The sequence below is a fragment of the Coffea eugenioides genome, chromosome 9, assembly GCF_003713205.1.
Source record: "Coffea eugenioides isolate CCC68of chromosome 9, Ceug_1.0, whole genome shotgun sequence".
Lineage (NCBI taxonomy): Eukaryota > Viridiplantae > Streptophyta > Magnoliopsida > Gentianales > Rubiaceae > Coffea > Coffea eugenioides.
Genome location: NC_040043.1, coordinates 4001980 through 4070084, shown reverse-complemented (window position 1 = coordinate 4070084; position 68105 = coordinate 4001980). Strand labels below are relative to the sequence as shown.

General features: G+C 36.3%; 9 protein-coding genes across 15 annotated transcripts; 5 read left to right on the top strand and 4 right to left on the bottom strand.

Moving 5' to 3' along the window:
- The first annotated feature begins 14608 nt into the window (after window positions 1-14608).
- Window positions 14609-18101, top strand: LOC113782010 (WPP domain-associated protein-like). Its single transcript, XM_027327924.1, has 4 exons — window positions 14609-17313; window positions 17479-17605; window positions 17800-17901; window positions 18048-18101. Exons 1-4 carry the CDS (start codon window positions 14609-14611, stop codon window positions 18099-18101), a joined length of 2988 nt encoding a protein of 995 aa, XP_027183725.1.
- Window positions 18102-19460: 1359 nt separating this feature from the next.
- On the top strand, window positions 19461-24226 carry LOC113783008 (protein disulfide isomerase-like 1-3). Its single transcript, XM_027329011.1, has 12 exons — window positions 19461-20149; window positions 20704-20833; window positions 21278-21443; window positions 21520-21638; window positions 21722-21802; window positions 22415-22501; window positions 22586-22660; window positions 22800-22868; window positions 22952-23032; window positions 23136-23270; window positions 23629-23685; window positions 23799-24226. The coding sequence occupies exons 1-12, from the start codon at window positions 19578-19580 to the stop codon at window positions 23964-23966; spliced, it is 1740 nt and encodes a 579-aa protein (XP_027184812.1). The 5' UTR covers window positions 19461-19577; the 3' UTR covers window positions 23967-24226.
- A 142-nt stretch (window positions 24227-24368) lies between these two features.
- On the bottom strand, window positions 24369-27997 carry LOC113783007 (pentatricopeptide repeat-containing protein At2g19280). The gene is made up of 4 exons (XM_027329009.1): window positions 26022-27997; window positions 25864-25930; window positions 25252-25511; window positions 24369-25027 (listed from the first exon to the last, which is right to left on the bottom strand). Exon 1 carries the CDS (start codon window positions 27976-27978, stop codon window positions 26149-26151), a length of 1830 nt encoding a protein of 609 aa, XP_027184810.1. The 5' UTR covers window positions 27979-27997; the 3' UTR covers window positions 24369-25027; window positions 25252-25511; window positions 25864-25930; window positions 26022-26148.
- Window positions 27998-29937: 1940 nt separating this feature from the next.
- Window positions 29938-32874, bottom strand: LOC113783290 (mediator of RNA polymerase II transcription subunit 7a-like). The gene is made up of 5 exons (XM_027329381.1): window positions 32640-32874; window positions 32382-32451; window positions 31378-31544; window positions 31194-31267; window positions 29938-30459 (listed from the first exon to the last, which is right to left on the bottom strand). Exons 1-5 carry the CDS (start codon window positions 32772-32774, stop codon window positions 30399-30401), a joined length of 507 nt encoding a protein of 168 aa, XP_027185182.1. The 5' UTR covers window positions 32775-32874; the 3' UTR covers window positions 29938-30398.
- A 1104-nt stretch (window positions 32875-33978) lies between these two features.
- LOC113748462 lies at window positions 33979-37748 on the top strand. 2 transcript variants are annotated; one of them, XM_027292030.1, is made up of 3 exons: window positions 33979-34167; window positions 35357-36288; window positions 37013-37748. In XM_027292030.1, exons 2-3 carry the CDS (start codon window positions 35365-35367, stop codon window positions 37475-37477), a joined length of 1389 nt encoding a protein of 462 aa, XP_027147831.1. In that variant the 5' UTR covers window positions 33979-34167; window positions 35357-35364; the 3' UTR covers window positions 37478-37748. The 2 variants fall into 2 exon arrangements, with proteins under 2 accessions (XP_027147831.1, XP_027147830.1); XM_027292029.1 differs by having other exon boundaries at window positions 33979-34401.
- A 3720-nt stretch (window positions 37749-41468) lies between these two features.
- LOC113783271 (V-type proton ATPase subunit G 1) lies at window positions 41469-44866 on the top strand. Of its 3 annotated transcripts, none has more exons than XM_027329361.1 (4): window positions 41469-41576; window positions 43050-43138; window positions 44061-44161; window positions 44475-44866. In XM_027329361.1, the coding sequence occupies exons 2-4, from the start codon at window positions 43051-43053 to the stop codon at window positions 44616-44618; spliced, it is 333 nt and encodes a 110-aa protein (XP_027185162.1). In that variant the 5' UTR covers window positions 41469-41576; window position 43050; the 3' UTR covers window positions 44619-44866. The 3 variants fall into 3 exon arrangements, with proteins under 3 accessions (XP_027185162.1, XP_027185160.1, XP_027185161.1); XM_027329359.1 differs by having other exon boundaries at window positions 43027-43138; XM_027329360.1 differs by lacking the exon at window positions 41469-41576 and adding an exon at window positions 41624-41770 and having other exon boundaries at window positions 43027-43138.
- Window positions 44867-45380: 514 nt separating this feature from the next.
- Window positions 45381-47985, bottom strand: LOC113783625 (tyrosine-specific transport protein-like). Of its 2 annotated transcripts, XM_027329818.1 has the most exons (8): window positions 47796-47985; window positions 47492-47684; window positions 46960-47350; window positions 46679-46816; window positions 46431-46590; window positions 46086-46239; window positions 45836-45979; window positions 45381-45627 (listed from the first exon to the last, which is right to left on the bottom strand). In XM_027329818.1, exons 1-8 carry the CDS (start codon window positions 47876-47878, stop codon window positions 45433-45435), a joined length of 1458 nt encoding a protein of 485 aa, XP_027185619.1. In that variant the 5' UTR covers window positions 47879-47985; the 3' UTR covers window positions 45381-45432. The 2 variants fall into 2 exon arrangements, with proteins under 2 accessions (XP_027185619.1, XP_027185620.1); XM_027329819.1 differs by lacking the exon at window positions 45381-45627 and having other exon boundaries at window positions 45842-45992.
- Window positions 47986-48740: 755 nt separating this feature from the next.
- Window positions 48741-52100, bottom strand: LOC113783278 (DNA-directed RNA polymerases I and III subunit RPAC2). Of its 2 annotated transcripts, none has more exons than XM_027329366.1 (5): window positions 52025-52100; window positions 51056-51162; window positions 50431-50507; window positions 49165-49308; window positions 48741-49023 (listed from the first exon to the last, which is right to left on the bottom strand). In XM_027329366.1, exons 2-4 carry the CDS (start codon window positions 51154-51156, stop codon window positions 49172-49174), a joined length of 315 nt encoding a protein of 104 aa, XP_027185167.1. In that variant the 5' UTR covers window positions 51157-51162; window positions 52025-52100; the 3' UTR covers window positions 48741-49023; window positions 49165-49171. The 2 variants fall into 2 exon arrangements, with proteins under 2 accessions (XP_027185167.1, XP_027185166.1); XM_027329365.1 differs by lacking the exon at window positions 52025-52100 and adding an exon at window positions 51797-51980.
- Window positions 52101-57535: 5435 nt separating this feature from the next.
- Window positions 57536-64229, top strand: LOC113783425 (patatin-like protein 6). Of its 2 annotated transcripts, XM_027329554.1 has the most exons (4): window positions 57536-57829; window positions 58037-59219; window positions 61115-61420; window positions 63697-64229. In XM_027329554.1, the coding sequence occupies exons 2-3, from the start codon at window positions 58053-58055 to the stop codon at window positions 61397-61399; spliced, it is 1452 nt and encodes a 483-aa protein (XP_027185355.1). In that variant the 5' UTR covers window positions 57536-57829; window positions 58037-58052; the 3' UTR covers window positions 61400-61420; window positions 63697-64229. The 2 variants fall into 2 exon arrangements, with proteins under 2 accessions (XP_027185355.1, XP_027185357.1); XM_027329556.1 differs by lacking the exon at window positions 63697-64229 and adding an exon at window positions 62747-63200 and having other exon boundaries at window positions 57536-59219.
- Window positions 64230-68105: the final 3876 nt, after the last annotated feature.

Here is a 68105-nt window from a genome sequence, read left to right as displayed (position 1 = left end):
ACTCGAGATCCCTACAATTGTATCAATATCAATAAAATATTATACAACTAATTACAAGGCTGAATAAAAAGAAAATGCAATAATTTTCAAGAGAGTAAGTTATTTTAGAAAGAAGCTTTTAACTATTGCATCAACCAAGTCGATGAAGCACTTGTTGTAGCAGGATGATGTTTTTCTTGTACAATTATTTTCGCTGACCAAGACTTCATTCCTGGTTGAATTTCTTCGATTGATAAGCAATCATCCATTCTATGGGAAAATAAATGATGCAATAAGGTTGGTTAAAAGATATTAATATAATAGCAAACTCAAGTTAGTTATAAAGGCAAGTAAAAGGACAATAGAATATGGACTAAATTAATGTAACAACATTTGTGTTCATACATATATAGATGGTAATATATGCTATGCTTTGGACAGGTTTAGAATTTCTTGATAGACTACATTCCTAGTTTTACAATTTTTTTTTGGTATCACTAAAAGTTTCTGGCACAATCAAAACTTTAACTGAGTTAGAAGTCTTAGCTCTAGAAAGAGCGACGTACGTATAACTGACCATGAGAAAAAGTAGGTTCTCTAAGATATATTCCCACATAATCAAGCGTTTGTTCTTGAACTTTGTTAATAGTCATTGCAAAGCAAAGCCTAACAGCAAATTGAATCCTCTTAAAAGGAATGCTATTCTTGTCATTGTCAGGAGTCTGCAGCGGAATTCTAGGCAGTAGAACTTGTTTCCACTTGTGAGGACTAGCAGCAATTTTAGCAGAGATAGTGTTTGGTTTCAATTCTCTACAAATTAAACGAGTTCCATTGCAAAGGCCTTCGGTTGGATTGAGATCGCTTAAAAGTATTAGAGGACAGCTCTTTTTAAGGACCAAATTGTAGGGTAGAAGGCCCTTTGGATTTTGGGAATTAAGGAAATCCTTATAGTCTCCTTGATAGCGTTCATCAAGTGTTCTATCTGTACTTGTATAAGCATGCGCTTCACCTGGAAAGTGGTTTGTCATAACAGACATTTGTTTATCAACTTATACGGATCTTCTGAATAGAGATGCTGGTCAGAATAAACAGAATTGAGTAAGCTATTGAGAAAATATGATTGTTAGGAGGAAATGTTAATTTATTCACAAGAACAATAATATAAAATAAGAAAAAACAAAGGTGCTACTGCATTGCATCAGTTCTTACCTTTGTAGTGAGGTTTCTTTACTACCAAATGGAATAACCATATCATTTGGTAGAGTGATTTTTCTAATTTCATCCATTGGTTCAGTACCTTTTCCAATTCTCAATAAAAAATCAAAGAAAGCTGGATCATATAATGCTCTCATATTTCTTATAAGTTTTAGTTTATGAAAAGAGTTCCAAAAATGTGAGTTTACTAACCTTGCTTGAATCTGCACCTCTTTTGGTGCATTGTCAATAACAGGCAACGTTAGTTGGAAATTCCCACAAAAAACAACTACCTTACCGCCAAAGGGCTATTCACTTTTCATGGTATCTTTTAACAAGAAATCAAATGCTTCTGTTGTATCACATTTAGCCATAGAAGTTTCGTCCCAAAGAATGAGCTTAGCTTGTTGAATCAACTTTGCCGTACTACTTTGTTTGTTAAGTTGACAGGTTTTTACAGCAGATAAATCCTGAGGTATTTTAAACCTTGAATGTGCAGTCCTACCTCCTGGAAGGATTGATGTAGCTACTCCCGATGTAGCTATAGCAAGAGCTATATAGCCCTGTGATATTAGTGTAGCAAGAAGTGATCGATACAAAAAAGTTTTACCGGTCCCATTGGGATCATCAACAAAGAAAGCGTGTCCAGCATTTGAAAAGGCGCTATTGAGTATAATATCATAGGCTTTTTTTTGTCTGCATTTAATTTCGAAGCAAGAAGCAAGTCTGTATTTGGGAAGCAAACATTCTACTCAGCTAAAATTTCTTTTGTAAAATTCTCCGGGTGGGTAAGACTTGAAAATGCTGGTATTAAATTATACTCATTAAGCGACTTCCCCATTTGCTCTAGGAATCTATTAATGTCATGAAGAACTTAAGACTTAATTTGTTCTGATGTGTAACAGTATATGTTCGAGACTGTTAAAATCTTGTGAAAAATTTGGTTCAAATTTTTTCCAAAGAAGCTTAGAATTGTTAGGCGAGCAGAATGCAAGTAAAACATCAAATAAAAATGTGAGAGCAGAAGGCATTTGGTAAAGTGCAACTTCTTCAAATGTATCTTTTATATAACTATTAGAGCTCAAGAGACCCAATTGTAAAGCAGCTTCTCTATAAAAAGCAAGTTGGAAGCCTTTAACAATCACCAAGTCTTCAAATGAGATTGGCCCTGCAATATGCGAGAAAAGGAGTTTAAGATAATAGCATTTGCCCTCGTTAGGGCTAACTGTAGCAAGTCTTCTAATGACTATAGCACACTTTCTTTCAGTCTTGGTTGGAACTGAATGTAATGGAAATAGTTTTTGCTGACCCCTATTTCCTTTTTTTGATGCTGGGAGAAAATAAAAGAGATTCGAAGGAAAACAAAACTTTAGTATTGTTAAACCATGGCTGCTACAAATGACTAACAGGAAGGGAAAAATAGAATAGCAACCTATTTTGCGTGGATGTTTATTCACTGCAGCAGACTGGAATGATTTGGATACTGGTGAAAGAAGGGCATTTGGAAGATTAATAAAAGGTAAAAGGAGAAAGCTAGGAAAATTGGAGGTTTATTAGAAAGCTAAATAACACCTAATGTGGAAGACTGTGTTGCTTTTCCAGAATTTTGATCACCCCCAACTCTATTAGCTGCAGAAGAGGAGGAATTCTCTAGCACATTCCTAGTTTTGATTAAGACATGCTGCAATGTCTTAAATTTTGACGAAGAAGCACCCGAGATTGTTACAAAGAATGAACCTTTATACAATAGAAAAATTGTGCGAAGATAAAAATTATAAAAAAAAAAAGAAAAAAAAAAACCAGTAGTTTATTGGTGTATACGTAAAAAGGATATTGTGAGGAAATTTTATTACATATGTGTAGCACAGGAAGGATCTAAAATCCATTGATGAGCAAGGATTTAAAAAAAAAAGAATTATATTTTACCTCTAGAATTAGAAATGTGCATACGATCTACAGATGTAGAAGCTTGTTCCGGATTAAAAGAGGTGTCAGGATTTGAAGTAGGCTGATCAGTATCAAGTTTGTTGAGGATTTATTCAAAGAGTTGAGCTAATTGCAAATCATCTAAACAAGGAGTGTTTTGAAAACAAGAGGACTAATCCTTAGAGTTTGTGGCAAAAGTAGTGGTAGCAGAAACAGAAGTCTCAGCATTATAATAACTATTATCGATTTCAGCTTGTTTTTGCTGACATTGAGCCTCAAACTTAGGTTCTGGAAAGCAAATTCCAGTTTTAACATGGCCTAAACCTGTCATACTAATTCCAGTAGGAGCAGCAGAGGATCAAGCCATATTTGGCAAGTTCATTTTCTTTGTTGCATAAGCCTCTAGTCAGCGTAGAAACAATGCATCCTTTTCAGTAAATGGCATTTCTGCATAACGTTTACGCCGACAAGCATTCCTATCCATCTAATTGATCGCCAGATTCTATTTAGAAATGTTACAAGTAATAGATATAGTAGCAGATAATTGAATAGCATAGATAATAAAACAAGACTATATTACTGTATTAAAGCATGAGAAATGTATGATGCACAACCATTAAAGCATAAACATCAAATGAAAATAAAGAATGGCAAAAAACTGGAACTAAAAATAAATAATAAATGAACATTCACGAGACAAAGTACTTATAACATTTATTTACTCTGTTTAGTTTTCATTCCTTAATTTATGTTTGTCTCTTGTTAGTCGAAGGAGTTTTCAAGAGTTAAGGGATTTTTTTTTTTATATTTTTCTATGTCATATAGAGTAATTGTATGATATTTTTTTATACGCATGTTAAATTTCTCAGGGTTCAATTTATGCACCCTCTCTCTACTTCTAATACATTCGAAAAATTGATTTATGTGGTGGGTATATACCACCAATGGTGAAGGTGGGAGGATGGATCCATAGAATGTTAAGGTTTAACTTATGTGGACATGTAGCATTATGTTCATGGACTAATTAGATAATGATTATTTTTAGTCTTAAAATGAAAGAGACATGCTCTGTATAGTTTTTTTTTTTTTTTTTTTTTTAAAAAAAGCATTTTAGATTGAAATACTGGAAGATGTTGCAATATCTTCTTTGCATCTATTTTGCACCTAAGGAAAGTGGTGGTAATTGAATTAAATATTCTGTGACCTGTAATATTGTATTTGGAATTTGAACATCACCCAATGCAAACTAGAGGTCCTTATTTTTTGCACTGATATATGTTTTTGAGATTGCATATTTTACTCTTTGCTAGAGATTTGTTCTAAGTTTGTTGAAAAAGATTGCATAGCTTCCTCTTTTGAGATTGCATCTTCTGCACTGATAACGTCCATTTTTTCCCTAAGCTTAAAAATAAGAAAGAATTAAGATTCTTCTTCATTTGAAAAAGATTATTCATATGTAGTGTTGAATAGGGGGTATGAAATATGCTTAGAATTGCTATCTTTGTTAATGGATGGTATTTATGCTGCCACTGAATGAAGTCTTATCTATCAAAAAATTTAGCATTTTTTTATTTATTTTTGAGATTATTATTAGCATAGATGAACAAGTCCACTCAGTATTCCTATTAAGTTTCATATTCTTGCAGACAAATTAGATTTTAATATTTAAAGAAGGTAAAGGTGTCTGTTTTGTGATTTAATAATTACTAACTCTTGCCTTATGAACAATGTATAGATTTATGTTCTTAGATTTATTCTCTATAATGAAAAGGCAATATTTTTTCGTTGATTCTTTCATGGATGTATGGCTACTATTGTTTTGAGTTAGTGGTTGTATTTTAATCCCTGCTTGTTATATCCTGTCTTAAGCCATAGATACCTATGGAGTATACACCAAATATTAGAGAAAAAATAAATAAACAGAAAAGATTGAGGGAAACGATAAAGAAAACAAACAATTGATACAGAAAAAAGACATAAGAAATGCATAAAACCAAAAAAAAAAGTCAAAAAGCTTACAATTTATATAATCGATGGAAAAAAGAGAACAAGCATACCTTGCACAAATTTCCAACCATTACAAGGAACACACAGAAAGCTGGGAGACAGAAAAAACTACATGTCAAATAGCAGTAGAAAAGAATAACTCTTATAGGAAAAAATACTTTGGCAAATTAGTTGACTAGCAAAGTCAGCATGGATAAAAATTGATCTTTTCTAGAAGAATGATTTTGAAGAAAAAAGAAGCTCACTCAATCGGAAGGTAAAATAACATTTAAATTTTGTAAAGGATAAATAGACTAAATCTAAGTAAAGAAAGGGCAACGAGTTGGCAAAAGTCCGAAGCTAACAAACAAAAACCAGATACTATTTCACTTATTAGTAACATTAACTATTAATCTTCTTTCTTGCTTTTTTGTTGTTTTTATTCTTGGATTAGTATCAGGCTTTGACAAATGTGAAATGACAACTATATCAATAAAAGCAACCATCAAAAAATGCGTCTAATCTCTCTAGTTCTCAAGGCCCAACCCCAGCCTCTGAGGATTCAATACTAGCCTTGATTTAAAACATGTAAGACATATATTGCTAATTTTAGAGAGGATAACTTGACCAATGCACAACGATGAAGAGCATTCCTAAAGTAAACAAATATATTATATATGGAGCAAGAATATCTAATTTGAATGATGGCCAATCAAAAAGTGATTAGAAGACATTTTTGTAGTATGGTGCAAAGTTTTGTTTAATTAATGCAATAGTATTCTGAAAATACGATTTTACAAGAACCTATTCATATATAGCGTGAGATTTACAAGCTAGAAGAAAATTGACAAGGTTTAGACTTCGCTAAATAGCAAAAGACCAAAATGTTAGAAAGAGCAGGTTGTGCAAGATATCATATATAGATCTATGTTTTGAAACTCGGACCGGCCATCGACTCGATCGAGGTCAGGGGTCAACGGGTTCGACCGGCGTCGAACCCATTCAAGAACTGGATGATGTCATAAATATATTTAATTTTAAAAATTAATATATTATATAAATTTTCTAAAAACATATTAATACTAAGAAATGCAGGTTCAATGCATATTTGATATTTCTAAGATACTTTACAAGAAAATACAAATAAGGTAGCATAATTAAATAGCAATTTATGCAATTTACAATTTAGTGCATATTCAACAGGTTTAGAACCAAATTGGAGGGCTTATTTGAAAAGTAATACAAGAATTTAAGGCTATTGCTATAAGTTCTAAAATGTTTTTAGGTGTAATAATAGTTTTCTAGTACTCTAAGGGTCAAATTATAAAATCGATAAAATATTTCTAGGTGAATTTTTTATTTTCTTTTTTATTTTAATGTTTTATCCCTTTTTTTAACTTAGATCTTCCATTGGAGTTGTTTGAGAGAGATTTATGGTAGGATATGTGAAGAGATTTGAGAGTAATTAAAAGAAAGAATCAAAAAAGGAAAACAAAAAAGGTAAAACAGGAAAAGACAGAAAAAATTAAAAAAGCTCAAAATACAGCAACGGTCAAAGGTCAGAAACGACACACAAGATAAAGATGTTAATTCTTGGTGGCAATTATGTACAACACATGCCCCATGGCTTTAGTTTTTAAGTGGTCCCCACACCATCCGTCTTTACTCTTCTTTAGACCTTAGACTCCAGTTGAAGCGGTTCTTCCGGTTTTCCGGTCAAACTCGGGTTTTTGTTTCCTGGTTTTTTAAAGCAACTTGAACCGAATACCTACCCGATTCTCGATTCAACCGATTGAACCGGTCGGTCCGGTCCAAGTTTCAAAACACAGATATAGATTAAGGAACTCAGCGTGAAAAGATTAAATAAGTGACAATGATAGATTGATAACAGTAGGGCTTTTCTCATCCCATATGTGTACTGCCTAATAGCTTGTGCCAAAGACAAGAAGCAAAAAGAATACAAAAACTCAATATATTTGTAGTCTTGAATATAATCGTAATCATACATGGTTTCTGCTCCATAATCAGAAAGGACAATTAAGCCAAAATAATACAGATGCAAATATATTTAAATTATTGACAGTAGATTGCAAATGCAAAACAAGCTAGTATAAAAAATCTTGACTTTTCAAGTTGTCCACATTTTTGCTTTTGAATAGCACTACAGGCATTGTACGTAGTATATAAATATATAAATGTATTGTATAATATATAGCATATACGTGTATAGATTAAATTGTCTATATAACATAGTTTTTATTTAGAGTTACCTCAAGAGATACAGAGTTAGATGATATTATCTCCAAAGGCAGTGATTAACAAGTCAAAATACTCAAGTTTTCCATAGAAGCAGAGCAATTTTAATGTTTGTCTTACTAAGAATTGGGTCCACACAACAAAAATTACCTAAAGAGTATCTAGGATTTACTGGAAATATGGAATGAGAAACATTTAATTTTCACCAAAAACAGAAAGGAAAAATAGCAGAGCTTTGATTATAAAACATCATCAAATGGCTGAAATTTCCCATTTTGTTTGCAGTGATACCTGCAAACAAAAGAGATTCTGAAGGAATGGAGCCGCGAATGTAATCTGCTTTTTCCGTAGGATCAGTTCAATTGTGTTTATAATTTTGTAAAATACGTGTATCCTTCTTTCTCAAGAGGGATTATTATGTTGTCATTTTCACCACTAGATTAGGAGTTTCCTAGTTTGAAATGCCAGACATGACTGCTAGTTTCCTAGCTTCCTGTACTCGGTGTTTCTTTCTCGATTTTCATTCTGCTCCAGTCATTTGATTTTCACAGCATAACAAACTAGATGTTGACAATAAAAATGCATATACTTATGATGGTTTTCAATGTCCATGTTTTACTTTATTGTGGTTGCACTTGCCATTAAACTTCTCCCTATCTACATCACGTTTATGATACACCAGGGCAAAAGCAATTGATTTAGATGCAATTGTGCAAGAATATTGTACTTCCTACATGTTTTAGTATTTATTTACACCAAATGTTGTATGTCAATGTACAACAAAAATTTATAAAGAATACAACAACCAGACACAATTGCACCAACCCAATAAGCTACTACTCAAGAATATATTAGTAGAGAATAAGATCTCGAGCATGCATGGATCAATCATTCCTCTATGGCTAGTATGTTTTTAGCGTTTTGTATGTATATCCACTAGTTTTAAGAGCATTAGGAGACCACACTAGCTGTTCAAATATGACCTATTCCTCAAATCCAATTGGTAAACCAAACGAGTACAGATATGTCTATATACACTTGCATAAGAGTAAACATCAATGGGTTTGTTAGGCTTGGATTTTATCCCACCAACTGTTATTTTGTTGGATTTGGATTTTATCTCATCAAGCCCAACAAAATAATAGTTGGTGGAATAAAACCCAAACCCAACAGGGTTGAATATAGAAACAAACACGACAACCTCAATAACAGAAATAGAACTCCATTATTTCTTAATCACTGGCACTAAAACTAAGTTGATTATGCTTCACATTTGGTCCAAAATTTTTCTGTTCTCAATCTTTCAATTTTTTCAAGTTGACTGTAAAACAGGGCACTAACATATCTTGTACACACTTTGCAATGGCCACTGAACAAAGGCATATGAGAAATAGTAGCAGAAATAAAAACATCAATACAAGCGGAAAAACAAATTCTGACTGAGACAAAACCAATAAAAACAAAGACTGAACATAATATGAAAAATGCTGTATTAACACTGGTAAATAATAAATAAAGGTATTATTAACGAAGAGCTCTGAACTAAATAGCAAAAGCATAGCCTTTAAAAAATTCAAAGACTATTGAAAGGCATAAAAAGAGGGCGAAAAACAAAATAGCATCCACAAAGAACTTATTTTCTCTTATTTTTAAGAACACATACAAACAAATGGCATGCTTGCAAAGACAAAACAATATATATATATATATTTTTTTTTTGATGGGGGTGAATTGTGGTCAAGCAATAACTAATAGAGACCATTTAGCACAACATAAAAGAACACTTTAAAGACTTTCAGAGTGAGAATGAAAGAACCTTTTTTTAGGAGTGGGCAAGGAAAGGAAAATTAAATGGCGGAAAACATACTTTAGCAGGCTAAACAGAGGCAAAGAAAGAATCATGTATAAAAGGGCATCACCGAAACAAACATACATTAAATATAAAAGCAGTGGCGGATTTAAGGTGGGGGCACCGTAAATTCCTATAATATCCTAGTAAAATTTTGATATAATTTCAAGTGTGCCCCCGGAGTTTTAAGGAAGTGAAAGAAGTATATGGTCCTTTAAAGTGGTTCATGAACTAATATTCTAAAAAGATATATGGGTCATAAAGTTCCATTTGAAGTAAGCTAAAAAAGGCTTTTCATTTTAACTTGTTGGTGAATATTTTTTTTGCTTAAAAAACTAGAAAAAAAGTAGGTAAAAAATTTTAGTATTGTTTTTGCCCCCACTGAAAATTTTTTCTGGCTCCGCCACTGTATAAAAGGGCATCACCGAAACAAACATACATTAAATATAAATCAACAAAGGGTGGTAAAATCATAGACATAATAGTAATAAAAAGCCAATGAAAAGCGGAACAAGAAACAATATGCAATATAAAAAGGAGGAAAGGAAAAATCCAGTAAATTACCAGCAATATAAATAAAAAATAGAGAAATCTGATGTAGGCAAGCCACTAGAAGGACTAATAATAAAAACAAGCGAAACAGCAATAGCAAAAGGAGGAGGAAGGCTGAAGAATAATGATAGCAAAAGCAACAACAAAGCTAGAGGAAGCATGAAGAAAGGACGACCAAAAGAGCACTTCAATGATTAACATATAGTCAAAAGAGAGCTTGAATTAGCAATAGCTACCTCTTACACAAAAACGTTTACTTCAACTAAACCAGCCATCAGCAATCAACCCAGATAGTAGGCACACAAGTAGGGGAATAGCTTGTTCTGTAAACCTGCTCTAAGCTTTATCATTACATTCAGATCAAATTACCTATATAATCCCACCCAAGGATGAATGTTGAAAAGATAACAAACAAACGAGGAAAAATTCACCATCTAGGGGTAATTGAAGGAAACCTCAATAGCATGGATTTTGTCGTACAACCAGAAGGAGAGGGACAAGGTTTGACATTGGAAAGTTGGTGGGAAAAAGATATGTACGAGAAAACTATTACCTGATAATCTGGGTGTGATTGTCACAAAAGGAAAACTATGTTTTGTTTGCAATGCATCAGTTGCAAGGGCCTGAATCCGAGGATGTTTGTAGGCTAAAACAAAGCGGCGTTGCCTGTCAACACGGCAATCTTTTAAAACAAGAGCTAAACCATATAGTCAAAGTGCAACCAGCAAACGACTTTACAGAATAACCGTGCTTCCTGAGTAAAAGATTCAATCACGTGAGATACGCATGCAAGGGACAACGAAACTCCAAGAGGCCCAAGGCTCTTTTGTCTATATGTTAATAATAATAATAATAAAATAGTAGAAAACCCTGTAGGTAGGTAGTACTGGATGTAACGTGTGGGTACGCATTATTGATTGAATGCAGGTAGCTACTAACCACTGTATTATCTCACATCTGCAATTGCAAAGTTTATGTATGTCTAAAAATTGAGGCTATTTAGTGTTTGGATTTTGACAAGGGGATTGTGGGGTTGAGTGACGATGTGGGCAATGTGCAGTTGTAGGTAACAGCCCAGCCAATATGGCCCTTAATTTGAATTTGGACATTAGCAAGCGTTCGTGAAAGGTTCGTGGTCTTGATTGACGAAAAATGGGTAAAATACAGTAAATCTTCCTATGATTTGTGAAATGGTCAAGAAACCTCCCTATTATTTGAAAACACCCAAAAGACCATCTTATAGTTTGGACTAATTTGGAAAATCGATGAAAAACATCCAAATTGATGGAAAGGCGTAAAGTTACTATGTTAACCCTATTTTTAAACTATATTAAAAATTAGTTTAGGACTAAATTAAAATTTTAAAAATTTTTCTTCAATTGTTTAAGGAAAAAATTGAGGGGCCAAACTAAAATTTCAAAACATTCTTCATCTGTTCTGGCAGTAAAGCAGTTTTCATTATTTTTCTACTGCTGTCGTCACATCCATCATCGTATTTGTGGATCTACAAACAGATTTTATGAGTGAAGGTGAAAATTTTCGAAGTTGCTCTTTTTCTCTGCCTATTATTATCGTTTGCAGAGCTTGCGCCAGCGACGGTAGGGAGCAACGCCACCAGTAGCTACCACCAGTGGTGGAATTTAACAAAAATTACATCCTGAAATCCAATTTCAACGTAGATCATGCTTATGATATCATATTTGACCAAAATCAAGTAAAGAGTAAACAAATATACGCATGAACAATGATAGACAAAACTATTAATTTCAGTCCAAAAACAAAGCAAAACCAACAAATTACTATATAAAAGCAATTCTTTGGACCAATAAAATGGTTATATGACAACAATTATACACAAAAGCCAGATATTTGCATGGATCAAAAGAAAATTTGTGAGGTTGCCTTGATTCATATCTCAAATCCATCTTGGTTTCTGTCCACCTTTCATATGGCGGTAAATCTGGTTGCCATAGAATGGGTTAAGGGCAATTACTTAAGAGATTAAAAGTGTTGTTGTAAGGAGAGTTCTATTGGAGAAGAAGCCAAAGTTTGACATGAATTTTCTTAAGAATCCTCTGGTGCTACAATAAAAGATAAATTCAAGAAGAAAAAAGAGTAGTCGCGGTGGTCGTGGTGGTGAGGGGCATGGCATTTTGATGCATTTGCAGTTTCTATTTTGATTGCAGGAGGAGGAAAGAGACGAAACGAAAGAAAAGAAAAAAGGATATAAGGCAACCTTTCTAATTTTGCGAGAAGGAAAGCAAAAGAAAGTAAAAAAAAGAAAGAAAAGGAAGAGGGTATAATTGGAAGAAAAAAATCAGTTTTTACACAACGTGATCAATCTTACTCATGTATTAGGCGAGTGTGACTCACTCTCCGTTAATTTGGATGTTTTTCATCCAAATTCCAGATTAGTCCATAGTATAAGGAGGTTCAATAGGTGTTTTTAAATGATAAGGAGGTTTCTTAACCATTTCACAAACCACATGGAGGTTTATTATATTTTACCCAAAAAAAAGTATGATTTAGTTTACGAGATACAAGTTGATTTTAATATATGCCATGTATATTTAAAAAAGGGAAAATCGTCCAAAACGTCCCTCACATTTTGTAAAATGACTTTTTTCGTCCCTCACTTTTAAAAGTGTAATTTTATGTTCCTTACATATTCACATCGATCAAATTTAGTCCCTAACTAGGTTTCCGATCATTTTTTGGCCGGAATCCATCATGTGCAAGGCACATGATCATTTTTGAAGGGCAAATTTGTCAAATTATATTTTACATAATCTGATCTATAGTCCTCCACATTTTATAAAATAAATTTTTTCGTCCCTCACATTTTATAAAATGATTTTTTTCATCCCTCACATTTCACAAAATGAATTTCTCCATCCCTCACATTTCAAAAAATGAATTTTTCATTTCTCACTAATTATGTGTGTGAATACATTTTTTTTAAACACATGTATATGTCTATTTGATTTTGCTTAATAATAATAGCATAAGTACATGTATGTAATTGGGCCCAACTTGTGGGCTATCTTCTCTTTTTGTATGATTATGACTAGTATTTACTAATAGATCCTTAATTTGCATATTTTTATTGTATTTTGACCAAAAATAGCTTTTTTGGCCAACTTGACAATGAATGCAAGATTTTTTACTAGCTAATACCAGATGAAATCAAATGATCATGTATAATATATGGTATTCGTATTATTAAGTGAAATCAAATAGACACATACATATATTTATGCTATTCGTATTATTAAGCAAAATCAAATAGACATATACATGTGTTTAAACAAAATGTATTCACACACATATTTTTTTTTTTAGGGTTTCCCTCACACACATAATTAGTGAGGGATAGAAATATTCATTTTTTGAAATGTGAGAGATGGAGAAATTTATTTTGTGAAATGTGAAAGATGAAAAAATCATTTTATAAAATGTGAGGGACGAAAAAATTTGTTTTATAAAATGTGGAAAACTATAGATTAGATTATGTAAAATATAATTTGACAAATTTACCCTTCAAAAATGATCACGTGCCTTGCATGTGATGGATTCCGGCCAAAAAATGATCGGAAACCTAGTCAGGGACTAAATTTGACCGATGTGAATATGTAAGGGACATAAAATTACACTTTTAAAAGTGAGGGACGAAAAAAGTCATTTACAAAATGTGAGGGATGTTTTGGACGATTTTCCCTTTAAAAAAATGTGCTACTAATTTGTATTGTTTTCGAGGTGATTTACATGTTGCTGAACCATCCCAGCCTCGAATTCCATTAATCTGGGCCATTAATGACACTAATTCAACTTTCATACTAAAACTGTTTGTATTATTATGTAACAAGAGTTGATAATTAAAGAATATTTTATAGGCAAAGTATTAAAAAAATTTTAATTCTATTTCCTTAAAAGCTTGTTGTTTTACTAAATAAAATAATTTTTTTGAATACATGATTTGTGTTTGTAAAGGATGATATAAGAAAATTGAATCCTTTATTAATGTTTATATATTTCTAATATATCTTTCTAGATGTAATAATTAGTAATATTTAAAAGTACTTTATTTAAAAGTTCTACATATATTAAGCTAACTGATATATAGTACATGTATTTATATAAATATTGTTTTAATGGCTCGCTAGTTTAACCACCAACTCGCCCATTGAACCAATGACTCATCTGCTCAGTCCTTTTGCAATATTTCTTGCCATGCAAGGTTTAATAAATATGCTCAGTACGTCAGAAAAGCATTGGAAAGATCTTATTTTCTTCACCCCAAAAGAAAAATGGGGAAGGAAAAGGAAAAGCTGAGCTGAAGCGAAACCATAATAACCCATTGGCAGCCATTGATTCTAATGGAATAAGAAAGAAAAGATGGTTTTCCTACAAACTTTAATGGTAATAGGCTGCTAGTATGCATTGAAGTTATTTTTACTAGTATTAGAGATTTATCTCATCAGCTTTTGAAAACCGTAACAAGTGAATGTGCATGCCAAATCGTGCGGAGTAGTACATGTCATCCTTATATTCTTGTCCAAGCGACAAAAAAATGTGGAGTGGCTCAGTCCCTTGGCCCTTGTAACACGCAAGAACAGGTCCTTCTCAAATCTCTATCTTTTTTTTGGAGACTAACCAAGTTAAACACTCTTCTCTTCCTCATTCTAAGTTTCTTAGCCCACAAAGTGATACTACAAGATTTGTTTCTCCTTTTGGAGACCCATTTAATTGCCCTTGTACAGTTCAATTTTAACATATACTATGTGTTGTATACCGTGCTAATGAAATAATTAATGTAGCTGTGAACTTGCTCAAGAATTATTCCGGTCTCTTTTTCTAATTTTAAGAATGGATGACCTCTTTGAAGAAATCAATTGCAGGTCGAAGTCAGACTCAATAGTGATGAGGCTTTTGAGATCTGCCATGGATGAAGCGCATGAAAAAGTTCAGTCTCAAAATGGCCCTATTGAATTTCTTCACGAGAGATCAAAATTTTATGAATTGGCAGCAATTCTAGTGGATGGTAGTCTCAACATTGTTGAAGAAGAGGAAGATATTCAAGAAACAAACCGCGAGAAAATGCTTTCTGACTTGACAGAAATCAAACACTGGCTCCAGAGACGCATTGCAGAAATGAGGATTTTGATAATTGAGAAAGACAAGGAACTAATGGAGAGGGTAGAGAATGAGTTGAAGCTTCGGCGTGCAGCGGAGTTAAATGCCAGAGAGTTGGCTTACTTACGGGAGAAACTAGAGACTGAGAGAACAAAGGGTGCAGACCTCCCGGATTATATTCCAAGCAGTGAAGAAATTGAGGATGATCGAGCCCAAGGTGGTGATATTCGTGAATTGAAGAGTTCCGTGGATCAGCAAGTTTTGAATATCAAGCAGAAATTGGAGGATGAGCGAAAAACTTTGACAAGAAGGATTAGAGGTAGAAGTTCCAGGTCTTTCGACAGTGAACTTTATTCCAAACTCTTCGACGAGGATATACATGCAGGTTCTGGATGGATGAAAGACAAGGTTTTCGGGCACGACCATGTTTCAGGATTCAAGTCACTGAAAAATTCAATAAACCCTGGAAAGAACAACGTGATGATTCAGCAGATGAGTTCTGACATAGATATTCTGAAAGGAACTTTGGATCTCGCCTTTGGGAGGATGCGAAATGCTGAGGTGTTTCCATTAGAGAAGCAGTGGACGTGGAGCATTGAGAAAGATGTAATTGTGATTTCAGTTAAGGGCTTCATAAATGACATTCAACAAAATTTTAAAACAGGATTTGAGAAGAGAGGCTGGTCTCTTCCTGTTGGCTTCAGCAGGGAGAAATGGACAGAATTGATCAATAATGCAAGAGCCTTGCACGATGAACTAAGTGCTTTGTGCAGTCAGGGTAGGATAGAGGAGAAAGGACTCGAAATGCATGAGCTTTCGGGTTTCCCATCATCAATCAAGCGAACAACCAGTGAGCCTTTACCAGAAGTTTTGCGTAAGGTTCCTGAGAAGGATTCAGATCCAGGAGGAAGCCACTATGTTGCAAAGATGGTAAAGAATCATGAGTCCTTTATTCAGAAACAGCGTAAATGTGAAGAGTGGAATTGGCTAGCAAGAGAAGTTCTACGAGGGAAGGGGCCCTCATCTATTAAGAGAGACAAGGATCCTGATGAACTGGAAAGCAGAATACGGAAAGTTATTGAAAGACTGGACAATCTTATGATGTGGGATGGTAATCCAGGATATAATAAAGGATTTTGTGATAAGACAGCTGTTTTGGAGACAAGTTTGACAAAGATTGATAGAACAGCTAATGAGAACATAAATGCAGGAAGTGGTGTAGACTTGAGTAATGAAATAAGGAAACTCGAGCAAGAAAGGGACGATCTGAAATTGCAGAGCTTCATCATTGACGAAATCTACTTATTAATTCTTGTAGGTTTTGCAAAAAGCTTATACCTTGAGTTGTTGAATGAAAACAACGAGAGCCTCATTAGAGGTGATAGTCATAACCTGTCAGTGAATGATTCCGAAGATCATCATGGAGTCAAAATAGACGATCTTCAAATTCAGAAGGCAGGCGAATCTGAAGAAGAAACTGCATGTGAAATTTTGCAGCATTACCTGGAAAGCTCTATTAGGGAGAGTGTATATGCAGTCTACTTTCAGCAAACAGTTATTGAATTGGATACGAACATTAAACAAAATGCTGATGATTACCTTGTGAAGCAAGAGCTGATGGAAGTCGTCTTTGGGGAGACATTGCAATGTATTGAGAAGAGCGGCAATTTGGTTATAAGGCAACTTCAAATAGAAATTGAAGGTTTTGAAACCTTGATTGATAACCTCCACAGCAGTGACACGGTACCAGAGACTGTAGGCAGCCTATTAAAAGAGGACATTTATATCGTGTACTTTAGAGAGCTTTTCAATAGGTTGAGAACAGAAATAGATGCTTATAACATTGAGATACTTGTTAAAGACGAGATATATCAGTTTGTCTTGGTTGAATTGGTGAAAGAATTCTTTGTTACCATTGGACAATCTGAAACATGGGACCAGGTGCAAATTTCTAAAGATTTTCCTCCTACAAAATTGGACATGCATCCAGAGCAAACCCTGATTGAAAAGCCTGACTCCTATTCTAGGAACTGCAACAAAGAGGAAATTGTGAACACGAGTAATCAGACAAAGGAACTCATAGATCACCGTGTTGAGGTGGCTGAGGATGACAGTATCGAATTACTGTCATATGATGTTGAGAGAACTTTCGGTACAGAGAGCGAATTATTAGAAATATCATCAGATAAACTGCTTGAAAGCAAGGCATCGGTACTACATATGGAGAATAGTTCAGGCTCCATAGCTAAAGACCAAAAAGAAGATGATCATCAAGCCCTGATACATCCTACAGAGGGGGTTGACTCCAAAGGACAGTACGCCTATGAAGAAGAAAATCAACAAAATCGATCTGTTTTCTCGCCTGTCGTGGGATTTCAGCGACTAGTAGTGGATTTTGAGCAAATGGTGCACAAAAAGTTAGAATCGTATTGTTTAAGGTATCTAACTCTTATCTTCAAAATTTTCAACCAGTATCATGGTACTCTACTATTTAGAGTTATTGCAAATATTTTTGTCTTTAGATAAATTGATTCTTCTGCTGGAAAGCATTTGTATCTTAGGATCATAAGAAAGCTTATGAGACTTTAAAAATCTGTTTCCAGGGTGGAGACGCTGAAGCGTCAAACAAATGGATTAGCTCACCTTGCGGCCTCGATAAGAAAAAAGAAGTCGCTTTACAAGAAGGCTTTCATAGCTAGATCCCACAATTTGCAATTAGCTGAAACTGAGGTAGCTGAGAGCACAAGTGAATTTTTCAAAAACTAGCTGCTACTTGACTTGAAACAGAACTTACTTCTTGTTCACTATATTGTTCTATAATCGAATATATCATTAGAATTTTACAAAAAAAAAAAAGCTCAAGATTACAATGAGCCTTGAATGTTTTATACTCTAACAGACCAGCGAATTCTCAATTTGTACAGGTTGATTTACTTGGGAATCAAGTGGACAAACTTCTATGCTTACTCGAGAACATATACCGGATACTGCGCCAAAATTCAACAGTTCTGTCTCCATATTTTGGGGTGAGCAGAATTATGTTTTACATAAATGCTGGGCTTTGCAAGATACTGAAACACTACATAAGGCTTACTTCACTCCTGCACTGCTTTCTTTTCGTCTCCTGCAAGTTTTACTTAGCGTCTGTCGTCTAAATGACTGCACCATGCAGGTTTTGGACATGTTAAAAGTGATCAAGAAAGAGTTAGCTGAGGGAGCTGCTTGATTGTCAACTGCAGTTTCATAGCTGGTGATTTTTGAAACTTACTCTGGAGCCTGTGCCCTGTTGCAAAGCGTGCACCCCCTGCTAAAGCTGAGACATAACAGTTGATCTCTTTTTCTTTCTTTCCCTCAGAATTCTGGGGAAAGTATGGGTCTAATTGATGTCCGGACCCAAAGTTGTACCCAAAAACTATTCCGTGAATTCTTTGAAGATGAGGGTTCCAATGGCTCTAATATGTCAGCTGTGATTCTGATAACCTGATTCTTGCCATGAATTCAACAATCTTTTTTGCCCTTCTCTCCACCATGGAATTCTTCAACTATTTAATCTAGTCATTATGTCAAAATGCAGACGATTCATCTCATATCCCCAAGACTTTAATTCGTTGATGGGATGGTTCCTTAAATTCCTTTCAACCAATGTGGATTAAATATTTTTATTGATTTTGAAAGAAATTGCTGCACATCAAAGATTCATGGACTAAACTTCTAGGAGATGTGTTAAAGAAATATTTTCAAAAAATCCAAAAATAAAATCACAAAAGGATATCAGTTTTTGTCATGATTTTGTGAAAAATATGTCCACATTTGATTTTTTACTATGCCTGATTATTAGTTTTTATTTGATAAGCAGGAAGTCTTTAACTCAGTTTGCAGTTTTTTCACAAAAGAAATTTTTTTTATCTTCTTTATGAACACATTTGTTAATAACTTTTTTTTTTATTTTACATACATTGAATAATATTACGAGTGCTTTGATAAAGATTAATATTACTTTGATAAGTAGGAAGTCTTTAATTTTTGTAGTTTTTCACAAAAGAAATCATTTTATCTTTTTTTTTGACGATAATTTTTTATCTTTTTTATGAACACAATTTTTAATAACTTTTTTTTACTAACCTTACTAGCGCTTAGCGCTTAAGTGAGTTTTTTAGCAAGCGAGTTTGGCAAGTGAGTTTTTTGAATGTTTGTTTAAAATTTTACCGTAACTTACTGTAGAAGTTATAAAAAAATTTTTTGAAACATATAAATTTTAAAATATATAATTTTAAAATTTTAAAAGTTTTTTGGCCAAAAGTTTGCTTCCCAAACAAGGCCTACATCTACTAAAATTCCAATCCTGCTAGAGTAAAAAGTCAACCCAACAATACAACAACAATGGCAAAACGCCAGTGACTCATCTTGCCTACTTGTCATGTCCCCATTCCTCTTCTGCTGGTCCCCAACCAGTTATCTTTAGCCACGTCACTCCAACGGCCCCACGTCCCATAAAATCCGCCAACTCCACCGTTTAATCTCTTGCTGTAATAATTATAATAAATACACACACTCACACACTACCTCTGTCTCCGTTTACTTTGCACAAATGAGAAATCTCTTGTAGAGTTGTAGTACTACAATATAATTCACTGCTCCCACCCTCACAGTCACAGTCTCTCAGTCTCCGTCCCCATCAAAATTTTCAAAATTCTCCCCAACAATGGCTGTCAAATCAGCTCTGGTTTTCTCAATTCTCCTTCTTCTCTTCGTTAGCGTTCTAACAACGTCGTTTGCTTCAGAAACGGTGGAGAAAGGAAAAGGCTCTGAAGTAGAAGAAGATGAGGATCTCAGTTTTCTGGAAGAAGACGACGCCGCTTCGTCGTCCCATCACGATCCCTATGCTCAGTACCACAACTACGAGAACTACGACGATCTCGAAGACAACGATTCAGGTGCTGCCGAGGACGGCGGTTACGACGCGTACACGCCTCCTGCGGTTGACGAGGCGGACGTCGTGGTGTTAAAGGAGTCCAATTTCAGTGATTTTATAGCGAAGAATAAGTACGTCATGGTGGAGTTTTACGCGCCTTGGTGCGGTCATTGCCAGGCTCTGGCGCCGGAGTACGCAGCCGCGGCAACGGAGCTGAAGAAGGAGGAGGAGAAGGTGGTGCTGGCTAAGGTGGATGCTACAGAGGAGAGCGATTTAGGGCAGAAGTATGATATTCAGGGCTTTCCTACAGTTTACTTCTTCGTCGACGGCATTCACACACTTTACCCCGGTCAACGTACCAAGTAAGCGTCTTTCTTTGTTGAATTTCTGGAGTTTCTTAGTTAGCATTTATTCTTTGATATCCTGATGGTGAAATTATTGGAAAAGTGTCCTGTTATTAGGTTAGCAATTCTGTCGATTAAAGTGTAGCTGATAATTTGATCAATGGAAGTAGTTGGAGACTTTTGAGTTCTTGAATTATCATTTGGTTTGATGATTACCTATAGTAACAAGCATGCAGATTTAGTCAATGTAATAGCAGTCCTCATCAACCCGGCTAATGCTCTGATGGGTCCTGCTTGGGGAAGTACCTGGCTTATAGCTTCGATACTCTCCTAACGTTGATTCGGTTTTGCCTGGTCCATTCCTGGTCCCTGATGATTCTAATTGTACATGAAAATCATTGGTTTTTATCAATAATGTAGTGAAGACTAGAAAATGCAGTGTGGTGGTGTTCTTTAATTCGTTGGAATGTCTTGGTCAAGAGTGCAGAAGAACGCAAATCATTTGTAATCCCATTGTTCTTTTTGTTTATGTGAATATCCAGATGGTCTCTTACCTGAAATTTGTGATCCAGAGAAGCTATTGTGACTTGGGTGAAGAAGAAGATTGGCCCTGGTTTAAACAACATTACAACAGTCGAGGAAGCAGAACAAATCTTGGCTACTGAGTCAAAGTTGGTTTTGGGATTTTTGGATGCCTTTGTGGTAATTTCACTAGTTAGCCTTGCAAATCCTCAGTTTTTGTTTTCTAGTTTGCTTTTTTATTCACCAATTTTATTGCGTGAGTTTGCTTTTTGGAATTTGACAAGCTTTTAGTAATTTTGAGAACTTTCTTTTTCCTTTTTACGGAATATGCTACCTATCTCAATCCCTTTCTTTATGTTGGAATTTTCAAGTTGACATTTAGAATTTGAAATTTGAAGGGTTAATTTGGAAAGTCACATATTACCCATAATTAGCAAGTGAGCTTCCAACTTTACTTGTTAGTTTCAGGTTATTCATAAGCTTCTATGCTCTGATTCCTCATTTTAATTTGCAATTTTGCTTGATTTCTTAAGGTTTTGAATTTTTTAAAATTAAGGATATCAATGGCTAATTCTGGTCAATTATTCGTTATCTTATTAACAATGCCTTTGATGTAATTTTCAGGGTGCAGCCAGTGAAGAATTAGCTGCAGCTTCAAAACTTGAAGAGGATGTCAATTTCTACCAGACTACCAGCTCTGACGTAGCAAAACTTTTCCAAATTGATCCCCAAGTCAAGCGCCCAGCTTTGGTGATCATCAAGAAAGAGGATGAAAAAATAAATCACTTCAGTCAGTTTCTAGACTTTTCTTTTTTTGAAAATTAAGAGTGAGTGTGTAATTCCTTTCACTGAGTTTCTTGCTACAGGTGGTCAGTTTACTAAATCAGCAATAAGTGAATTTGTTTACAAGAATAAGCTTCCCCTGGTCACAAACTTTACTCGGGATAGTGCCCCACTGATATTTGAGAATCCAATCAAGAATCAGGTGATACATTTGCTCGTGCTAGTTTTCCATATTTGGATTTTTACTACTACGCTTTTGCTCACTTGATGTATTTTTGTTTCTAGTTGTTACTTTTTGCAACTGCAAATGATTCAGAGAAGTTCCTACCCACATTCCAAGAGGCTGCAAAAGCTTTTAAAGGAAAGGTAATTTGCTTAATAAATTTTGATGATATACCATAAGCATCTGGTGACACATAGTTTGTGAAAGTTTGGAAGTGCACTTGCCTCAGATAAAACTGTTCAATCGATGACATTGGATGTATCATTTCATCATATTTCTTTTTGTCTTAACAGCGTTGGGGCATCCCCTTCTGGTTAATTATTTAGTAAAAATGGTTTCAGATCTCAAGGCCCTTTAAAAACTGAAACTAAAATTGTAACAGCAGAGAATATATTGATCGTGTTAAATTCATTTTCATGCAAATTTTAACATCTTATGTTTGTTAGTCATTTTTTATCATGGTTTTTATGAGTAGCATTTGGGTATATTTGCAACATTTCTGATAGAGGAAAGCATCAAAATTACCATTTGGTGTGATAAACATTGAAAACTTCACACTTCAAAAAGATTTTGCTACTTGCGGCTCTACCCATTCTTGGATCTAAGCAATTTCTTTCATGTCACAAGTTCTAGGCTCGTTCTTTTCCCCATTTACATCTGATTGTATTATCACCTCATGCTTATTGATTTCCTGTTGAAAACTTGTCTTGGCAATTTTAAATGGAATGAGTACTTGCTCTGTACTTGCTCTGCAGCTTCTATGTGTTTACGTAGAAATGGACAACGAGGATGTTGGGAAGCCTGTTTCGGACTATTTTGGTGTGCAAGGAGATGCACCAAGAGTAAGCCTCCCTCCAGTATATTTTGGTTCCTGTCATTTCCTGACAGAATTAGTTGATCATTTTTAAAGTGAGACTTGAATACAGGTTCTCGCATACACAGGAAATGAGGATGCCAGGAAATTTTTATTGGAAGGTGATTTGACTCTAAGCAACATTAAGGTTTGTTAACTCGTTCATGAAATTCTTAAGATGAATATATTGGTTTGGCAATAAATTGTTCGATACATTAAATCCTTAATTTCAACAGATAAGCATTTGCATTCCATAGTTTATTCTTTTATGCTGTATGAGCATGCAGTTATTCGGGGAGAAGTTCTTGGAAGACGATCTTAAGCCTTTCTACAAATCAGATCCAGTTCCAGAAAAAGTAAGTTTTTTCACTCAGATTGCCATAAACTTGTATATTATTTAGAATATCTAGTTTAATCTCTCATTTTACTATTGATGCAGAATGATGGGGATGTCAAAATTGTGGTTGGCAAGAACTTTGATGAAATTGTTCTCGACGAGTCCAAAGATGTTCTTTTAGAGGTATCAATTTCCCTCTATTGTCATTTTTTTTGAGCGAAAAAAAAAAAAAAACTGTTGACCTGTTCCAAAGGTCTCTTGTGATGACTTCTATATTCAAAACTAGATATACGCTCCCTGGTGTGGGCATTGCCAAACACTCGAGCCTATCTATAACAAGCTTGGCAAACATTTGAGGGGCATTGACTCGCTTGTTATTGCCAAGATGGATGGGACTACAAATGAGCACCACAGGGCGAAGGTATCATCTTAACAAACGTCTATCCTGTCTCTATGTGGATCACTGGGATTATTTCTTTCAAACTAACTTAAAGCTTTCCAGTAACAAAAAGACTTGGCGGAACAATCCCTCAAAATTTATGAATACGTGATAATACTATGGATATTGACTGAGGTGTAGAATCATTTCATTTTTGTTCTCATTGTAGACTTTTCAAACTAATGTGTGGCTCTATGAATTCTTTTGGTTTGCTCGATTCTCTGTTCAAGCGTGACCAAACTTTCAGCTCAACAACCCATTGTGCATTTCAGTAACCGTATGTGAAACAGTTTATAGCAGTAGGCTTTGGAGATGGGATTTGATTATTCGTTGCTTGCAGGCTGATGGGTTCCCTACTCTTCTTTTCTTCCCGGCTGGCAATAAGAGCTTCGATCCAGTTAGTGCTTAGTTTAGGCTTTTGTTATGCTAATTTTAAAGTGTATTCTTTCGTTGTTTTTCTTTCAACCATACATGCTAATAATGCTTGTATTCTACTCATGTTTTATACAGATTACAGTTGATACAGATCGTACTGTGGTGGCTTTCTACAAGTTCCTAAAGAAGCACGCAACCAATCCTTTCAAGCTTCAGAAGCCAGCCTTATCTACCCAACCTAAGGGTTCTGATGCCACCACAAGTGACGACAGTAGCAGTAAAGATCTCAAAGATGAACTTTAAGGTTTCGTACATGAGTTTGGTTTGCTGAAGAGGATACAATATCATGGCAATGTAGAGCAGAAGATTAGAGAAAGAAGATGGAAAAGGCACATGTAAGTCCTTTTATTAATGAAGACTAAAATTTTGTACCTTATCCTAATTTTAAAAATTTTGTCTACAAATGTTTATTCTGTACCATAACAGACGTGATAATGTTTCCAAACATTATACGATCTCATCTGGCTTAGGATGAGGCGAAAATCGCATCCCCGTCACAGCAATCCATGATCCACTTACAGGATTTTAAACCGCTCAACTGCAATGCCATCAATATTCTTGAAAGAACTAAATAAATGGTTTTAGTTGTTAACGTCCCAATGAACTGAATAACCAATTTGAAAATTCTTAATCCTATAGACGTCGAAAAAACAAGAAAATCGCTGGATTCTTTTGGATTACTTTTCCTGGACGGATGAAAGTGACGGCATCCAAAAGTTGTAGAAAGACAAATACGTGCAGGAAAGTGTCAAGTAGTTCTCCAACCCAAGAACCTTTTTCTGGTCCATCTTTTGGGGAACGCCCAATCTGAATGATGGGTTGCATTTCGCTCTCTGTGATTCTCAGATTGTTCCTCCTTTTTTTTTTTTCTCCCCGATGGGATATTCAGCAAACTTTTGAAGATTGTACAGACGCATTGCTGCTCGTACAAGATTATAGCACTAAAGAGGTTTTAAAAGTTGAGGTGCAATTTCGCTAATGCTTTCCAGATAATTCTTCCTAACATGGCGTCCAAAGGTAAATCTTGAAATTGTGTACTTTTATTTTCCCACCGGGGAGGGGAGGGTCATGAGCTGCAAACCTCACACTTTACTCTAGGTAAGGCTTGGTACTAATGGCCAGTTCTCTTTGCTCCTTGTGAGGTCTATCTGAAAAGATTTCTCGATAGATGATTCGAAGATATCTCACCCGCTGTAAAATGTTACGCGGCTTCGAAACTGGCAAACAGAAGAGCATGCTTGGCTTTGTGCTCCATCGCAGGTTCATGTGTTTACCTCCATTGCATTGCAGGCTCACGTGTCTACCTGAAAATTAAACCGGAGAGAACCTTACACCATATAACACACAAGTGCTACGAACCAACACAATGTGCATGGTGCATAAAAAGGAGAAAAATCTAACTACTATTAGTAAAACGTTAAATATGAAAAACCTTAGACCCGATTGATGGTTTCAGACTCTCAACAAATGCAATATAAAAAAGGAATCAGTTGAGCTAAAACCACCACTAAATGCTCCAAGTACTCACACAGTGAAATTCATCGCTCTATTCCTGAAGGAAGGGGAGTACTGAACTTCAAACTCCCTAGGCCACTATACAGGCTCATCTGACTCTACCGCTTGGCCATGATCCTTGCCCACTCAATAGTATATCTGGACAAATATCTGAAGAATATACAAGGACATATCTCCCGGGCTTCAGAGTTTCAGAAAGCTTCCTAGCCACTGCATATGCAATCCCGTTTGGCTTTATTCCCTCTTGCTGTTTCACACAGGCTGCTAATTTACCTTAAGAGCAAACCAGACAGAATCATAAACAATCTTACTCAGAGAAGATACCAGAGGAAATAACTTATAAAACTCACGAACAGATAACAAAACCTAATAACCTAACAAATTATTGCCAATTTCAACCACTCCAACATTTAATCTTTCGATCTTTTTTTTTATTTTTTTAATGAAATATTCAGCAGTCTTTCAAGCATGTATTTGTACTAATGTTATCAGTCCAAATATCACATTATAACTTTGAATAACTTGTATTCAAGGATTATTCTTATTACTATATGAGCAAAGTATTAAAAGTTCAAAACCATGAGACATGTCTGAACAGATTTCTCAAAAGATAACTTGAACATACTCAACAGCTATTAATTTTCTCAAAAGCTTTGAGCTCTGTCGTTGCTTCACAGGGTTGGACTGTTTACCTGAAGAAGAAAACCAGACAGAACCATAGTCCATGTTAGCTGAAGTATTATTAACCAGACAAACTATGCAATGCATGGAAAAGAGACAAACCTAACAACCACAGGGGAGGTGGTGAAGAAAACCAAATCATTGGTGCATCCAAAATTTCCATGTTCTGCAGGCCTGCGAAGGTGCCAGATTGCCGTGTTGTTGTATCCCATAATCGTTTTCCAATAATCTATTTCAGTGATATCCTTTGCAGCATAAAACCTGCAGCTTCTACTGGATTCTCTACCATCTTCTTTTCGTATCCCAAGATAAGTGCCTGATGAGTGCCTTCATCTGGACTGATACCCTGCTTGAACATCCATTCTACTAAGTTGCAGGCGTCATCAAGGTTGCCAACACTGCAAAAACCATGTATGAGTGTGTTATACAACACAAGATCTGGAACCAGCCCAATGTCGATCATTTTAGTAAAGAGAGCATTTGCTTCTGCCATCCTACGTGTCCTGCAGTACCCATTAAGGAGAGCACTGCACATTACAACATCAGGCTCCAAATTGTGCTCACTCATGTAATGCCACACAAAAAAAGCTTCTTCAAAGTTCCCTTTCTTCACATAACCGCTAGCAATGTTAGTAAAAGTTACAATATCAGGAGTAAATCCTCTTCTAGTGAGCTCATACAGTAAATCATGAGCCTCATTTACAAACCCTCTCACAGTAAGACTGTAAATGATTGTGTTATAGGTGATGTTATCAGGATAGACACCAGCAGACTTCATTATATCCAAAAGGCCAAAAACCTTGTGTAAGAGGCCCTCCTTTCCATAGCCATCCATTAGTGTGTTGTATGCAACAAGGTCAGGTGGCAAACCCTCTGTCATCATCTTCTGAAATAAGTTTTCCGCTACATGTACTTCTCCAGACCTACAGTAGTATTCAATAAGTGTTGTGTATGTGGCAACAGATGGTTCAACTCCACTCTTCACCATCTTTGCCAAAAAACTAAGGGCCATTTTCAGATCCTTCATCTTGCAGTACCCTGATATAATGGTGGTGTAAATAAAACAGTCAGGAACCAATCCCATCTCTGATATCTCGTAAAAAGTGCTAGAAGCAGCAGTCATGTTACTATCGTGACAGTACTTTGAAATAAAGCTGTTGTAGACATAAATATTAGGCGGCAGTCTAAATATCTTCAAGATATTGAAAGCTTTCTCCACTTCCCCCACCTTGCAGAGGCCATCAATGACTGAACTAACTGAAATGGAATCAAGAGATATACCAATCAAACTCAATTTAAACAACAAAGAGATTGCTTCTCTCACCAGTGACATTTTAGAAAGGGAATCAATCAATGTTGAGTATGCAACAATATCAGGACTAAATCCATGTTGCTTCACTGTTACCAATAGTTGCCAACCTCTTTCAACATTGCCTTTCACACAGTATTTATGAATAAACAAAGTGATTACAGACACATTTAAGCCTAACCCTTGACTCTGCATCTCTTCCAGGAAATTCCATGCCAATTCAAATTGGTCCATATATAACAATGCCCCAAGAAGTGAATTACAAACCCCCGGTGAAGGAAAGAGTTTGATGTGTTTCATTTGACAAGCTAACTTGAGAGCCACATTTACCATATTTGCTCTGATATAACAGTCAATGAGCATGCTATATACAGTTTCTAGGACCGTTCTAATTGTATAGGTCTCGAGAAGGACTTGTAAAAGCAAGTTCGGCCACCAATCTTCCCCAGCATTCTTCCTTACAAGATAAAGTATTAAATCTACAGCTCTGTAATTCATGTTCCCAGCAACCAAGATATGTATCATCACACATGTAGATCTAATTCCATGCTGTAAGTGCAGGTAATACTCACACCATTGAAAGAAAGCTAGAGCTAGAGCAGCATCTCCACTGCCCTCAAACAGGTCATTCAGAATACACACTATGTTATATTCAGCCAAAGGTAACCTTTGGCAACTGTCTGGAGATCCTAAAACCCATCCTCGATTCCTAAGTATGACTTTCATTCTTCCAAGTCCATAAACATCCATATCAGTATTTTGAGGATTTTCACAAACCAAGGAACTATCTTCTTGAATGCCAAGATGGTAAATATCATCATCATCTCTGATCCCTTCAAAAGAAGAAGCAGACTTACTATTTTGTTCTATGCTGTCACTCTGCATGCATTTAGTACTTGTTGTAAGTTCCTGAGCTTCTATATCGACCAGGCTTTCCTCAGGTATGATTATTTCATCCTCAGAAGAAGAAAAATGTGTAGCGGACAAAGCTAAGTTCCAAGATGACAAAAGTCTGAATCTTTTCTCTAGACCTGATACCAACTTGATAGCAGCAGTGCCAAAGTTGACTATGGACACTGATGCTCTCATGAGCAGTCATTAAAACACCAACTTTCAGATAAAGTGTAAAACTTATCTATCATTTCAGGCTTGAAAACAATTTTACTGAAAAAGGGCAAATCCCAGGATGCTCCCCACAAATATTACTGAAAACAAGAGAATTTAAATCAAGTAGTTCTTGAAACATCCTGTCCCATTTCGGATATGAAAACAACAAACATAGATGAACTACACACGCACCCCGGACGACAAATACCCGCTCCGATAATTCTTAATCGATTTTGGGATTGAAATGTCCTTAAGAAGCGAATTTATTGCAGCAATTCTTGGTCGGTAGAAATCAGAAGAGTCCAGCTTCAATGGAAGAAGAATAGAAATTTATCCCGAAACGAAAAAATAATTCCTTCCAACTTTGACAACTTTGACAGTTATAAGTTATTCTATAGAGTGCAATACCTGAGCTAAAATTAGCCGGATTATCAAGAGTATTGCTTAAGCACCAAAGCCCAAAAGCTGTTTCAGTAGCAGCAGGAGCAACGGCGACATTGGTGGATGTAGTTAAACTTGATACTGTAGTTTGAAAGAAAGAGTATGGTGGTGGTACCTATAGAATTAACCTGATAGGGAGAGGGGAGAGAGAGAAAAAACTACGTCTCAGCCAAGGACCGATTAATATAGTGTTGCTGCTGCAGAGGGTTGATCTAAGAAATCTTCAGAGAATCACTGGAGCCAAGAACAGTAGAGTTTTTTCTGGGTTTGGGAGGACTGGTGAGGAGGAGGAGGCTGGAAGGAGGGAAACGAAGGGATGCGGGAGGCGCTGGTGGAGTCTTGAATGGAAAGCAAGTGCGTAGATTTAGAATAGACTCCCTAGGAATTTCTCACTATTATATCTGTGCCCCCTACAGTTTTTCTATGTCCCAAATTTTCATCTTATTTCCTTCTTCAACGTTTTTTTTTAAATTTTGTTTATATTTTAAATTTATTACCTCCTTTCTCTAGAGTAGTCTTTTTTTTCTTTTGTCGAAACCGTAGTTTTATATATCATCGTAAAAACTTTACAGTATCTGGACAAAGATCCAAGCAAAAGGGACAACAGTCCCACGTCATCTAATCCAGATGTTAAGAGTATAAGTGCTCAGCTTAATACTATTGAATTTCCCTGTGTTAGCAAAAGAGAAAGAGCACAGATGAAATAAATTACAAATGGACTGAATATTCTCAATTAGGACTGAATATCCTCAATTAGTCTAGAGTAGTCTAAACTATGCAAACATGATGTTTAACTAATATTAGTATGCGACTTACACAAAATTTTAATGCGAAAGCTATAGAAAACATATTATTATGAAAATAAATTAGCATGAATAAATATGTGAGTTTCTGTTTTTTTTTTGGGTAAGAAAGAGGAATTAATTAATTAATAAGTAGCGATTACAAAACAAGGCAAACTGAGTTCTCTGCAATCATCCTCTAGGAGTTTCGAAATACAATTAGGGGCCAAAGAAAAATCTGCCATTTTTGCCAAAAAATCTGCGTTCTATACCCAAATACAGAACCACACACGCACTCATCAAATGTAGAACAGCAGAAGACCAGAAGTCTGCAACACTAGCCTCCAAGGTAAACTAACAATAATAATAATACCCCCAAAAAAAATTTTCCTTGCTCGTCCAAGGTAAACTAAAGTAGCATTGATCACCAACACTCAACAGATCTTTTGCCCTTATCGAAGAGTAAAACAGCCTCATTGACATTTCGTGAAAATTATCCTTATCATTCAGCAATGGTCAGAAAAGATACATCTGTTTCCAAATTGAGTGTCAATTGCTTCTTGCTAAGTAAATCTCCTAAAACTCACACATTGGATGTAACTAGAAACTATTAAAAAGTATGTCTGGGTGAAAATCCCGTGATCTCAAGCCTTCAAGTGTGGCCCTTGAAATTTTCTTCCTCCAAATTCCCAACAGATGAGATATTACATCCCTACTCAAATAACTACATGTTTAAACATCAACATACTTCGAACTCTACTGGACATATGCTGATTCTCAAAGACTTGACGAACAACTTGGCAGCACTAGTTTTATAATGAAGATTTCCACCCAAGGTTATTACTGTCCATCTAAGGTGCCAAGAGCCTCCTTTAGAAGTCTCTGCGCTTCTTCCCTCCTCCTGAACAAGCAAAAGAAAATAAAATCAGGCAAGCACAGCACGTTCCACAGGAAGCAATCTTATCTTACACACGAACCACAAGACACCATCTGCAGCTTATGTAGATATCCTTGAACTACAAATTGGTTAGTGCACATATCGCTAAGTGAGTAGAATAACTGTACGGTACTTAAATTACAAAAGAGACCAAAAGATGTTTTAACTCATCTAACATAGTAATGCCTCCATGAGTTATCGGAAATGGGCAATGCATGAACAGAATGTGCATCATCTCAACTTAATGTACTATCAGCTAGTTTAAGCATTGTAATAAAGCTACGATGTTGCAAACTAAAAAAGGGGTACAAGTTTCCCCTTATCGCAATAGAAATCTAAACAAATCAGTGTCTGAATGTTATTTGCTGCAAAAAAAAAAGGGCTGTAAAATGAAATGACAGCTATAACATCACATAACACTTTGACTGATATTGAAAGCACAACCAAGAGGACACGAATAAAATAAATTACTGACATCTTTTTTTTTTTTTTTGGTTATTCTGAAAGAATTATAGGGGAAAAGAAAAGCATTCTCAAGTTCAGTAGACAACAGGGTCCCAGACGATCCCAGACACCACAGTTGATTCTCAAGTTCAGTAAAAGAAAAGCATTCTCAAGCATTTGAGCAAAAACAAGCCAAAAGACTTCATTCATTAGAAATCTTGTAAAATATTCATACTTAAAGAGACTATGCGTACCTCTTGATGTCCTCAACAGCTTGCTTACGCCGCTGTATCTGAAGTTCCAGAATATGGATCAGTGTTGCTCTGGCCTGAGAAGCAGGAAGGACCCAGCTTGCAATTAAAATCAGGAATTGGTAGACAACTGTCAAAAAAGGAACCCGAAGAAAAGGGATGAAGTATCACTAAAACATAATTTCACCTGATGGGGTCGCAGTGAATTGAGAAGGTGATGCAGGTTCTTGAATATGAGAGAGATATCTTCAACTCTCCTAGCATATTGTGATGGCCGCTCTATGAGAATATCAGCAAGCTCCAATATGTGCAGTTGGAGTTCTCTGTTAAGCGCCCTCAGTTCCTTTTTGAAGTCTGCCAGAAATCACCATCGGCTTAGATACTGAAACAACAAAAATTTGGCTGCTAAAGAATTAAAACACATCGTCCCAGACTAGGATTGTTTCCAACACATTGTACCAGACAGAACATTATTCATGCCCCTCCCCCCCCCACAAAACAAAAAAAATTGTGTTTTGTAGTGCATAAATTGGCACCTTATGGTGCATCAACATGCTAATGAAAATGGAAATATGACTCCTAGATACAAATTCACCAATTAAGATCAATATCAAAGACCTTTAATCTACGAAGGAACACATTTGAATCCTTTTTCCTCCAGCTCAGTCAGTAAAGACACCCAATAAGATTCCCCTTGTTACTAAACTGGAGTCAAAACTCTCAGATCACTATGTAAAGGGACATTTGCAAAGCAATTTTCAATTTTAAGTACCTTGAAGAAGCTAAGCCACGAAATAACCTCTAATGAACCTTTTTTTAAAAATAAAAAAGGGGCACTCCGAACAGCACATTTTTCCTATTTCGATTAGAGCATTCTGATTTCAGGCACGCCAATTATTCAAAGATCCAAAGGCATCAAAAAAATATACACTATGAACAACTAAACCCAAATATGAAAAGAACAACATAAACATAAACTAAACCCAAATAAGAAATAGACATGCCATAAGAAAAAAGACAAAAAAGATTAAAAATCTGATATCTGTACAAAGTAAACATGATTAAAGCATACTTTTCAAATCATGCCATGTTAAAGTGGCAAGCAAAAGAGAAACCATATAATGAACAATGACATCCAACCTCTCTACTATTTAAAAAAAAAATGCAGATAATAAAGGAAGCAGGTCGTACCAACATTCGGCCCTTTTGGGTACAATTGACGAACACCTTGTTCCTCCAGACTAGGAAGCACGTCATCAGTCTGCAAAAATAGGGAAGGAGAACTTGAAACGTGCATTTTGCAGCTAATTTTATCCACAGAAGCACAGAATATACAACATTCAAACAAAAAATGCAGCAGGAAGGAGGAAGGAAAAGTTAGAAAGCTAGAGAGGATAGAAATTTCTGTAATTATTCAAGGAAAAGAAAAACGAAAAATAAATTGCTCACAGTATAGGTGGCTCCAAACAGTTGGTAATTGCCTTCAATAGGGGGAGGAGGCTCCGGAGCAGATTTTGAATCCTCCGAATACTTCTTGTACAGCCTGTAGAACGGCGGCGGGGGTGGATACGTCGCCGTCGCCATTTTTTCCGATTCACGACTCTTTCTAGTTTCTTCCCTCCTCTACGTTTACTTTAACTTCTTCCTTTTTTTATTTTCTTGAAGTAGTAAATTAACTAAAAACTTTTGTACTCCTATTACAATAAAAAGAAAAGAAAAATCACTGACTCCAGAGTGGCAAGCGGCAACAGGACAAACCGCCATCCCAAATCCAAACTGTTGGGGGCAAAAGAGTGTCGTTTTAGGCTAACCTAATACAATATTTTTATATTTTAATATATTCAGATCGTTTGATAATAAAAAAAATTAAATATTTAAATTAATTAAATAGTTTCTAGATAAAATTTATTTTCAAAATTAAGTGATAAATCATTCACTTATTAACGGATGTGATATGTAATCAAATATATTAAATTTAATACTTAACAATTCAATAATTTAATGGATTTAGAATTCAAATTTCAGATTTTAAACTTCAGTTTTCAGATTTTAATTTTATTAAACTTACTAATCTTAACAAAATTCTTTTGATCCTCCAATTTTACAAAGGAGCATTAAAATTAATCCTACTGTTAAAGAATGTAGTCTTAATGCTAAAAATTAGCAAGCCATGTCATAAATTTTAACACCATATAGCTAAATCAAAGTCAATTATTTTTAGGTAGATAAAAGGATTGCTTAAAATTTTCTAATTCAAGTAAATCAAAGGATTGCTTAAAATTTTCTAATTCAATTATTTTTAGGTAGATAAAAGGATTGCTTAAAATTTTCTAATTCAAGTAAAATATGAATCTTCTTGTTACTACTATGACATACAAATAATACAATTTTGTGAACTTATAAAATATTTTTGGAGAATATTCCTTAATACAATTTTTAATTATATTCTTATCTCAAATATATCACATTTCGAAAAGGATTATACTCCCATTTTAAAAAAAAATAATAATCTCAAAAAACACAATCCAGACCAACTCTTAATTTCTTTTATATGTATTTTTTTTTTTAGAATTTGATTAATCGACTCAAAAATAGCCTTATTCACTCCATCTCTTCCTAAGGAAAAGGCAATAATTTGAGCCAATACATCGATTTCTTTTTCTTTTTTTTTTTCTCTCCATAAAATTCTTTGATCTTCAAAATGTAATTCTTGAGTACGTGAGAGCTAACTAAATATTTGCCATTACTCAAGGGCCTAGCACAAAAATATCGCAAACCAAAAGTAAATGCGGTTTGGGCGGCCAAATTTTGCAGTTTTTTGGCAAGTCAGAGGAGAGGAAGGGAGAGACGTCCAAAAGCAAACAGCAAATGATGACCATAAATATAAACAACGTACTAACAAGATGGGCCTTTTCCCCTCAAATCAGGGAATAGCTTAGAGAATTTTGCTAATGCCACTGCTCAATCAAGCTTGCAGGTGTATTCGTATGCTTTCCAATGATGATTTAGATATTATCATTTCCATGTGCACTCATTACCCATCAAATGTTCTTGTGTTTTTTCGACGTTGACATGACGAATTATGTTCATTCCACATTTTTTCATGGGATCTTGTGGAATCCCATTACTTGATTTTGAGAATGCAAAGAACCCATTTTGTAGTATTTCTTCTTTGATCTGAATCTGTGGCAAACGGGCTAAGAAATTGAAGGTAATTTGAGTATCTCATTCTGTTCCAGCATATTCTTCTGACAATTGTCTTCTGGAGTCTTGCGCGTTTTGATGTTGCGGATAAAGCATTTTATATTCTTGTACTTACATGTTTCTTTCTAAGTATTGCTACAACACGGTTCTTTGCAAATGATAAGTTATTTTATCATGATTTATACGTTTATTTGCGACTTATAAAGTTTGTCATTTTGGGATGACCAATTTGAATCTTTTTTCTTGAATAATAGCTCTATTGGTTGTTATTCTTACTGTAAGGCGTTTAAATTAGAAATTCTGGTGTCTAGCTTTGATTACCTCTGGACTACGCGTTACCTGGAAAGATTCCCACTTAATGTGATAATTGCATACTCTTTGTGCATCAAAATTGTTAGTTTCATCAGGTGAGCTTCATAATGATGTGTTGTAAGTATGATTAAAATTAGTCTGCACTCTGAAGGATGTGGTTTTTTTAGCTGAAATCTAGATTAGGAAGATCATAGAAGTTTGAATTTTTTTTTTCTTTTACCCTTATTTGCTCGTGTATTATTACTTAATTTGAGCTCTTTTCTATGTGCGGATTTGTCTCTCCCACCCTTAGTTATATGGAGATACAGAGAGTTTCAGAATCTATATTTTATTTTGTTATGTAGTCCTTGCATTGGAATTAAGTATCAATAGATCAAGTTATAGCTTCAGAGAATCTTTTATCTTAGGCATGACATAGGTCACAGATATTGAGTAATTATTTTGCTTTTAGCTACTAAGATCCTTTTAGCATTTGGGTCTTATCCATGTTAACATCATTATTCATTATGTTTTACAAGGATGGTATTTGTTCACAGTTTTTCCATTCATGTCGTGAAAATCTTGATGAGTTTCATTTGAATATGATATATGACATACCGTATTATTCAAGTCTTGTTAATTTTTAATGCCTTTGGATGTTTTGCATGCAGTTTGAACCATGGATCCACCTGCAAGTGATGATGAAGTCAAACCAGAAAACCTTGAAGAGGCAAAAGAGGGGGGTCCTTTGTTTCACTGTGATCTTCTTGATACCGAAATAGTTCACAAGATAGCACAAGCATTGCTTCCTGGATTAGCCTCCGCCTGTGTTGACAACACAACGGGAGGTCTCTTTAGGACCCCCGCATCAGTGGCTGTTGATATTAGAAGGGACATGGTGGACTATCTGTTTCAAAGAAGTGAAAATTTTGTGGCAGAATCTGTGGTCCTGCAAGGTGGTCCAGATGCTGAAGTGTCTGACCACCCTTACGATATTATCTCAGAATTTATTGATGATTTTGTAAGTTCAAAAAGGAACTTTTTTAGCCGGGTGTCTGGATGGTTGCTCAGTGAGAGGAGAGAAGATAGGATAGATGATTTTGTGCAAGAAATGGAACTGAATGGGTTTTGGCTGATGGGGAGGAGGGAGGCAGTTGCGCAAACGTTGGTTAAGAATGTTGATGTCAAAAACACGTTCCACTGTGATATGAAATTTAAGTCTCCAGAAGAGCTTGCTGAGCATTTTTGCAATTGCCGTTTCAGGGATATGGACTGCATGAATGAGGGGTGTAATTCCAGATTCAGTGCAGGTCAAGCAGATTACCATGACTCAGTTTGTCCTTTCAAAATACTTCCATGTGAGCAGAAGTGCTCAGCAAACATCATGAGGCGAGACATGGACCGGCACTGTATAACTGTCTGCCCAATGAAACTTGCAAAGTGTCCATTCTACACAGTAGGTTGTCAGTTCACTGTTCCTCAGTCTACAATTGATCAACATCGTTCCGATTACCTCAATTCTCATTTGTTCTACATTCTCCAACCTGTTTATAAAGAAGCATCAGTAGAGGATCTAAACAGAAGGGTGGACCAACTGGAGACGGTGAGTTTGAGGCTTATTTGATAATTAAGTGGGTTAATTTTGCTAGTCTTGGTTTGTTGTTTAAACTCATTCCATGGAAATACTATTTGACAGATGCTTAACTAAACTTTGGCAGACCAAAATTCTTTTGCAGAAATACTGCATGTAATGAGCTTTTCAACCAGTCTTAAATGGTTAGAAGATATCTATTTTTATGTCTGTTAATACTAAGCCTGTGGCTGAAGATTAGTTGACGTGGAAATATCTGGAAGGAAACTAGCCAGAAAACTATGTCTGCATTGGTTTCTCTGCCAATGATCTCTCCAATGTTCATTGTGGTTTTTAAGCTCTTTGCCTCTTCCAAGACACCCATTTCAAGTGCAAGGCAGTGCCTGGATCCTTTAGGAACGAGGTCTAAAATGTTGATGACACTAGAATGCTCTTTGTCCAGCTACTTTCGCTGGTGCATGGGTTTGTTAGTGATAGGAGAAACTGAAGTCAATAGGTAAGTGCTAACAAAGTTAGCAAGTTCACATGATAGTGCATTCAGAAGATAAGCAATGACAGACTTTTGGTGCAGTGACAAGCCACTATAATTTAATTCTTTCTATCTTTTTTTTTTCATTTTGGGTGAGTCAATTCGGTCCCTTGTTGCCCTAAATTGAAATGAAATTGGCTGGTTTACATTCTAATTAGACAGTCATATCTGAGCTTGGAATGATCCCTGATTTATTTTGCATACCAGATATCATCTAGTAGGCGACTGGCAGCAGCTCGTGATCCAAGATCTTTAACATATCTAATCAGGGATCTTGAAGCAAAGCTGGGGCCTCTGCAAATTTCTTCAAAGGCCAAGGATTGTGAAGAAGGTGAAGAATTAAATGGCAAAAAGGAGGAATCCCCAAAAAAAGAGGAGTACATCAATCCACCAAAGGGAAAGGATGAGGGCTTAGAGTCACCCACTAAACATATTCAATGCATGGATCCATCACCCGAAAAAAGTGCAGCATCATCCCCCAAACACCAAGAGATTGGAAATGTGCTTGATGAAAAAGAAGAGCTGACTGGATCTTCCACACTAGAGGACAAGTCCCTAGAACCACCCATCGAAAGAGAGATCCTCAAGGAACAACCTGCTGGGAAAGAAGAAGAAAAAGAAGCAACTATGCCTAAAGTAGTGCATGTGGAGTCACCGACCAAGGGCAATTGATGTATCTAATCAACTTGCCAAGTAAGAATAGTGTACAGAATCACCCAAAGAAGATCACGTAGCAATTATCTTTTGTGACAGAATGTGCAACTGGAGCTAGATGTCAGTCAGCTAAGGAGAAAAGGGACGCTGGATCTTAAGTTTGAAAATCCGCAGACTGAAACAAGTCGACAACTAATATCGGACCTAGCAATTTTTGTGTATTAATCATGAGAAATTACCTTAAAGAAATTTCAATCGTTAACGTAGATAACATGTTGGTTTGTCTCAATTTCTTCGTTCTTTGTATGCTGCTCTTTTGCGGCCTTTTACACATCCCTCTTTTTCTCTTTTTTGTTCCCAAGTCACTTCTTCTGTGCCTGGTGAAATGTTTTTGTCTTGAACAATGTTTACTTCATATGATTAATAGAGTCAAGTTCTTGCTACCTCATGTTTTCTCGGTGTTCCTGTGGATATTTGTCAGGGACTGCAGTCCCTTGAGAATCAATTTAAGCTCCTTTTTCTTTATATTTTCTGTCTTGATGAAGCAAATGATAGAATGTGGACTGAATTAAAAGATGATGCCATCACTTTGGAGAGCCTAGAAAGGTTTCAATCTTTCAATGTACATGATGTAATTGGCTAAAGAAGCAACGCAGTGAATTTCTGGAGAGGAATCTTTTGTTTGTCAACTTCTTTATGGGACAACCCCTCCTACCCACTACCCGTGTTTTGGTTTCAATGTGGGAATAATAATAATAAGAGACAGGGATACGATTTTGCGCCTTTTCCTGACTATTTGGCTGCTAGTTTTCTTTTTAGATCAATATGTCTTAGTTTGAGGGTTGGTTGACAATGTCAAATCTTTTGCCTCACTGGAGATGATCCTTAAGTATCTCAGCTATAAAATGTAGAGCAGCAGATTGGATCATGGATAATGCTTGATTAGAACGAGAAAGGGGGGGGGGGGGGGGTTGCAGTTATAGCCAAGCAAGAGATGTTTGGCGGAAGAGTTTCAAGAAATCAGTCATCTCAATTTCTTTGAAATAATTGGAAGAAAAAAGTCATGTAAAACAAGCCAATTGGACCTTCCAGACAATCATTACAATCCAAAGCTTGCAGTAAAGTTCTGCAGAAATTACAACTACTAGTTAAGGATTAACCCTGGAAGAGAATGATCAAGATTGTTATATGCTGGCAGCTTCGAGCGAGCCAAAGAGAAGCAGAAAAATTGATCATCCAGAAAATGAGGACAGAAGAATGGAGCTTTACAAAACATGGTTAACTGGGAATATAGGACCCTATAGAATGCCAAATGACTATCTAATTTTGGGATCTGGGACCGCACGCTAATATTGCAGCCTCAATCTGCCACACACAAGTGGAGGGATGCGACTTTGCTAGGTTGCAGATTGCACGGAATGAACCATTGGACGTGCCAATGCATATTTGAACTTCAAGCATCTTCATCGATCGCTAAACACTTGTATGCATTCTACTCAAGACCTCCAAGATTTCAGTTGCAATTTTGCACAAAGGTCGATTTAAATGTCATGCAATAGCTAGCATTTTGATGACACAAAGGATAACTAGAAGTAAAACCACCTCTGGTGCTGAATTGCTATTCCTTCTGCCAAAGCTACAAAACACATCACAGCACTTTGCTAGTTACTTACTTTCAGCTATGATCTCAAGGCCAATATCCTCGCAAGTCAGACAACTTTAAACCGGCAAATGCAGTTGTTTTATGTCTCATCTGCTTGTCTATAACCACGCATCTCTACTATTTTAATCACACTGTCGTAGCATACGATGTTTAGCTTCACAAGCCCACAAAACGTTTCCGCACATGAAATGATAACTGATCATGCTCTATATAGTTTCTGAAATTCTAATTGACAAGGGCTCTGAACTTCGTCCTGCTGTGTTGTGTTAGAATTAATTATTCCTTTGCATTCAGCATTGCTTCCATCGATGCTTTGTTAGTACCTAAATGGTTTCTCTCTACCACGCAATCACTTTGCAATGCTTCTGAAGCATCCTCACTGTATAAATGACAGACTTCAGATCATTTTTAACATAGCAGAGTTCTGCAAATCTAACAGTCACATTTAGTTAGTTTCCCCATAGAGAATCTGAATATTAGTAGTATTAGCTGGCCATGGAGGGTTTATTTAGGTTCCATCTTTTTTCTACTAATGGTAGTAACCTTAATAGAACTAAAAGTCCATGCAGATTCTCCGCCACCTCCAATTGATCAAAATGTACCAATATCACCAGCTCCACCAAGTAACTTAACTCCCCCACCACCACCGAGTAACTTCACGCCTCCACCACCTGGTGAGTTTCCTCCTCCCTCCCCGCCCCCGGGGTTAACTTCACCCCTCCACCACCTGGCAACTTCACTCCACCGCCATCTGTTGACTTACCTTCTCCTCCTCCACCAGGAAACTTGAGTCCACCTCCCCCAAATAAATCTACTCCACCTCCACAGGTGACATAAGTCCATCAGCGCCAGCACCACCAGCATCTGAAAGCACCTCAAAAGGACTAACTGGTGGACAGAGGGCGGGAACAGTAATAGGGGTTTTTGCTGCTGTTGGTGTAATAGGGTGTGGAGTGGCCAGGGTGTGTCTAAGACGTCGAAGTTATACGAGGAGGTCACGGTTTGGCTATGAAGCAAGGAGAAAACACCTCTGATCCGAGACTTAATTACGACAAACAAAAGATTTCTCATGCAAGATACTTTGCACTTAAATATATTCATGTTGAAGCTGATTTCTAAAAGTAAAATAAGAATGCTACATGGAATACCTTATCTACAAGTCATAGATGCTTTCTACTACAAGTCATTAGAGAAAAAACGACATGCATAATCTAAATAACCCAGAACCAAAATTGTTTGATTAGATGTAATGAAAATTTGTTCGATTCGCATATGAAATGTGTTTTTTCGTGGAATTTTTTGTTTTTCCAAATAAGTTTAAAAGGCAACGATTACGGCCTCTTGCATTGAAAATCAAAACTCACTTTTTGATCTCTAGAATCCTATCTATCATGATGGGACTATAAACTATTCACAGAGGAAGGTTTACAAACCTAAAGCTGTTGGAGGCACTAATTTGCGCGCTTCACCAAAGAAGTTAAAAGAAAAAAACTAATTCAATAAAGAGAGATATTGATATGAGTTCGCTTTAAAAGAAAAAAAAAATGATTGAAAATCATGATCTCTAAAGATAAACATGAAAATTTTTAAAATTAAGGAGATAAATTATTAATTAGTTTCATGATTTGAGTCATCATATAAGTTAGAGTAAGATTTTGCTATTTATGTGTACTTTCTTACCAATTGATAAAACTAAATTAAGATAGATTCTATCTTAATAGAGAAGGTAAATTTCCAACATCCTCGACAAGTTGAAAAATGAAAAAGAAAGAAAGAAGTAAATCTTGAATCCCTCACAATCGCATTTAGTACTTTTCTTTAATTTACTTTTTAATTTCCCAAAAATGAAATCGAAATCTCCTGTAATGTGTAATTAGTATTATATTTTTAAACAAAATCTTGCTATAACACATAAGATAAGTACCAAGTACATAAAACCTTTCACAAATTTGATTGGAGTTTTTATTTATGCCAAAACTTTCACAAATATGATTGGAATTTTTATTTTTTTTTTGCACTGTAACATATTAGATAAGTTTTTGTTTAATTTCGTTAACAATTATGATTTTTTTTATGTGTTTGCAAAGAGGAGAGATCGTTGAACTTGATTAGGGGGCCAAAATATTAGTGAAAAGAATCAAACAAACACATTAAAAATGGTCGAATAATTACATACAAACCTCAGATTTGTTAATTTTTGAAATAAGGAAGAAGTTGTCGTAATTAAGGTTGTACTTTTACTTGTCTAAGGAAACTGGTGTGTCACGTAATTGACTCTTTTACAAGGATCCACCCGACTTTTTGGAGTTCAGAACTTCCCCAAAACACATAGGACGTGCGTTCCGGAACAAAATTAAACTCAAGGGCCGTGGTCAGAGTTTAGTAGTGATAAAGTCATATCTTTGCTGCTACTGGATAGATTGTTTCATTGTCCTAACTCCGTTTCCGCAGCAGGTAAAACAACTTCCCCCCTGCTTCTCCATTTCCATCTCCTTCTCCCTCCCAAATCTTTAACTGCTCGGCGCTTCTTCTTGCTTTCTTCCCTGCTAGATATTTTGGGTCTCTTTTTTTTTTTCCTGTACAGTAGAAGTACCTAATAGTAATTAAGATAGATCGAGATTGTTTTGCTTGGTTTATGATCTGATTCGGTAAGTTTTGGATCTGGATTAAAGGGTTCTTTAAACTTATTTGATGTAGTTGTGTGGCAAAAGAATTTAGTGTCTTGTGGCTTTGAACCTTCATTCTCCTTGATGGTTGTTTAGATAAAGAATTCCCCTTTTTTTTTGGGTTCGTGTATTTTTTGAACTGATGAATTTAGGATTATGTTTGTTTGAAGTTAATGAAAAATTTTTGGACTGATGGGTTCTGCTAGAATCTCTCCTTCATGTTGAATTGTTTTCTTGGTTGGTCATTTGTCAACCGGATTTGAATTTTTGCTACTGGACATGGTCTGAATACAAGTTTGGAATAGAATAGTTCATTTTGGAGATGTAAAGATGAAATCATTTTCATGGTTGATTGATAAGTTGTGTGAACTGATCTTTGTAATGTTCTGCTGATCGTTAGGTTGGTTTACTTAATTGGATCTAGTTTACTAGTTTTCAGAAGTTTACCGTGCAAAAATCAATTTAGAGAATAAGGTATTTTACTGATCAGTGGGTTAAATATTGGTTACATCTTGTTAAAATGGTCTCTTTCTTAGATTTCCTTTCTGCTATATGCCTTTTGGCTCCTATAGGACTAGTGGCCGTAGGTTGCATGTGAAACAAAAGATCAACTAGGTCAACCTTGTCCAGATACCACTTTGATGCTGTTTAGCTGATTGGCTGGAGTATGGTAAGAATGTAGTTATCATCTAGGGATTGTCTGTGAAAAAGATAAGCTGTTTTTGATCCTGCTGATGAGCAAGTGGAAATGAGGATACATACTTGAGTACTTGAATGTTCAATGTCTTGCTTAGGCTGAATGCACTCATAGTCATAGGTGGTTGTTTGTCTACCAGATTTGCTACTGAACGTTGTCTAAATAGTTTTATTGAAGATGTAAGGATGAGATTTTTATCATTGATTTGATTGATAAGTGGCTTTAATGGACTGGTCTTTGTGATGTTGTGATTAGAAGCTTGATAAGAGTTTGATTCAGACAGCACATCTTGAAGCCGGATAATTGTATTTGGTAATTGGAACATGATATATGAACTCGCAGACATTTGTTGGATTCTATAGTGTGGTCAAATAACTGTTGCTTACCAAAAGCAAATGCTGTCTGTCTGTTAGAATCAAATACTGTGTGTACTGTGTAATTCAGCAATCAAGTGTCACAATCAATTTGTTCCGTGAAGCAATTGTATGGCTTTTGCAAGTGTCATATTTGGTCTCTTTAGTTACTTTTTCAATCAATTCAGTTGCTTTCGTCTATCTCTGCAAGTATGGATGCCAACAGAGGCCAGAATGGAATTCAACTGTTATTAGCGGCAGAACAGGAAGCTCAACACATTGTCAATGCTGCTAGAGCTGGTAATACTTTTTGCTTATATTTGAATTTTTTTAATTGTTTTTGCACCTGTAATTACGTGGTATAGACTACATTTGGGTGGTAAACTAAAGAACTTGTGCTCCTTGGGGTGGGGATCCAGTTTATAGATTGAAATAAGAGGCTGAGGAATGCTTTATTGTTCTCCAACTTTTCAATTTCTGGTTGTTTATTTTCTGTTTAGAGATATTATGTAGAGTTAGAAAGTGACGATTACTGTTCAGCTGTATGGTTGAACTGCAAGTGAAATTAATAATACTAAACAAGCATTGCGCATTATGAGGACTAGAAACCCTCTTAGTCTTAGAGTTGGATAATTTGAGGAGAATGGTTGAAAAAGGATGATCTATGATATGTGGGTTGGTAAACTATTCATAAAGAATTAATTGTGTTTGAGACTGGACTTGTCCCAATAGTTATGTAGCGTAGGTATATGAAGCTTTCTCTTTCAATTTTGACAAGGACAAGTCAAACTTAATTACCCGCTGCACATAACTCAGAATTTGGACCTCGAAATTTGATCTGGCTTAGTACATAATATTTTGCCAACAACTTATTGTCACCTTTTGATCCAACTGGTTTACTACAGACTGTGCATCCTGCAAATGACATTGGTTTCATGCTGGGGTTGGATTTTGTCCTTCTGGTTTAAAGTTCCACCCAAAGAATCAGGTTTCAGGAAATCTAGAGAATCTCATCACGTTATTTTTTTGTATCTGTATAACTAGAAGTTGTTGCTGTTGCTATCTGCCTTTGTGATTTCATGTAACTCCATGAGCTAAGAACTTCACGTTGCAAAAGATCTTGATTATTCATGGACAAATTTAGTGTTGCATATGTCAATGTTGCAGGGTCAAATTATCTGCAATTAATTAACAGGTTAGTTTTGTTGTTTTTATTGTTCAGCAAAACAGGCTAGACTAAAACAGGCCAAGGAAGAAGCTGAGAAGGAAATTGCGGAATTCCGTGCACAAATGGAAGCTGAGTTTCAGAGAAAGGTTGCACAGGTAAAAGTTGGGGGAGAAAAGGACTGTAATTGAAACTTTATAGAATGCTATGGGGGTCAAATCACATGAATGCTTAGTGGTTTAAATTATTTGCACTCTGGTTGAAATTGATATATTAACACTATACTTGTATTTCTTTTTCAAGTACTCTGACATACAAAGTAATGATCCAAGCACTTGTGAAGTCTTACTGCTAAGAAATCTTGCTTCTGTTTGAGTTCTCCCTATGATATGTTGTTTTGAAATCTATTTCTTGTTTTTCTACCTCTTAGATAAACTACTTATAAGATTCTATATTGGTGCTATCAAACAGACTAGTGGAGACTCAGGTGCTAATGTGAAACGACTTGAACAAGAAACGGAGGCAAAGATCCATCACCTAAAGAATGAATCTTCCAGAATTTCCCATGATGTTGTTCAGCTGCTTCTGAGGCACGTGACTTCTGTAAAGATTTAAGTTCTTGGTAGCTCATGGGTTTTACTGAAGGCTTTTTCGTCATTTTTTATGGATGTTGTGCTTAGTCAATCAAACGCTTGGTGTCTACTTGTACGTTAGTAATTTATTACCTGTATTTGTTGATTGTGGCCTCTTACCAAATAAAAATGTGATGTTCCTATGGCTATTTGTATCAGTATTTGTTACTTTTGAGGATATACATCAAACAATTGAGTCCAATCAGTTATTGATTTCCTCCAGATCAACTATGCAATCTCTTATTGGTGACATCCTTTGCCAGTAAATGAATAAGTTATTTGGGAGGAAAGAAGAATGATATTTCTGCTTGTTATTATTTTGAAAAAATTGAATAAACCCTTTTGAGAGAGTCAGTTGTTATATGTGTTTCTACTTTAAAGGGCGTGCTATTTTTGCTTGAAATGTTCTGTTAATACTAAATTGTTGTAGCAATGAGTGGTTGTGTGAAAAATCCATGTAGTTTTAAGATATTGACTCCTTTAAATTGACTAAAGACATTTCTGGCTTTTAGATCATGAATCACCGTTTACTATCTGGCATAATATAGCTGTTATGGTACGCCTGTATAAATCAGCATGTTTCTAATGCATTCCGTGTTTACTGGTTTCCCGTTTGTCTCATTGCCCGTCGAGTGTATATAGCAGGGCTTGCAGTTTATCACTATTGTACTGTATATAGGTTTTTTAACAGACTGGTTACAATAACCAGTTGGATCAAGATAAATGCCTCGAAGGTTGTAAGAAAGAAAAAGAAAAAGAAATCAACTAGTAAAATATGCAGTGTTGTTAGTACTGTTCTAGGATTGCAAGATTGACAGATCTTGAAATATTTGCTCTATCAATATTGCACCAGCCAATATTCCTACACAGATAAGTGTTGGCCTGAATCTGGATCCTGCTATGTGGTCACTGCCTTCACCATTTTTGGAAAGCACGGCCCAAGCCATTGCAGGTGGAAAAACTCCATAGAGCATTGTCATGCAGTAGCCTCCCTGTTCCATATTATTAGCAACTGTTGTATCAGAAAATGATATTGTCACAGAAACAAATGTGAGGATCATACTAGGCGTAATTTGTGGGTTTTACTAACACCAGAAATCCCATCTTGAGAAATTTAGAAAGAAGTAGAAGGAAGGATAAAATGGAGCAGTGGCTTCAGCTGTGAGTTTGTAACATTGAAGACAACAGAACGGAACTTACAGCAATATCTGTTGCAGCAGAAAATGCATCTGGAACTGTTGTTGAAACAAAAAGGGATGGAACAACAACCATTGCTGTTGCCGTGAAGCTTATTTTCTTACTCGTCCACCATTCCATTAAACCAAAGTCTGAATTTGATCTCTCCTGGAGGTACAAACTACATAGCTGATTAGCTTTCAGACTTCTCTGATACGAGAATCTGAATGGTAATAATGCTAACACATCATAGATAGCGCAGAAAGATAACTACCTCGAGTTTTCGAGTCATGGGTGAGAAGGTTAACAGGCTATTAAGCTGCTCTTTGAAAAATTCTGAAAAGCTAAGAAGGGTGCCAATAAGTGAAGTTCCAATAGCCAGAAGTGAGAAGGCCTCAACCATAAATGACACCCCTCCCCAGCTTACTCTGTATCAAAACAGTATGTTAGTACAGAGAAGCTTGAGGATTCTAGACGTTCATAATCGAGTATGAAGTTGAAACTAATCCCACAAGAGTGGTGGGATTCATTTGCAAAAAACTAGGTTAAAGAGTTTGGGATAGCAGTTGTTATATCATCCTATTGAATAGTCAATGAACACATCCAAAAATTGAATGACCTCATAAGAAGTTCAACAGGATCAGCAACTTGATCAACCTGCTCTAACAGCCCAAGTGCTATAGCATCCCAAATAAGCAAAGCTAGTAAAGGGACAATACTGCCAAGCAAAACTGAAGCCCTGATGCGTGAAAGGTCCCCTCCCAGATAAGAACAAAGAACTGCAAAAGAATCCATCCATAAACCAGGAGGCATAGCAATCAACTGTTTGCAATTCTTAGACAAGAACAAGAAACCTTTAATATGTACCAGGAGCAAGGTCATGATAAACCAACGAAAATATGATTACTGGAATGGTTGCCGGAACTTTTTCCCAGTTATCACTCCCTCCAAATCCTGACCACCCACCGAAGGCAACAGCTAAAACCTCAATTGCCACCAGCAGACCTGATCAACTCTCACGTTGTTAGCAAGCATTCAGCTAAATACTCGGAACTTGAAATTCTCAAATCTCTTCCGGAATAAAAGATGACCCCACTAATGATAATTTAACAACTTGCAAGCTACAAAAATTTCGACACAAAATTTACCTATCATGGCAATAGTGAGCCATTGATTCACTTGATCAGTGGCTTGTGTCCCACCCACGAAGATGAGTGTGGTGAAGAAGGCAGTGAAGAAGATGCCTGAAATTGATTCTGGAAGATCAATCAAATGGTTAAGGATCTCTCCTGACTTTGATGTATAGGCGATCATAGAAGTATAACCCAAGAAAACATAGGTAACAGTAGCCAGAGCTCCACCCCATTCTCCCAGTGTCTCCTGAGCCATAGTCCTAATGGAGATGATCCCCCATTCATCCGATTTTAATCTCATGCTCTTCTTCTTCAGCAGCCTCACATTGACTTCAACGAGCAATAATGCTTCTATTAATAGAAAAACCCAGCATACAGTCATAGATATTGAACTTGGAAAGAACCCCTGCAAATTGAACCACGAAATATAATCTCCTCATCTACCCAACTAATCAGTTTAACAATCTAGCATGAAACATGATTTATTTTAAAGATTCAAGCCAAAAGTAGTGAAGAGTGAAGACTAAAGAGAGAGCTTAAAAGTTACCGCAGGCGATGTTTTCTTTGGGAGGGCAAGAATTCCTGAACCAATACTGGTTCCAATAATCAGAGAAACAGCACCAGCAATACTGCCTTTTTTCTTGGAAATCTTGAGAGGCTCTTCCAGCAAATTTAAGGTGCATTTCCTCCTGGTTGCTAAAAGTCTGAAACTTTGTGCTTGCCTTGCCCCTTCAAAGTGGCTGTAGAGCAGACAAAAAAATAATAATAATTAGGCACAATTTGCACCTAAGTAGGAAACACCCTTCAACCTTCATTCTGTCATTCAAAAAGAGGAAAATGATGAATCTTACATCCTGAATTTCAAGCATATTTGAGTGTTCTCTTGAGGACATATTGCCGCCCACAAGTAACCTGGTCTGCACTGAAGAATCATGGCAGCAGATAGCCAAGGATCCACCCAAGAGGGTGGCAGGAAGGACTCAGGAGGAGTATATGGACGTTGAGGACCTCAATCTGGAAAGCTAGTTCCCCAAATATCTTGGAGAAAGAATGCCTACGTTAAAACTACTGTCACGTCACTGGAAAGCTAGGCTACGGAAGTTTTCAGCAGACACTAGTGGACCAAAGAGCTCTGGGACTATGCTGGATATTTACGTGCCACAGTTTCGATTATCAACCTGGAAGTCATTTGCAAACTCAAAAGTTTTCCACATTTTGAATTTCTCCTAGAAATTTATTCTTGTCCTTTATTACTCATTTAGGTAATGTGCTTCCAACATCGAATTTAATGGTTGTATTCTTGAACATCTCCATAACAAAGGTTCCAATAAATTGTTCTGCTTCTCATTCTTTTAGACTTTCACCAGTAGAAGTGGCCTTTTCTCCAATCAGCATAAAGGTTTTCATCTTGTTGAGGTAGTTGGACTTGTGGTATACGAATAAGAAACGCATTGGAATTAAGGAAGTTGAGAAAATCCTATCCAAATGTGACTTAGGTCACATTTACATCTATAATATTTTGCTTCCTTCTTGAATATAAAATTAAAAGGGCCTAAATACGAGCTCCTACATTTTAAATCAACCCCCTTCATGCCTGGGGTTTTAATTTCTTTCTTAATATGGTTCTGATTATCTGATTCTGGGCAACTAGGTATAATATTTCATACCAACGGCTCAAGTCGTTAAAGAAGTGAAGTCAGCGCCACTTAAAGCACTCATGCAGAGTTTGATAAGAGCACCAACTAAAAGAAAAACAAGGAGGAGTTGAAAGCTGAGATGTGTTTAGGCGAGGGAAATTAGAAATAATAATAAAATCTCACGTAACATGCTCGAAAAAGATTATATTGTCATCAAACAATTAAGTTCCACTACAAATTATCTGGTGCTCCTCGCATGTCCATTCTATTGGCTCTACACAAAGTATCTATATCAGACAAGTACTTGTATCTGCATCCTGCCCTGCACAACATCCCAGACATCCAGCCTACAATTGACTTGAAAAGGCAGCCCAAAAGAGTGCAAAGAATGTTTTGTGAAAGGGCTAGTTGCATCATCAAATGGATGTATACCACCAGTTATCTGCAATACAAAGTAGTTACAATGCTTCAAATCCAAATTCTGTCAAACTGTTAACACTCATTGACGTTTGAGAGCTGTGGATGTTTACATTTAAATGACACTTGAAAATAAGCGGTAAGTGTACGTAAAGAGAAGCTCTACCATATCATCATTTGATATTGACTGCTTCTAAATTCTTTTGATTCTTAAAATCCAGAACAGCCTGGTCAAAGGTGCTTCGAACGTGTTGACACATTAGCATCAGATCTTGGCATGAATCCTTCAGTACTTCCCTAGCCGCATCTCCTGCAATTTAGTAAAGATTTGAAGACAAGCTGAGTGAGTTTTGTTAAGGACAATTAAACTTCAGAGAGATTGTCCTCATGCAAAAAGAAACATGGCTAGATGTGTCAAAACTAAATAGAACAGTTCTCATTTTCTTTCAAAGCGTTAAGAACCTCCTCAATCTGTCAAGGATAACAGGACCCAACATTATCATCTTTCTGATAACTAAGGGATTGCAGGTTTTTAAAGGTTTTAACGTCATTGAATTGGAAAATAAATGGAGTTTAGAACTAACAACAATTAGGTATGTTACAAAATGACAACTCTCTTCCTCCTAGAAAAATCTCATGAACAAAGGTCACCTGTGCTATATGAATCATGCTCCATGAATTTAAGTTGACAACCTGGTGTGAGAGACTTTTCTTGCCTTTTATTCCAAAAAAGTATTCACATGGCATCTATATTAACAAGAATATCTTTTTCAGACAAAACACCAGTTGCAAATATGCAGAGTGAATTCAGTGACTGAAGCACTAACATAAAATGATTGATAAAACCACATTGACAAGTCAGGGAGTGGTGGTTACAGCCACAGTCTATCATCTTTGATTGCACAGGATTGTTGATCTTTCAGAATTGCTGCCTACCAGATGCCATTATTGCTAGGAAAATTTTCAGTGATGCCCTGTGGGTAGTTCCAGGATGGGATGGATTCAAAAAGGACAAGGAAGATTGGCGTCAGGCATGATTGGTGTCAACAACAATGGTTTGGTATACAGGCAGAGTGGGTCTCATACCCTATTCTATGTATGTCATATGATTCATGGTATTTTATTAGCAGTTTACATTCTTTTTCTGATTCAATAAAAATAAGACCTTTATCTTTTAAAACAAAAATGACATAAAATGGAAAGTAAGAAGAATATTATAGTGAAAACTACGGAAACAATTACAGGTAGTGTAAGAATATTACAGCAAAAATTATACTAACAATTAGAGGAATTGCCTATCTGACACTAGGGCAAAAAGTTGGTATATCCAGATAGATAGAAAACATCAACAACTTAAGATATGAGATGATAAGTACAATCACAACAAATGCCACTTAAACTCAAAGGCAAACAATGGGTTGTAGTGTTTTACCTGTTGTCTGGACTCTAATATTCACACGGGCATCAGAAGGATGTGGGATACTGTAGCCACAGAATGTTACTCTGGAACTGCACAAATTTATAAGGACAATACTTAAGAAACTACATTTAATTTTTATTAGTTTAATGGAAGTGAAATGTCACAAGAATGTGATTCCATGAAAGCAGACACAATGATGTAACTTTAAAATAGTTAAAACATATATACGGTAATAGCAATGACTTGACTACAAAGTACCATGGGGAACTCCAAGACACATAAAGAGAGAAAAAAATTAGTGAAACGAATTAAAAGAATTTCACCTTCAGCATACATAATTCTAGGAAATACTAGGGTGAACAAATTCATTTGTTATCTACAAAGAAAGCAGAGAAGTATTTTGCTTAGGTAGAGAATGAATATTTACAATAATCTACCAGAAGAATAAAAGATTGATTCTAAACAAGTGGTTTTGGAAGTTTAAAAGCTAGAAGTTCTTGTTCTCAACTATTCATAAAGTTCATTTCTGACTACAATCACATGCAAGTACATGATTCTGAATGTTTGGATGCATTGGTGTTGGAAAAATTACAAAGTCCCATAACTATTTGTAGACAGGGAAAGGGAGACCACTAACTCTTGATTTAGAGTAAATCTAAGAGAATTAGCAAGGGTATGATCCTCATCCGTCAATGAAAAAGTCGCCTTTGATTGATCCTGGTACGACCCGTGCTCCATTAAGTACTGCAATACATTAACAAAGCAGTAGGAATAGAAACTTTAGAAGCCTCAAAAATCAATAAAACAATGATAAACTCGCCACTCAATTAAGATATAAACAGCAACCAATCTCTCTCTCTCTCTCTCTACGCCCTCCTATTCTGCTCTAGTACAACCGTCCTACTAAAACCACATCCAATGAAAGAGTATATTATTTTCATTCGCAGAGTTTCATCATCTATACAAGCAGGAGGCAAAAGGGAAAATGCCTTACTAGATTTAACGATATAAAATTGCAAAATACAATGTATTAGAGCATGTTATTTTCCTTAATGGATGTATACGCAGAAAAAACCTTTTTTTTACAGCATCATCTAAGATGCAGACTTTCTATCTAAATTAGCACTGTCACTTGCTCAAGCATTTTATCAACATAATAAGAATTTCAAAACTGGACACCTCAGCTTCAAAACACACTTAAATCGCTAGTCTGCTTCAGTAACTGATTAATCCTCACATAATCCTACACCCCAATTGCAAAAACCATTTTTTTCTTTCCAATGCCTCCAAATCATAGCCTGGTTAAAGTCTTACTATTTTATTAGACATAGGGCAAACAAACCAAAAAGAAAAAGACTAGTTCTTTAGCATCATTTACCTCTAGTGCAGCCCATCTAAAAAACTTCAAGAAGAAGAATAGTATTTAAAAGAAAGGGGTTAAAGGGCAGGGCAGTCATCAACAGCGAAAAGATATAGAACTGATCAACAGGAAAATCACCACCGCTGATAAAATTGGATAAAAGGGGTATGAGAAAAAATGGAACCCAGAGAAAACGATTAAAGGGTTGGAGAAAGTGAAGGATGCAGGAAGGAGGGAGAAGCATACCTGCGCGCTGCTGCTGCTTCTTGCCAGCTGCTGCTGAAAATTATTTAAACAGCTGAAGCGTGGAGGCCCAAAAGTGCAGCGGGCTATATATGGCGTCTACAATTGTTGAGGCTCCATAGTCCAACCCAGTCAATTTATTGAAGTTGTACCTACAAGTGACGAAAAGGACAACTAGGTCTAGCCCAATAACCACTAGCCAATAGCCCTAGTTGAACTCTGGTTTTTTTTCCCTTTTTTTTCAAGCTAGGAAAGTTCAACTCTCGTGTCTTCCTGCCCATGAACCTTAATTTTGGTTGTTGAAATTTGCCAAAGCTACAATTTTAATACGATCACAATTTTTCACCCAAGAAATGAATTTTACGTACGTTGTGACTTTGAAAGTTAATTAATTTTAGTCACTGAGTTTGTTTGGATAGGAGTTTATTTGGATGATTTATTTGAAATAATTACTGTAGTACTTTTTTGTGATGTGATGTATGTGAGATAAAAAAGTGATTGAAATTTGTGAAGCAAATTATTTTATCTCAAATCATCTCAATCCAAAACTGATTTTATAAATTTATCATTGTTCTGTTTTCTTATTCTTAAAAGATTTTCTACCACGTTTGTAAATTTAAAATTACAATAATGTTTGTGATGCTACTAGAATCATTTTCATAAAATAACAATTTTAGTATTATCAAGATTCTCCTTACGACCATGACAAGTCAATTTTACTCTAAGAATAGTAAGGTTCACACAAAGCATAATTTTGGAAACTACTGTCTAATTTGCTGTGACATTAAAATTTTAGGGTCCCTTAAAAAAATTTTCCTTTAAGTACCTTAATTGATCATGTAGTATTATATTTTTTTTGGGGGGGGGGGAGGGGGGCAGAGTTTCATTCAGTGTTAAACTGGGGGGCAAAACCGTCCAATTGTGCCATACAAGTTCATTTAGATAATATTTGAATTCAAGCACGGCCATTGTATAAAAAATAAACACAATTTACACCATAAATTGTACTCTAATGTTGAATTTGCTAATGAAAGATTATTTGTCCGTCTTGCAAGTCCTTTATTTATGCGGCTAAAGGACCACGTAGTGTATGTGTAATTCATAAATACTTTTTTACGAATTAATTTTGCATAAAATTTTTATTATTAAAGCAAATTACAGTATTTTAATATTTTTTTCTCATCAAATGATGGTTGCTTCGGTAGTTACAATGCATGGAGGGAATCATTTTGTCAAGATGCATTTAGATTAATTCTAGTTAAAAATAGCTAGTGGTAATTATTTTAGCAATTTGTGTTTAGGTAATAAAATAATAAGCGACTTTTATAAGTATAAAGTTTTTTAAAATTTTTTTTTTTTTTAGTACAGTACAAGATTTCAAATCCAAGATCTCTCGCTTACATCATTTTTTCCCGTATCACTCAATTCATCGTTCCCCACAGATTCCCTCCTTCCTCTTTATATATAGTATAGATATCTTTTGGACAATCATAGTAGTGCTTTTTACTTTGTCCATTGCCCTTTGTGACAGCCAAATATGTGATAAATTGAACCATGGACAAGTAAGCAACTAGAGGCATCACTACTTGCTTCCAAATAAAAACTTTAAGCCAACATAATCTGTTTCTTAGTACATAAACCGAAGATTAGGTGCTTGTTATCCAATTAAAACCTAAACGGCATCAAACTAATGTGTACAAGATTTACCTAACTCTTTCTTTACATCCACTTTGTTCATTGCATAGAGTCTACCCAAAAGCACCGACACTATACATTTAGGCAGGAAATGTATTGTCAATCACAAAGGTATGGACAATCATTTTCAATTTCATGCTTTAGTGGATAGTTTTTTTTTTTTTTTTTTTTTTGAAAAGATGCATGATGGATAGTTAGAAGATGGAATGCTTGGAATATGACGAAATTGTAATGGTTACTACTAAACAAAGAAAAATATTCATCGTGATCATTACGACGTATGCCAAACTTATTCAAGAATATGATAAGGCACCACCTAGAGAAGCAATTGTACAAAGTAGTGAGTGATATATGTCATGTCTCGTCCCGTAACAATTGTTTGGTTCTCATTATTGTCATTGTATATCTTTTTCCTTCCTGTTTCTTGAAAAGAACGGAATGCAGCCAATGAAAGATAGACTCCTACAAGCACATCATCACAAGGCTTAAACAAATTGACAAAGGAAGATGCCTCTTAAAGTTTGTAGAGGGAGGAGAGAAAATGAAAAAGAATACATCGTCCCGTGAGTTGCCAATTGGAATGAAAACTAATTTGTAACGCTGTGTTTGGATGGGATATTACTTGAAATAGTCTTTGAAATAATTATTATAGATCTTTTAATGATGTGATATGTATAAGATAAAAAAAATAATTAAGAATATAAAAATGTGAATTGGAAGACGTGTTTATGATATAAGCAAATAATATTTGAAACAATTGTGTATCCAAACTGCAGCATTTACTGCTCTAATTTAGTCTAACATTCTATTCAGTGATTGTCCACGTCGAGGGTTGTTTCGTAAGCACGCATGAGACGTAAGATTGAGTATCGAAATAAATGTCGCACGTACCCATTGTTTGGTAAATAAGTATCAAAATTACATAATGGAAATAAGAATGCTAAATTTTGTCCTTATCATTTCATATTTTTAATATGATTTTAAATTGAATGAAGGGTCTGTGTAACGAGTGCTTATCAAAGCCTCGTTAAGATTCAATTCAAGTGTTAATTTTTGGAAAAAATAAAGTTAATTGGAAAAAGCGTACACATGCAATAGGAAGTATCAATTGTTGATGTGTGCATGAATGTGCATCTAAGTCTATTAACGAGCGCCTATTTGGAACCTGTTATAAAAACTCTGGATGAAATTCACTCCCAAGCCAAGTGCGTTAGAATGAATGATCAAAGATTCTGAATACTAACCAAACACCTCTGAGATTTTTATTTATTTATTTATTTTTGACTGTTTCCACCGAATTAACCGTTGGGAGTCTTGTGGGACTTGGACCATACCCGGAGACGGCAGACAAAAACCGCCTAACCCAGTCCACACACCTAAATCCGCAGCCCGTTCACCGTTTCCAACAGATGTCTGACCCACGTTGGACTCGTCAGCACTATCAATCCTCTTAGCAGGTGGGCCCCCTTCTCCAAGCCCAAAGTAATCAGAGACCTGTCCAGGCTCCAGTCCCGTCACGTATACACGAATTGCCTTCCTCTCAATTATCTGCCCCCCCCCCCCCCAAAAAAAAGAAAACTAATTTCCACATCAGCATAATAAGCGTGCGTCTCCAGTTTATTGCCGACGACTACGTCTCTGGACCCTACTCCCCGTCCCCGACGGACTTGACCCCACACGTTAACCTCCGCATTCCATCAAAAATTTATAAAATTAGAAAAATCAGAATTAAGCAGTTGATTACGGAGAAAAGCAGTTGTTGTCAATCAATTTAAGCCGTTTGATTCCCAAAACGATGGATTAGTCCACCGTCGGTGACCTACGTTTGCCCCCGCGGCGGTGAAATACATACTACTATTAGTCCACGTAAAATTCACCCCTCAACCATGCTAAAATGGAAGAGAATATAGCACTTTCTTTTGGTTTTTTTTTCTCCTAATTGATGTGCCTATACATCATGAATATCCTCAAAAAACATGAGTGTAGAGTAGAACTTGATGAATGTAGCGGGAAAGGAAAGAAGGGAAAATAAAAATTGATGACATAGAACTTGAACTCTAATGACATATATCCAGTCTATCTCAATATTTAGATTATTACAAAAAAATATTTGAAATTCTGATTATTGTTTCATTTTGGGAAGAAAATAATTTTGAGCCATGATCTGCGCAACGGATCTTCTGTCCCACACCCTGTGCCATTCTCTGTCTCACTTTTTATTATATTGCTATTTCTCCTTCACAAATATCATGTTTTAGTTCTTTTTTGTTTCCTTAAGATCCAATAACTATTAATTTAGTAATACACAAAATTTAACAAACTCAAAAAATCAAAATGCATAAAAAAATGAGATTTTTTATGAATTTTCTGCTGCATTTTTTAATTTTCTATTATATATTACTTTTTTGAAGCTGTTGTATTTATTTTTTACTGAATTTGTAGTTATTGGATTTTAAAGAAACAAAAAAGAACTAAAACATGATGTTTATGAAGGAGAAATAGCAATATAATAAAAAATGGGACAGAAAATGACACAGAATGTGGGACAGAAGATCCGTTGCGCATAACCTGCTTGCCGAACCTCCGAAGTCCAAATGTTAACTCTAGGCATGAACAATTGGAATTTGAACATTGTATGTCAGTACGTTGGCCACCAGAGATATGCTTAAAGCTCACCTTGCTGGCATTCTTATCGAAACTTTCCTTAAATATAGGTTGCGAGATCAAAATCCTCCGTCGCTTTTCTTGGATGTCTCTGTACTTCCATTTTTACCAAGACTTTCTTAAAAATTTAACCAATAGATTCACAGAAACCCGGATAATCAGTGACATCGAGATCCACCCGTTTTCCTTAGTATAGAGTACACTAACTCCTCGTTTGTACCCAAAAAAAAGGTTACTGGTTCATTTATGTATCCTCATTTGTAACCAAAAAAAGTTTTACTAATTCATTTGTATCTTAAAAAAGAAAAGATATGAAATATCAGATATCCTTTGATTGTGAGAGTCAAAGAAATGTAGAAGAATTTGAATTGATAGCTTGCAAGTTTATATCTTAGAAGAGTGGGTAAATATTTATGTTAAAGGCTGTTATTTTTTTTTATGCCATTAGTTTAGAGCACGTAAAATCATAGGGGCGGGTCACTATAAATTTTAAATATATTATTATTTACCTTCTAAATTGAGAAGATTCTAGTAAATAACTATGAAGTAATCTTCAATACATACACTGACAGTGTACACGCTTTCATCATTAGATACATGACACATGATTCAAATATAAATTTAAAACTCAAATTTTGCATATGTGTCGTATATCTGATTATAACAGTGCATACACAGTCAGTGCATATAATATTTAATCAATAACTAAATAATGAGATAATTTCTTAGTATGTGCCTTAACGTCACACAATAAAAAAGAACCCTTTTATAACATAATATAGGAACGGTGCATGCCAAAAATCTGGGAATAATGTAGAATTACCAGCAGAGAATTGTTTTAGCAACAGTTAAAAAATCACATATTTTCCAAATGGAGCATCAAAACTCAAAAGCATGATCCAAGCGCAGAAAACATAATGGGAATACGCCCAAGTGCCTAATGACAGACCCCTAAGGTCAATGTCCAAGTATAATGGCCATGGGTAGACATCACTAAGGTCTAAATTTTGGGTAACAAAAAAATTCTTTTTTTTTTTTTTTGCTTCATTTAAAGGGAAAAAAACAAATGGATTTCTTATAGTAATTGCGAGGCGAGGCTGGTATTTAAGGCCAACAACACAGACATGCTGAGCAGTCGCGTTGGTTCATGGTTTCCTACCGGCTTTTCCTCCTCCTCGCGTCTCTTCGTTCGTTGATTCGTCTGCATTCTCCTCTTCCCTCTCCTTTACCTTCTACCTTGAAATCTTCCCTCTATTCTATTTGTATTTAATGGAATATCATATGTGATCGAAATATAAAGTGTATTGTAGAGGGGAAGTAAAAGGATTCGTAAAGCTAACAATTACTTTTCTAGTAAATTTCTTTTTCATCTTCCTTCCTTCCTTAAAATCTCAAAAAGATTACACCAATCCTATACATATCCATTCACCTTTCGCTATTGCAAGTAAGGTGGGTGCTACAGGCATGCCATATATGCATACACACATGTTCTATATCTCTATATAAGGCTTTTCGTTGGGAGGATGGGTTTTATTTTATCGTTGTAATTCTAAGCTTAGAATGTAATAAATTTGAGAGGTTGAGAAAAAATATCGAGGGACTTCTTCTTCTGCTGTGGGGTTGATTGTTAAATTAAAATTTCTTTTTTTTGTTTAGCTCTTGGGAAGAGGAAATGGCTTTTAATCTTCGGTCTGAAACGCAAGAGCCCAGCATCGATACCGATAAGCTCAGCTATGAAATCTTTTCCATCCTGGAGAGCAAGTTTTTGTTTGGCTACGATGATCAGAAGCTTTGGATTCCTAAACAGATTGCTCCCGCCGCCGCCACCGTCGTTGAAGAGAATAATAAAAACGAGGTCGTTTCGACGTCGCCCCGAGGAGAAATGGTCGACGGAAACGGCGTTCAGGCGATAAAGAATCAGAGGGGGAAGATATGCATCCTCAGCATCGACGGTGGTGGAATGCGGGGCATCGTAGCTGGAAAAGCCTTGGCTTATTTGGAAAATGCGTTGAAGCTAAAATCGGGCAATCCTGACGCTAGAATCGCTGATTATTTCGACGTCGCCACGGGCTCCGGCGTCGGAGGTATCTTTACCGCCATGCTCTTTGCCACCAAGGAGCGAGGACGCCCGATTTTCCACGCGGATGATACGTGGAAATTCTTGGCCGAGCAGGGTAAGAAATTCTACCGCTCCTCGAGTTCGAGCTCCAGCGGAGGCGGCAGCTTTCTCAGGCGTGCTTTCCGAGGCGGAGGAGGCGGCAGCGCCACGGCCGCTTCATCAGCGGCCTTGGAGAAGTCGATGATAGAGGCGTTTGCGGACAAAACGGGGCGGAGCTTAACGTTGAAGGATACGTTAAAACCGGTACTGATTCCCTGCTACGATTTGTCCAGCACGGCGCCGTTCGTGTTCTCACGAGCCGACGCGCTGGAGACAGACAGCTTCGACTTCCGGCTCTGGGAGGTCTGCCGAGCGACGTCGGCGGAACCGGCGGCGTTCGAACCGGTATGCCTGAAGTCCGTAGACGGCCAGAGTCGTTGCGTGGGGGTGGACGGGGGATTGGCCATGACCAATCCAACGGCGGCGGCTATAACCCACGTGCTTCACAACAAACAAGAGTTCCCGTTCGTGCGGGGGGTGGAGGACATTTTGGTACTTTCACTAGGTACCGGCCAGCTCCTGGAAGGCAGCTTCGGGTACGAGCAAGTGAAGAGCTGGAAGGCCAAGGACTGGGCTCGTCCTCTGGCTCGCATATCCGGAGACGGCTCGGCTGACTTAGTCGACCACGCCGTCGCCATGGCTTTCGGCCAGAGTCGCAGCAGTAATTACGTCCGTATCCAGGTAATCCTCCTAGTAGCGCCTCTTTCTACCGTGCACCGGGGGGTTGTTTTGTTGGTTGCATCATCTTTTGAATTTTATATGCATGGGTCAAATTTATGTTCCGGGTCTTTTCCGTTTAAAGTCGTATGGGCCCCCGCCTTCAGTTACTATTCAAATTCTGTTTTTCTTTCTTTCTTTTTTTTTTTTTAAAAAAGAATTGTATTCTACATATTCTTTTTTTTCTGTCTCGTTCATTTTGGGTTTTTCTTTTTTCTTTTTTTTTTTAAGGAGAAAGAAAGGGGGGTTGGCGTTGGGGTTGGGGATGCAATTAAATTTTTCTGGGGAGAGGTCAGTGGAGGGAAAGGGGGGCCGGGCAGTGACTGCGAGTGACTCAACTGGGAGTAATTTGTTGTAAGCTGGGCTGGCAAAAAAATGTGTTGGCAACAAAACGTGGCAGCAGTGGGTAGTGGGACAATGAATATTGAATATTGAATATGATATGATGACGTTCAAACATTGGTTGGGGAGAGTGAGACAGTAGTAGTGTAGTATGTGACTCGGTTTCTTTTTTTTTTTTTTTGGTTTTTCTTGTTCCCTGTTTCCCCATACTCTATGTGACATTTTTCGTGGTTATTTAGTGATACTTTGGATTTTGCAAAATATGTTGGCTGCTGCTTGATTGTGGTTTGGTGCTTCGGAAGACAGTTCTTGTTTTTTTTTTTATAGGCTCTCCCTGGAAGCATAACTAGATGCCGGTTTGTTTTTGGGTGCATTAAGTTTCAGTAGCATGTTTCATTCGTTGACCCATTGTCTAGCCGGTTAGTGTTTTGATGTGTAGTTATTTAACTTGCTCTCCTCAAATGGTCAAATTCCCAGGCCTCCTTAAAAAAGAGTTTCCATCGTCGTACTTGTCTGTTTAATCCATCCGTGTTTTTGGGCTTTTGACTCGGTCCTCCTATTTGATTGAGCTCAAAAAGCAGTTAAAGCTGGAAATGAATCCTGGAAAGGTTGATTTCAGTTTCAGGGTAGTGGGTAAAGCATGTCGTTACTAATGTTCTATTCAAAGACATCATGATTCATGTAGTCTGCAACTTTTTCACCTGCAGCAAGAAGCCCGACTGACTGACTGACTGGTGGAGGTGCTAGACTGGTAGTGGATGAAAATTTTGATTGCTAACCAAACCGAAAGTTGGTAAAGCCTATACTAATTGTAGAGAATTTGACTTTGTGTAAAAATATGAAGAAGACTGGTTTGTTTCACTCATTTGTAACTTTCCATAATTGGGCTACATGTACCCGTTTGCAATTACCACGGCCGGTGCTGGAAATGGTCCCAGGCTGTGTGGTCTAGGAGGATTTTACCCTGCTTACTATGTTTCATTCACCTAATTCATTTGGAAGATTAAAAATTTTATACCAGTACAAATTTTCACTAGTAGGGTTGATTGCTATGTTTAGACATATCTGGTCCTACCTCTGACGGTACGCAGAATAGCCATACAGGTCCAATAGTGCCCCATACAGGGCTCAGGCCCTGAGTCCCTCTTGCCCTCTTCTTTGATTCTTTACTAGGAAGCCTCTACCTTATTTTATACTGCAAGTAATTTCTAGACCACCTCAGCAAGGACTATACAAACTCCATCCGTTTGCTCCGTGAGCTGGGAATGGGATGGATTAAGATGAAACAATAACTACTACTAGTACTATTTCTTGGTACCATGTTATGAGTTTTTTGTTCATCAAGGATATTTTCAAAGATTGGTCGTCCATGATTGCGGGGGAAAAAAAAAACAATTCTTGGTCAAGGGATGAAGAAAACCATCCTGTTTACTATCTCTCTGTTTTTTTGATTATCAGTCGTGCTAGTGCGTGTCAATGCATTCTTAATAAATTGTCAAATTTTTTGAATGGCACAGGCAACCGGATCCAGCTTTGGGCGATGTGGGGGGAATACAGACTCCGACCCGAGTCCCGACAACGTAAAATTGCTGGTGAAAGTAGCAGATGAAATGCTGAAGCAAAAGAATGTAGAGTCGGTGCTCTTCAATGGCAAGAGGATTGGAGAGCAGAGCAATTTGGAGAAACTGGACTGGTTCGCCAGTGAACTTGTGCTGGAGCATCAGAGGAGGAGCTGCAGAATAGCTCCCACTGTTGCTTTCAAACAAGCTACATTAGCAGACCAGGATGGCCCCAAACAGTAGATAAAAAGTACTACTTAACTGGTGAGAACTCTCTTTCATTGCCCTTCAGCAGCTTATACTGCTACCCACTAGTAGAAGAATACTTGTCAAATTACTACACATTATCTTTATCGCTGTGATTGACTTGACTGAATATGCCTAATCATTTCTAGAATAGGACAGGACCCATTGTGCTCATAATTGGAACATGATGCTAAGGAAAAAAAAAAAAAGGGAACCCAAAATGTCTTTTTACCCTTTCTTTGCTCGAATCAGCAAAGTTAAGTAGTATAATTATTTAGAGGGGTCACGAGAGGATAGTCGTTTCGGCTGTTTCTGTGCTCCCCGTGGGCTCGGTCGCGTCATTGTCTTTCTGATTCCGAAAATCAAAGGTTATAACAACCGGTGGTTGTTCAATGTTGATTGCCACCCCCACCCCCACCCCGTCTTTTTCTGATTTTTGGCAGCAAATCTTGGGGATGAAAATTAGCGGAATGATCTTTGGGGAAGGGAGGTCGTTCACCAGAGCGCACAGCTGGGCGACTGTGAGCTGTGTCGGCCTACCGACAGTTTTAAAGAAGAGGAGAATGAGGGCATACCTGTTATTATGAATTTACCTGAGTAAGAACTAGGAATAGTCGTCGAACCTGAACCTGAACCTGGTAGGTGTGGGTGCTGGGGTCTGTGCTGTGGGGGGGGGGGGTCCCTGAGACTAAGGAGAGAACAAGAATCGTACCAGGGGCAGGGGATATGGGTTAAGCCTTTATTAGGGACACGTCCGTGATACGGAATGAATGACTGATGTAGGGACTCTTCTTCGTCTCCTCGCCTTTTACACCAGATTCCATGTCCAACAATTTTTGATGATTTGTTGCCCTCCTGAATCTACTCCCCACATTCAACGAATTCAATCCCTATCGTTAAAATTCGGCTATTCCTCTCCTCTCGGTAAACCCAAATTCTTCATTTTTCCTTTTAGTATCATTTCCTAACCTTGCTGACGATTTTATTGGCTAGTCAAGCACATTTATTATTCATTATTTATTTCATTATTTTTTGGAAAATTCGTGTAATGATATTTTATACCAAGAGGGGCATAGTCAGCGTTGCAAAGAATCAGTGGTGGTTGATAAGTTCTTCTTTTTTGTATAGTCTATTGTTGCATTTGGCTTTTTCGTGAGCCTGATGTTGGCATTTCAACATACTGTGCCCTTTTATCTTCTAAGTACTTTTCACATTTAGTAAGACAAGAAAATGAGATCAACGTTAAATTGACCCGGGCTTGAAGCCAAATCTATTCAAAATCTGGTCTGCCGTATTTTCCTATATATTCAACTTTGTTGATATTTTGTTTCTAATCAACTACAGCTCTCTCTCGCTCTCTTCACATCAGTGCACAATTTCTTGATGCCGGACAAGATCCGTTCCAAGGCTAATGCTCAGACCTAAGTACACAAATACTAGAGAGTATCAACTCTTGTCATCAGGAATATTCTTGACATGAAAACCGTTATTTTGTTTTCATTTTTGGTGTACAGACTGATGGGGCTGCCCTCCATTAACTTGGTTCGTCTAAGAAATGCCACCATCAGCAGCCATATCAGCGATCAATACCAAATGATTAGGGAAGGATGGGACCATAAAGACTGTTTTGCTAAGGGGACACCTGACCTTTTACCTAAATTTAACTTGGCGAATTAAACAGTGTTACTTTTTGGGACAGCATGAGAAGAAATGCTAGGATCTAACTTTATTGTGCCGCTCCTTTCTGCATAATTTGATTTAGCCCTTGAATGTGATAACGTTTCCCAATCCATAATTGGTAGTTTTGGAGGAGAAAAATATTTTACTTTACTTTAGCACTTTCTCAAACTGAGTGTAGGCTAGATAAAGGTGATTCAGAATCAATAAAAGAATATTACAATTTTTGACAAAATTGGTCAGAATGGGCATAAAATGGCAAAACGAAAGATTTGCTTCTTTTAAAAACCCACAATTTAGGATCACTGCTAGACGCCTGATTTTGAATGATTGGCACCCCTCAGCGGCTAAAAGCTTAGGACCCAAATGGAGAGTTGCTATGAGTGGCCAACGTACTTTGATTTTAAATGCTACTTACTACTAAAGAATATAGAGGGGTCAAAAAGGATGGTCTCCTATAAAAAAAGAAGAGAAAGTAGACAGACCATCATGCTGCCGTTCGACATCATTTTGAATTTGTATCTAAAGGATGGAAGAGTTTTCACCTTAAATTTGGCAATTCTGCAAGTTTCATTAGCAGTACTGTTTAACAAAGTGTTGTGTAATTGTAATTGCAGTATGTAAACGTGTGTGAAGTCGGGAAAGGAACGGAAGAAGGAAGGCAGTGAAAGCAGGTTTCACTTTTGAAAGAGAAGACAGAAAGGCAAGGTGGGGGGTCAAAAGGATTTGAGAACTCTCGAGTATCAACTACTACTAGTAATAAGTAGTGGATGATCTTGGTGGGATTCTTTTGCCTGCCCAAGGACAGGCATTTGATGGCAATTGGACAAACTCCAAAATGCTTATTTGCTTAGGGTCAAAGAAGATTGAAATACTCTTGTATTACACTTTGTTTTGTGTCCTTGTAGTTCAAGTGAGGTTTTGCGGGGGCCAGGAAACTTGTTTTCCTGGGATTTCTTTTCACTTTCCCCTCTTTCTTTTCCTTTTTATCTTTTCGTTTCTGGTTTTCTCTCTGTTTTGGGGTTTACAAATATTTTGTCTTCTCGTCCTAGTGCTGGTGGTGGACACTGGGCAGGAGCAACATACATATACACTCCTGCATGGGACTTGCTGCCAAAGTTCTCTGTCTAATCTTTGGCCCTTTTTTCCATTTGATCTGAATCTTTAATCTACTGTAAATTTAGTGGTGGAGAACTGATTGGCAGTGGGTATCAATCTCCTTCTCCTTCATTACAACCAACCATTTGCATATATATATATATATATATATATATGCACGTACAGAGTAGTAGTAGTAGTAGTTGCATTTATAAATGGAGTGGGGTTCTGGACCCTCTTTGTTGAAGGTTCAAATTGTTGAAGATGTTGGATTCGTTTTATAAGCTCCTTCTCCCAAACTGGCACCTTAGAGTTCTTTTACGGTTTAGTATTTTTGGCAAAAGGAAGTTTTTGTTCTTTTTTAGCCTCATGATATTATCCATGGTTTATGTTATAAATAAAAATCAGGGTGGTTGGCTTGGCTGTCTACACCCCTTTTTCTGGTTTTCATTTTATTCTTCAGTTAATTATTTTCACCTTCCCTACTTTTGTGCTACAACTATAATATTTTAGCTGGATCATGAGATGATTTATTTTTTCACCAAGTTAACTAGTTTTTCTTAAACTGTTAAAAAAAAATCAAAACTATCAAAGTGGGACGAAGAAAGTATACGAGTAAACTAAAAGATTTGTAAGTACGTGTGTGAAGTACTCGTACCACATCGTTGGAGTTGATAATTTTAGCATAATGTAGTAGTGTCTAATGCATGACACACCACAACTATGTGATACAAAACATAGATAGATGAGCGCATTCGAACATCTTTAAAAGAAGTATTAGCCATTAAGATTACCAATTCGCAGACCTATCTTTTTCAGACCATCACTAACTGTCCATATCAGATGATTCCTATCAGTTGTGATGGCGGGCATTAATGTTTGGTTTTACTAGTTGTTTGAAGCCTGCCCTTTAAATAATTGAGAAGAGAATATACACATGGAAACAAAGACTAGATAGAATCAAACTGGATAATACAATTCAAATGACAATTGGATTGCTATTATTATTAGTTCTTGAACAATTTGGTCACCATCCCAAGTTGGGATTGCTACTTTTCTTTCATGTAATGACAATTAGTTGAAAACACACACACACACACACACACACACAAAGCACACCATGCATTCAAATGTCATGTCAATTAAATTGTGTAATCTTGATTTGTAGGGATGTCAAGCCCAACTTTATGAGGAATCTACTTTAGCCTTCCCCCTTTCAACTATTAAGAGCCATAACCTTTCCATGATTATGAAGTTTGTAGGCCTCTGATTGCCTATCAAAGAAACAGTGCTGTCCCTCATAATTTTAGTGAAATTTTGAATGTATGGTGGGTGGAACAAAAGGGTCTAATACAAAACTACTTTTGAAAACAACTAGTAGCATTTTCATAATGATGATGATTATGACTTGTGGGCTCAAAACTTTCTCATCCGTGCACTCAATCATGCTTAGAAGTGGTTGGTACTCCAATTAACAACGAAAAAAGCATTTCAAAATTTGGAATTAAGGAAGGGACATGAAGGAAAAAGAAAGAACATATAAACTAATGGGAAAGGATTCATGGTATGTGTCATTGAGTACTGATGTTGCATGCGGTTATCCTAATTGATCATAACTGTAGTAGTGCTACTAATTAATGATCGCGGAGCTGTGTGGAGTTAGATACTAATCAGATTGGTTGGTTGGTTAAATTCTTTAAATGGAGGTTAATTTTTCTTACTCTTTTTTCTTTCCAATCCCTCCCCCTCCTATCCTATAAATAATGGAATTCTCTTTCTTACTACCATAGATTTTTGTTTGACAATCCGTATGACAGAGACAAGGGTTTTAAGGGGATTATATATATATCCTATAGCACACATTTCCTCGTAACATGTACTAAAGGATATATAGGTGGTGTTGGAGAATTTTAACAAAAAGTACAAATATCACAAAATATTGCTCCATGATTTTCTTTTTAGGTTAAAATTGTTCTATATAGAGTAAGAATTTTTCTAAAATGGCCGTAACGAAAAATGAAAAAGAAAACGTAAAAAAAAAAAAAAAAAAAAAACTGGTTCCCTCCCTCCTCCTGTTCCAATTAGAGTAAATAAATAATTGGAAATTAGTTACATTAACAAGCCCTGATTGGCAAGGGACCATGGTATTTTTAAGTTATTCAATCCCATTTTTAATAGTGCTTTCCTAAAAGAAAAAAAAAACTCAATTTCCTTCTGTTGGGCTGTTATCTGCTAATTGGAAATTTAAAAGTTTTTTTCCTCTAAACCATTAGTCAAGAGGGACAGTAAATCAAACAAAATATTAAGGGGAAAAGTGTAAATCACACTAAACATTGGAGGGTTCAGTGCATTTTACCACTGAAACGATTCTTTCTTTTTTTTTTTTTAAAAAAAAAAAGAAAGAAAGAAAAAGAAAACAGAACAATTGCTCGACCCACCCAATTGTCAATACCAACCCAACTCAAGCCCATTAGCCCACTCCTATTTTCCATCGGGCCACTCCACTCCAACCCAACTGCCACTCCCCTTGGCAATAGCCCTCTCCTTGAAAAATGCAAGCTTCACTGGCTTCCGATTCTCCCTCTTTGGAAAAAGCATAATTACCTTTTTTCTCTTAGTTTAATTTCAATTAAACTCAGCCCAATCTTTTACTAAAAGATTGAGCCGAATACAAAGATTCTATTGAATTTATTTTAGATAAATATATACTCATCTAGATAAAGAATATTTTAAATAAAAAATCTAAGAATCAAATCTTTCTATTAATGTCTTGGATCCACAATTAATCCTCTAGATACTTATATTCTTTTATATTCTGCAATTTCCCCCAAGCAAGCCATTGTATACGTATCTCGTATATCGTCCTTTTCATTCCATATTGATGGAATAAAACCTTAAGTTATTACTTATTATTAGTTAGTTATTGACGAGATTTTACGAAAAAAAGATTTATAGAACAAAACAAATATTTCTTTTTTTTTCGATGCGAATTTGACACGACATAGGAGAAAATACTCTTTATCATGATATTTATAATGAAGAGCGGTTCTATCATATTATATTTATGTATAGTGACGTATTACCCCTGAATTTCCACAAAACAAAAAAGAAGTTTTTTCAATACTCAAACTCCCTATTTTGTTAGTTACTAAAAAAATTCTAGTGATTGGATTTCTATGTTTATTTTATATAGGAAATAAAATATTCAAATTCAAATAAATAAATTTTGGATCGAATGACTGTTCATCTATTGTATTTTCATGCAAATAGGAGGCAAGAAAAGTCTATGGAAAGATGGTGGTTTAATTCAATGTTGTTTAAGAAGGAGTTCGAATGCCGGTGTGGGCTAAATAAATCAATAGAAAGTCTTGGTTCTATTGAAAATGATAGTGAAGGTGATGAGCCGGATATAAAAGATAGACTAAAAACATTTAGAGTTGGAGAGTCGTGACGATTCTAGTTACAGTAAGGTTGATCATTTATTTGTCGTTAAAAACATTCAGAATTTCATCTCCGATGACACTTTTTTAGTTAAGGATAGTAATGGGGACAATTTTTCCATATATTTTGATATTAAAAATCAAATTTTTGAGATTGACAACAATCATTCGTTTCGGAGTGAACTAAAAAATTCTTATTGGAATTCTAGTTATCTGAATAATGAATCTATGAGTGAAGATACCTGCTATAATCATTACATGTATGATACTCAATATAGTAGGAAGGGCAAAAAACCTCAACGGCCATTAAACTATTGGTGAGATCATGTTTTGGCCATCGAACTATTTTTTGTCAATAATTGGCCACTAAACAATTTAATCCGTAAACCTGTGACCATTTCGTCGTTAATTGCTCTTAAGTTCTGAAATTAGCATTACACGTGGCAATGCCCGAGGGCAATTTTGTCCAGCAACTATGCGACCTTCTT

Excerpts from the sequence above, each read along its gene's own strand:
- LOC113782010 (XM_027327924.1), top strand. The coding sequence starts at position 14,609 with ATGGATGACCTCTTTGAAGAAATCAATTGCAGGTCGAAGTCAGACTCA. Across the intron at positions 17,314-17,478 it reads TTAGAATCGTATTGTTTAAG|GGTGGAGACGCTGAAGCGTC; the intron begins GTATCTAACTCT and ends ATCTGTTTCCAG. Across the intron at positions 17,902-18,047 it reads TTCTGTCTCCATATTTTGGG|GTTTTGGACATGTTAAAAGT; the intron begins GTGAGCAGAATT and ends TGCACCATGCAG.
- LOC113783008 (XM_027329011.1), top strand. The coding sequence starts at position 19,578 with ATGGCTGTCAAATCAGCTCTGGTTTTCTCAATTCTCCTTCTTCTCTTC. Across the intron at positions 20,834-21,277 it reads GATTTTTGGATGCCTTTGTG|GGTGCAGCCAGTGAAGAATT; the intron begins GTAATTTCACTA and ends TGTAATTTTCAG. Across the intron at positions 21,803-22,414 it reads CAAAAGCTTTTAAAGGAAAG|CTTCTATGTGTTTACGTAGA; the intron begins GTAATTTGCTTA and ends CTTGCTCTGCAG.
- LOC113783278 (XM_027329366.1), bottom strand. The coding sequence starts at position 51,156 with ATGGAGCACGGGTCGTACCAGGATCAATCAAAGGCGACTTTTTCATTG. Across the intron at positions 50,508-51,055 it reads AGATTTACTCTAAATCAAGA|TTCCAGAGTAACATTCTGTG; the intron begins GTTAGTGGTCTC and ends AAATTTGTGCAG. Across the intron at positions 49,309-50,430 it reads TATTAGAGTCCAGACAACAG|GAGATGCGGCTAGGGAAGTA; the intron begins GTAAAACACTAC and ends ACTAAATTGCAG.
- LOC113783625 (XM_027329818.1), bottom strand. The coding sequence starts at position 47,878 with ATGATTCTTCAGTGCAGACCAGGTTACTTGTGGGCGGCAATATGTCCT. Across the intron at positions 45,980-46,085 it reads CCATGACTCGAAAACTCGAG|GAGAGATCAAATTCAGACTT; the intron begins GTAGTTATCTTT and ends TTGTACCTCCAG. Across the intron at positions 45,628-45,835 it reads CTGCTGCAACAGATATTGCT|GGAGGCTACTGCATGACAAT; the intron begins GTAAGTTCCGTT and ends AATATGGAACAG.
- LOC113748462 (XM_027292030.1), top strand. The coding sequence starts at position 35,365 with ATGGATCCACCTGCAAGTGATGATGAAGTCAAACCAGAAAACCTTGAA. Across the intron at positions 36,289-37,012 it reads GGGTGGACCAACTGGAGACG|ATATCATCTAGTAGGCGACT; the intron begins GTGAGTTTGAGG and ends TTTGCATACCAG.
- LOC113783425 (XM_027329554.1), top strand. The coding sequence starts at position 58,053 with ATGGCTTTTAATCTTCGGTCTGAAACGCAAGAGCCCAGCATCGATACC. Across the intron at positions 59,220-61,114 it reads GTAATTACGTCCGTATCCAG|GCAACCGGATCCAGCTTTGG; the intron begins GTAATCCTCCTA and ends TGAATGGCACAG.
- LOC113783271 (XM_027329361.1), top strand. The coding sequence starts at position 43,051 with ATGGATGCCAACAGAGGCCAGAATGGAATTCAACTGTTATTAGCGGCA. Across the intron at positions 43,139-44,060 it reads TGTCAATGCTGCTAGAGCTG|CAAAACAGGCTAGACTAAAA; the intron begins GTAATACTTTTT and ends TTTATTGTTCAG. Across the intron at positions 44,162-44,474 it reads TTCAGAGAAAGGTTGCACAG|ACTAGTGGAGACTCAGGTGC; the intron begins GTAAAAGTTGGG and ends GCTATCAAACAG.
- LOC113783290 (XM_027329381.1), bottom strand. The coding sequence starts at position 32,774 with ATGGCGACGGCGACGTATCCACCCCCGCCGCCGTTCTACAGGCTGTAC. Across the intron at positions 31,545-32,381 it reads CCCAAAAGGGCCGAATGTTG|ACTTCAAAAAGGAACTGAGG; the intron begins GTACGACCTGCT and ends GATTTCTGGCAG. Across the intron at positions 31,268-31,377 it reads ATTCACTGCGACCCCATCAG|GCCAGAGCAACACTGATCCA; the intron begins GTGAAATTATGT and ends CCTGCTTCTCAG.
- LOC113783007 (XM_027329009.1), bottom strand. The coding sequence starts at position 27,978 with ATGGATGTTTATGGACTTGGAAGAATGAAAGTCATACTTAGGAATCGA.